Below are 72,089 nucleotides of genomic sequence, written 5' to 3' on the forward strand. Positions count from 1 at the left end.
AGAGATGAGGGGGGAGAGACAGTGTGTGTGGGAGAGAGAGAGAGAGAGAGAGATGAGCGGGGAGAGACAGTGTGTGTGGGAGAGAGAGAGAAAGAGACAGAGAGATGAGGTGGGAGAGACAGTGTGTGTGGGAGAGCGAGAGAGAAAGAGAGAGAGAGAGATGAGGGGGAAGAGACAGTGTGTGTGGGAGAGAGAGAGAGAGAGAGATGAGGGGGGACAGACAGTGTGTGTGGGAGAGAGAGAGAGAGAGAGAGAGAGAGATGAGGGGGGAGAGACAGTGTGTGTGGGAGAGAGAGAGAGAGAGAGAGAGAGAGAGATGACGGTGGAGAGACAGTGTGTGTGGGAGAGAGATATGAGGGGAGAGAGAGAGAGAGAGAGAGAGAGAGAGAGAGAGAGAGATGAGGGGGGAGAGACAGTGTGTGTGGGAGAGAGAGAGAGAGAGATGAGGGGGGAGAGAGAGAGAGATGAGGGGGGAGAGAGAGAGAGAGAGAGAGAGATGAGGGGGGAGAGACAGTGTGTGTGGGAGAGAGAGAGAGAGATGAGGGGGGAGAGACAGTGTGTGTGGGAGAGAGAGAGAGAGATGAGGGGGGAGAGAGAGAGAGAGATGAGGGGGGAGAGACAGTGTGTGTGGGAGGGAGAGAGAGAGATGAGGGGGGGGGGGGGAGAGAGAGAGAGAGAGAGAGAGAGATGAGGGGGGAGAGACAGTGTGTGTGGGAGAGAGAGATGAGGGGGGAGAGACAGTGTGTGTGGGAGAGAGAGAGAGAGATGAGGGGGGAGAGAGAGAGAGAGAGAGATGAGAGGGGGAGAGACAATGTGTGTGGGAGAGAGAGAGAGAGATGAGGGGGGAGAGAGAGAGAGAGATGAGGGGGGAGAGACAGTGTGTGTGGCAGAGAGAGAGAGAGATGAGGGGGGAGAGAGAGAGAGAGATGAGGGGGGAGAGAGTGTGTGTGGGAGGGAGAGAGAGAGATGAGGGGGGGGAGAGAGAGAGAGAGAGAGAGAGAGAGAGAGAGAGAGAGAGAGATGAGGGGGGAGAGACAGTGTGTGTGGGAGAGAGAGATGAGGGGGGAGACAGTGTGTGTGGGAGAGAGAGAGAGAGAGAGAGAGAGAGAGAGAGATGAGGGGGGAGAGACAGTGTGTGTGGGGGAGAGAGAGAGAGATGAGGGGGGAGAGAGAGAGAGAGAGAGAGAGAGAGATGAGGGGGGAGAGACAGTGTGTGTGGGAGAGAGAGAGAGAGAGAGAGAGAGAGAGATATGAGGGGGGAGAGACAGTGTGTGTGAGAGAGAGAGAGAGAGAGAGAGAGAGAGAGACAGTGTGTGTGGGAGAGAGAGAGAGAGATGAGGGGGGAGAGAGAGAGAGAGAGAGAGATCTGACCATATCTGCATCGGGAAACTTTAATATGGCAGTGAAGGCACTCAAAGAAAAAGCCCGCAGAGCAATGTATGCAATAAAAATGAAATTATTCAAAATCAACATCCCAATTAGAATTTGGACTAAAATATTTGACAGTGTAATCCTACCAATAGCACTTTATGGAAGTGAGGTTTGGGGGCCACTCAATAAACTGGATTTTAAAATGTGGGACAAACATCCAATTGAAGCCCTACATGTAGAATTCTGTCGGAAAATTCTACAAGTCCAGAGAAATACACCAACTAATGCATGTAGGGCAGAATTGGGCCGTTTTCCAGTAATAATGAAAATACAGAAAAGATCATTAAAATTTTGGCTACATCTAAATTCAAGTCCAAATTCGAGTATGCAATTTAAAGCACTTCAAGCCCAAGAGCTGAGCCCAGAAACGAGTCCTCTCAGTCAGCTGGTGTTGGACCTCACCAACCAAGCTGACACCAGCACTGCTTCAAAAGAAAGAATTCCAATAAGCAAAATCATGAACCAATCAAAGGAATCATATTTACAATACTGGAAAAACGAAACAAAATCCCAAAGCCGACTAAATTGCTATCTGACCCTAAACAGAGAATATGAATTGGCTGATTATCTCTACTCTGTCAGAGATACGAAGCAGAGACAGATCCTTACCAAGTACAGGCTGAGTGACCACCGATTGGCAATAGAAACCGGCAGACATAAAAAGAAATGGCTACCCAAAGAGGAGCGTGTATGTGGTCACTGCATGACAGGGGAGGTAGAGACAGAGATGCACTTTCTCCTTTACTGTGATAAATATTCCTCACAGAGAGATTCATTATTCACAGAAATGACTACATATATTCCAAATTTTTACAAATTGAACCCAGAGGAAAAACTAAGAATACTCATGGGCGAAGGAGCAATGGCTCCTCTTGCAGCCAAATATGTATTTTCCTGCCATAGCCTGAGGGACACTGAATAATAACATCTGCATAGTAAACAGTAACTTACTTATTATTACTATTATTGTTATTACTATAATTATTAATGTTTACTGTAGACTGTTACCATTTTATTGTATTTATTTTTGTATTATTATTTACTACCATTTTATATTATTATTTGCTATCATTTACAATTTTGTTACAATGTATATTGTATACATTGTTGCTTTGGCAATATTGACACAATGTTTTTCATGCCAATAAAGCAGCTTGAATTTGAATTTGAAATTTGAGAGAGAGGTAAAAAGGTAAAAAGGTACCACTCACATTTGGCTAAAACTTAACAAAGGTACAATCTATTGTGACAATGATGTATACATATGTGCAGCTTATGCTCCTCCTTCAGATTCATCATATTATGATGATCAGTTTTTTGACAATCTCCAGACAGAAATCATTACATTTCAGGCGCAGGGTAAAGTGCTTCTTTGTGGAGATTTCAATGCAAGAACAGGTTCTGAGCCTGACTACACTGATGCGGGAGGTAACCACCACATATTTGGACACCCCTCCTTGTACAGTAGCCCTATTATAAATAATAGAAACAGTCCTGACCAAATACTGAACAAAAATGGAAAAGAGTTAGTACATCTCTGTCGAGCCTTAGGTCTGTACATGCTTAATGGTAGAATCAGAGGGGACTCTTTAGGTCAGTTTACTTACTGCTCAGCTCTTGGGACAAGTGTAGTCGATTATGCCATCACTGACATTGACCCCTCCTCCATTAGTGCATTCACTGTCAGACCACAGACACCATTGTCAGATCACAGTCAGATCAACGTGTTTCTGAAGAAATTAACTGGCAATATTCATTCAAAAAAACAGCCCAATAAACTTTACAACATAAACCAATCGTTCAGATGGGCTCCAAACAGTGCAGAGGCATTCATTGAAACATTGAACTCAAATGAAATGATGAACTCTATACAGTTTTTCAATAACTCACAGTACCAAAACAATAAAGATGGTGTCAATTCAGCTACCCAAAACATCAACTGCATATTCCAAAAAGCAGCATCGAAAGCAAATTTGAGAAAACCAAAGCAATGCAACATCAGAAGCAAAAATCTAAATGTTTCTGACAAATGGTTTGATAATGAATGTAAAACAATTAGAAAACACCTAAGACAAATGTCAAACAAAAAACATAAGCAGCAAAACAACCCAGAGCTACGATATGAATACTTTGAAACTCTGAAACAGTATAAACAAACACTGAAATGCAAGAAATTGAATTATACCAACAAGACACTTGATGAAATTGAAAACGCAATTGACCAAAATCAGTTCTGGGACATGTGGAACAATTTAAGCACATCAAAGCCACAAGAATTAGCCATACAAGATGTAGGAATTTGGAAAACTTACTTTGATAATCTATACAAAAACATCCCACAAAAAGACTTAAACCAGAACCAATTAGAAATTAAAGAAAAATTGAACATCCTGGAATCAGTCATTAAAAACAACCAAAATCCATTAGATTACCCAATAACCCAACAAGAACTAAATGAAAAGCTAAAATCTATTAAATCAAAAAAGGCTTGTGGTGTAGACAACATCAGAAATGAAATGCTGAAAAACAGCACACCTGAGTTGCAAAATGCTGTGCTTAAATTGTTCAACATGGTTTTAACTTCTGGCTGCTTCCCTGATGTCTGGAACCAGGGGCTCATCTCCCCTATCCACAAAAGTGGAGACAAATCAGACCCCAATAATTACAGGGGAATTTGCGTCAACAGTAACTTGGGAAAGATTTTCTGTAGCATTTTGAATTCAAGAATTCAAACCTTTCTTCAAGAAAAAAATGTAATAAGTAAATGTCAAATTGGCTTTCTCCCTAACCATCGCACTACTGACCATATATACACCTTACACACACTAATTAATAAACACGTCCACCAAAAAAAAGAGGGCAAAATCTTTGCTTGCTTTATTGACTTTAAAAAAGCATTTGATTCGATTTGGCACGAAGGGCTATTCTACAAAATTCTACAAAGTGGGCTTGGTGGTAAGGTGTATGACTTAATAAAATGTATGTACACAGAAAACAAGTGTGCAATAAAAATCAAAAACCAAAGAACAGAATTTTTTTCACAATGTCGAGGTGTGAGACAAGGCTGCAATTTGAGTCCAAATCTTTTCAACATTTATATCAATGAATTAGCAGACATGTTGGACCAATCTCCAGCCCCAGGACTCACACTATTTGACACAGAGGTGAAATACCTGCTATATGCTGATGACTTGGTACTTCTATCACCAACCAAAGAAGGTCTTCAACAAAACATTAATATTCTGGAGCAATATTGCCATAATTGGGCCCTGGCAGTAAATTTCCAAAAAACTAAAATCATGATTTTCCAAAAAAAACCCAGATGTCAGAAACACAAATGTAAATTCACCCTGAACAACACCTTAATTGAACACACAAAAAATTACACCTACCTTGGTCTGACCATATCTGCATCGGGAAACTTTAATATGGCAGTGAAGGCACTCAAAGAAAAAGCCCGCAGAGCAATGTATGCAATAAAAATGAAATTATTCAAAATCAACATCCCAATTAGAATTTGGACTAAAATATTTGACAGTGTAATCCTACCAATAGCACTTTATGGAAGTGAGGTTTGGGGGCCACTCAATAAACTGGATTTTAAAATGTGGGACAAACATCCAATTGAAGCCCTACATGCAGAATTCTGTCGGAAAATTCTACAAGTCCAGAGAAACACACCAACTAATGCATGTAGGGCAGAATTGGGCCGTTTTCCAGTAATAATGAAAATACAGAAAAGATCATTAAAATTTTGGCTACATCTAAATTCAAGTCCAAATTCGAGTCTGCAATTTAAAGCACTTCAAGCCCAAGAGCTGAGCCCAGAAACGAGCCCTCTCAGTCAGCTGGTGTTGGACCTCACCAACCAAGCTGACGCCAGCACTGCTTCAAAAGAAAGAATTCCAATAAGCAAAATTATGAACCAATCAAAGGAATCATATTTACAATACTGGAAAAACGAAACAAAATCCCAAAGCCGACTAAATTGCTATCTGACCCTAAACAGAGAATATGAATTGGCTGATTATCTCTACTCTGTCAGAGATACGAAGCAGAGACAGATCCTTACCAAGTACAGGCTGAGTGACCACCGATTGGCAATAGAAACCGGCAGACATAAAAAGACATGGCTACCCAAAGAGGAGCGTGTATGTGGTCACTGCATGACAGGGGAGGTAGAGACAGAGATGCACTTTCTCCTTTACTGTGATAAATATTCCTCACAAAGAGATTCATTATTCACAGAAATGACTACATATATTCCAAATTTTTACAAATTGAACCCAGAGGAAAAACTAAGAATACTCATGGGCGAAGGAGCAATGGCTCCTCTTGCAGCCAAATATGTATTTTCCTGCCATAGCCTGAGGGACACTGAATAATAACATCTGCATAGTAAACAGTAACTTACTTATTATTACTATTATTGTTATTACTATAATTATTAATGTTTACTGTAGACTGTTACCATTGTATTGTTATTATTTTTGTATTTAATTTTGTATTATTATTTACTACCATTTTATATTATTATTTGCTATAATTTACAATTTTGTTACAATGTATATTGTATACATTGTTGCTTTGGCAATATTGACACAATGTTTTTCATGCCAATAAAGCAGCTTGAATTTGAGAGAGATGAGGGGGGAGAGACAGTGTGTGTGGGAGAGAGAGAGAGAGAGAGAGAGAGAGAGAGAGAGAGATGAGGGGGGAGAGACAGTGTGTGTGAGAGAGAGAGAGAGAGAGAGAGAGAGAGAGAGAGAGTGAGAGAGATGAGGGGGGAGAGACAGTGTGTGTGGGAGAGAGAGAGAGAGATGAAGGGGGAGAGAGAGAGAGAGAGAGAGAGAGAGAGAGAGAGTGCAAGCGGGAGAGAAAAAGAAAGAGAGAGAGAAAGAGATGAGGAGAGAGAGCGAGAGAGAGAGATTGATCAGCTGCTGAAAAATGAGCACACAGTGTGTGTGAGAGAGAGAGAGAGAGAGAGAGAGAGAGAGAGAGAGAGAGAGAGAGAGAGAGAGATGAGGGGGAGAGACAGTGTGTGTGGGAGAGAGAGAGAGATGAGGGGGGAGAGAGAGTGTGTGTGGGAGAGAGAGAGAGAGATGAGGGGGTGGAGATAGAGAGAGAGATGAGGGGGGAGAGACAGTGTGTGTGGGAGAGAGATGAGGAGGGAGAGAGAGTGTGTGTGGGAGAGAGAGCGAGAGATGAGGGGGTGGAGAGAGAGAGAGAGAGATGAGGGGGAGAGACAGTGTGTGTGGGAGAGAGATGAGGGGGGAGAGAGAGAGAGAGAGAGAGAGAGAGATGAGGGGGGAGAGACAGTGTGTGTGGGAGAGAGAGATGAGGGGGGAGAGACAGTGTGTGTGGGAGAGAGAGAGAGATGAGGGGGGAGAGAGAGAGAGAGAGAGAGATGAGGGGGGAGAGAGAGAGAGAGAGAGAGAGATGAGGGGGGAGAGACAGTGTGTGTGGGAGAGAGAGAGAGATGAGGGGGGAGAGAGAGAGAGAGAGTCACCAGGACCACAAACACAAATTCCATCTAGACACTGTTGCCCTAGAGCACACAAAAAACTATACATACCTTGGCCTAAACATCAGCGCCACAGGTAACTTCCACAAAGCTGTGAACGATCTGAGAGACAAGGCAAGAAGGGCATTCTATGCCATTAAAAGAAACATAAATTTCAACATACCAATTAGGATTTGGCTAAAAATACTTGAATCAGTCATAGAGCCCATTGCCCTTTATGGTTGTGAGGTCTGGGGTCCGCTCACCAACCAAGACTTCACAAAATGGGACAAACACCAAATTGAGACTCTGCACGCAGAATTCTGCAAAAATATCCTCCGTGTACAACGTAGAACACCAAATAATGCATGCAGAGCAGAATTAGGCCGATACCCACTAATTATCAAAATCCAGAAAAGAGCCGTTAAATTCTACAACCACCTAAAAGGAAGTGATTCACAAACCTTCCATAACAAAGCCATCACCTACAGAGAGATGAACCTGGAGAAGAGTCCCCTAAGCAAGCTGGTCCTGGGGCTCTGTTCACAAACACAAACGCACCCTACAGAGCCCCAGGACAACAGCACAATTAGACCCAACCAAATCATGAGAAAACAAAAAGATAATTACTTGACACATTGGAAAGAATTAACAAAAAAACAGAGCAAACTAGAATGCTATTTGGCCCTAAACAGAGAGTACACAGCGGCAGAATACCTGACCACTGTGACTGACCCAAAACTAAGGAAAGCTTTGACTATGTACAGACTCAGTGAGCATAGCCTTGCTATTGAGAAAGGCCGCCGTAGGCAGACATGGCTCTCAAGAGAAGACAGGCTATGTGCTCACTGCCCACAAAATGAGGTGGAAACTGAGCTGCACTTCCTAACCTCCTGCCCAATGTATGACCATATTAGAGAGACATATTTCCCTCAGATTACACAGATCCACAAAGAATTCGAAAACAAATCCAAATTTGAAAAACTCCCATATCTACTGGGTGAAATTCCACAGTGTGCCATCACAGCAGCAAGATTTGTGACCTGTTGCCACGAGAAAAGGGCAACCAGTGAAGAACACACACCATTGTAAATACAACCCATATTTATGCTTATTTATTTTATCTTGTGTCCTTTAACCATTTGTACATTGTTAAAACACTGTGTATATCTATATAATATGACATTTGTAATGTCTTTACTGTTTTGAAACCTCTGTATGTGTAATGTTTACTGTTAATTTTTGTTGTTTTTCACTTTATATATTAACTTTGTATGTTGTCTACCTCACTTGCTTTGGCAATGTTAACACATGTTTCCCATGCCAATAAAGCCCTTGAATTGAATTGAATTGAGAGAGAGAGAGAGAGAGATGAGGGGGGAGAGACAGTGTGTGTGGGAGAGAGAGAGAGAGATGAGGGGGGAGAGAGAGAGAGAGAGAGAGAGAGAGAGAGAGAGAGTGTGTGTGAGAGAGAGAGAGAGAGAGAGAGAGATGAGGGGGGAGAGACAGTGTGTGTGGGAGAGAGAGAGAGAGATGAGGGGGGAGAGAGAGAGAGAGAGAGAGAGAGAGAGAGAGAGTGCAAGCGAGAGAGAAAAAGAAAGAGAGAGAGAAAGAGATGAGGAGAGAGAGAGAGAGAGAGAGATTGATCAGCTGCTGAAAAATGAGCTCCTGTATATATTGAGATTTAAATGTTTTTTTAGAGTGAAGTACATCGAAAAAATCTAAAGAAAACTGCAAGACTCAATAGAAGACAAAACAAACAACAAACCAAAAAGACAGGCTTTTGAAAAAGTAACTATTTTTCATAAAATTGTACAGTTATCTTAGCTAGCTGAATTGCTAGCTGAATTGTTTACATGTTGCTAAGCAGTTGCTAGGGACTCTCCTGGAAGAAGCTAGCTAGCTTACAAAGAATAACAACAACAAAAAAGATCTAGTTAACAGAAGAAAGGAAGAAAGGAAGGCAAAATAAGGACAGAAGAAAAAAGGAAAAGCAAACAGGACAACAAAGTGAAACAGTCCTCTGAAGAAACAAGAGACCATAATACAAGAAACAGCACTTCTATTGCAACATTGTAGCCAACATCACCAGCGTTGCTATGGAAATTGTTTACCCACCAGACATCCAAACAGAGAAAGCTAAGAAAAGTTTCAAAGGTTTGTTGATGGGACAGAACCATGAATGCCTGTTTGCAGATCTTACCAGTTACAAAACAAGAGCAAATTTAATCTTTAATACCAATCGAGGGAACATATGGAAAAAGGTTATTTGCAACCATTTCCCTTTCTCAAAAAAGAGGGGCATCAGCCAAGGATGTCAGATCAGCATTTTTGAAGAAGCTGACCAGAGCAACACATATCAAACAGTAAACTTATATAATAATGGAACTGTATTGATACAAGGATAATGATTCAAGCCTCCAGGCTTTTGAGAATAGGTTTGCTACCCTAAAAGCAGACGCTGACATCATCTCAGAAAATGAGGAAAAAGTCAAGGAGGGAGATGGAGAAAAGCAGACCCCAATAGTCTCTGTGACCCAGCAGGAAGCCCTCAATGTCCCTTTACCTACCTCACCTGCAGCAGACAGAGTCAAGGACATGTCAATTTCAATAAGAACACCTGCTATGCAACGTTTCCACAACACCCTCTCTCTAGTCGAAGCAGAGGTCATAGAACTCAGAGAGAACAAGCTTCAAGAGGAGGACACTGTCCAGAAACTCAAAGAAGAGATGAAACAGTTCAGGGAGGAGAGCAGAACATCTATAGCTAAATTAGAAAGCAGAATGGACAAGCTGAGTCAGACAAATTATGACCTCAGAGACCATCTGAGCACAACAAGAAAGGAGCTCGAACAAAAAGAGAGGTACATTGACACCCTCAACCGGCAGAGAGTCATTGTGTCCTCTGCATCTAGAGAACATGTCCACCAGCTTGGTACAACACAAGCAGAACCTGAGACCAGCATGGCCTCCACTACACAGCCGGATGACACTGCACCAGCCTACCAGTCTGCTCCAACCCAGGTCAACCTACCAGCCTCTCAGTCTGCTCCAGCCCAGGTCAACCTACCAGCCTCCCAGTCTGCTCCAGCCCAGGTCAGAATACCAGCCTCCCAGTCTGCTCCAGCCCAGGTTAACCTACCAGCCTCCCAGTCTGCTCCAGCCCAGGTCAGAATACCAGCCTCCCAGTCTGCTCCACCCAGACAATCACCCACAACTGCAATCCTAATTGATTCAAATGGGAAGTTCTTAGTCCAGGAAAGATTATTCCCTAGACAGCAGGTGTATAAGTTCTGGTGTCCTACAACTGAGAGTGCAATGCAGCTACTCAGTCAGACCAGGATAGACACCCCTGACAACATCATCATCCACACTGGCACAAACGACCTTCATGCCAAAGGTGAAAATGTATCTGGGGCAGTGAGAAGAGTGGCAGAACGGGCACAGGCTATGTTCCCAACAACCAATATAGTTGTGTCCACCCTCCTACCAAGAAAAGACTTCCCAGGAAAGTTGATCGACAAAATAAATCAACAGATCACTGTGGACTGTGCCTCACTGCTCAACGTCAGAACGGCTCACCACCCCACTCTGACATGTCAACACTTATATGATAATATACATCTTGATCAGGACAGTATCAGAACCTTTGCCAAGGACCTAAAAGATGCAACACTTGGCAGGGACCCACACACCCATCACCCCAGCAACAAAGGTCCCCCGCCCCACCTTCTGAAACAACAGTACCTCCACCATCCCGAGGAGAAAAGAGCCAGACATGGCTTATTACAGCACAGCTCTACTAGACCAGGCCCAACACAGCACAGCTCTACTAGACCTGGCCCATCACAACACAGCTCTACTAGACCCGGCCCATCACAACACAGCTCTACTAGACCCAGCCCATCCCAACACAGCTCTACTAGACCTGGCCCATCACAACACAGCTCTACTAGACCTGGCCCATCACAACACAGCTCTACTAGACCCGGCCCATCACAACACAGCTCTACTAGACCCGGCCCATCACAACACAGCTCTACTAGACCTGTCCCATCACAACACAGCTCTACTAGACCCAGCCCATCACAACACAGCTCTGACCACTACTCCAGGGTCGGTCAGAACACTGCCCTTCAGGGAAGTAGACCACATGATGCAGTCCACACCATGTATCAGTCAGATCGTCAGCCTACATATGCTGAGGTAACCTCTGGCAGAAGACCCCTAGAACAATCAGAGATAGGAGAGGTGCGCCAACTACTGCAACTAATATGCAGACTACTGAGCTAGACAGTCCCTTTAATTCACACACGGGCACGCACACGCACACACACACACACAAACACACAGGGTTGCAGATTGCACATAAAATAAGTACAGTGCAATCTTATTCCATTCTTATTAATTTGTTTACAAATATTCCTAAATGTATTGACACCGGTATTATAATAATTATTATATGTAATGGTGTGTGTGTGTGTGTGTGTGTGTGTGTGTGTGTGTGTGCGCGTGTGTGTGTATGTTTGTATGTATGTGTGTATATGTGTATGTGCATGTATATATATATATATATATATATATATATATATATATATATATATATATATATATGTATGTGTATGTGTGTGTATGTATATTGTATGTATGTGTGTGTGTGTGTGTGTGTGTGTATGTATGTATGTATGTATGTATGTATGTGTGTATGTGTATGTGTATATATATTATGTATATATGTATATATATATATGTGTATATGTATATGTGTATATATATATAGTATTTTTTTTATATATTTTTTTTCGATGTACTTTACTCAAACCAGTGAATATCACTTATTATAAATGAGATCATTAACTATCAGCTCTTGGAATATCCAGGGCTTATACTCTTCACATTGTGGTTATAAAACAACAAATCCAGAATTGATTAAAAACATCAAGGGACAGGACATCATAATCCTACTGGAAACATGGTGTCGTGGAGACATAGATACTCAGTGTCCCTCAGGCTATAGAGAAAGTTTACTACCATCAATCAAACATAAAAATGTTAAACGGGGCCGAGACTCAGGTGGAATCATAATTTGGCATAAGCAGGACTTAGCACTGAATGAAATGAAAAAAGGTACCACTCACATTTGGCTAAAACTTAACAAAGGTACAATCTATTGTGACAATGATGTATACATATGTGCAGCTTATGCTCCTCCTTCAGATTCATCATATTATGATGATCAGTTTTTTGACAATCTCCAGACAGAAATCATTACATTTCAGGCGCAGGGTAAAGTGCTTCTTTGTGGAGATTTCAATGCAAGAACAGGTTCTGAGCCTGACTACACTGATGCGGGAGGTAACCACCACATATTTGGACACCCCTCCTTGTACAGTAGCCCTATTATAAATAATAGAAACAGTCCTGACCAAATACTGAACAAAAATGGAAAAGAGTTAGTACATCTCTGTCGAGCCTTAGGCCTGTACATGCTTAATGGTAGAATCAGAGGGGACTCTTTAGGTCAGTTTACTTACTGCTCAGCTCTTGGGACAAGTGTAGTCGATTATGCCATCACTGACATTGACCCCTCCTCCATTAGTGCATTCACTGTCAGACCACAGACACCATTGTCAGATCACAGTCAGATCAACGTGTTTCTGAAGAAATTAACCGGCAATATTCATTCAAAAAAACAGCCCAATAAACTTTACAACATACACCAATCGTTCAGATGGGCTCCAAACAGTGCAGAGACATTCATTGAAACATTGAACTCAAATGAAATTATGAACTCTATACAGTTTTTCAATAACTCACAGTACCAAAACAATAAAGATGGTGTCAATTTGGCTACTCAAAACAACTGCATATTCCAAAAAGCAGCATCGAAAGCAAATTTGAGAAAAACAAAGCAATGCAACATCAGAAGCAAAAATCAAAATGTTTCTGACAAATGGTTTGATAATGAATGTAAAACAATTAGAAAACACCTAAGACAAATGTCAAACAAAAAACATAAGCAGCAAAACAACCCAGAGCTACGATATGAATACTTTGAAACTCTGAAACAGTATAAACAAACACTGAAATGCAAGAAATTGAATTATACCAACAAGACACTTGATGAAATTGAAAACGCAATTGACCAAAATCAGTTCTGGGACATGTGGAATAATTTAAGCACAACAAAGCCACAAGAATTAGCCATACAAGATGTAGGAATTTGGAAAACTTACTTTGATAATCTATACAAAAACATCCCACAAAAAGACTTACAACAGAACCAATTAGAAATTAAAGAAAAATTGAACATCCTGGAATCAGTCATTAAAAACAACCAAAATCCATTAGATTACCCAATAACCCAACAAGAACTAAATGAAAAGCTAAAATCTATTAAATCAAAAAAGGCTTGTGGTGTAGACAACATCAGAAATGAAATGCTGAAAAACAGCACACCTGAGTTGCAAAATGCTGTGCTTAAATTGTTCAACATGGTTTTAACTTCTGGCTGCTTCTCTGATGTCTGGAACCAGGGGCTCATCTCCCCTATCCACAAAAGTGGAGACAAATCAGACCCCAATAATTACAGGGGAATTTGCGTCAACAGTAACTTGGGAAAGATTTTCTGTAGCATTTTGAATTCAAGAATTCAAACCTTTCTTCAAGAAAAAAATGTAATAAGTAAATGTCAAATTGGCTTTCTCCCTAACCATTGCACTGACCATATATACACCTTACACACACTAATTAATAAACACGTCCACCAAAAAAAAGAGGGCAAAATCTTTGCTTGCTTTATTGACTTTAAAAAAGCATTTGATTCGATTTGGCACGAAGGGCTATTCTACAAAGTGGGCTTGGTGGTAAGGTGTATGACTTAATAAAATGTATGTACAAAGAAAACAAGTGTGCAATAAAAATCAAAAACAGAATTTTTTTCACAATGTCGAGGTGTGAGACAAGGCTGCAATTTGAGTCCAAATCTTTTCAACATTTATATCAATGAATTAGCAGACATGTTGGACCAATCTCCAGCCCCAGGACTCACACTATTTGACACAGAGGTGAAATACCTGCTATATGCTGATGACTTGGTACTTCTATCACCAACCAAAGAAGGTCTTCAAAAAAACATTCATATTCTGGAGCAATATTGCCATAATTGGGCCCTGGCAGTAAATTTCCAAAAAACTAAAATCATGATTTTCCAAAAAAAAAAACAGATGTCAGAAACACAAATGTAAATTCACCCTGAACAACACCTTAATTGAACACACAAAAATGTACACCTACCTTGGTCTGACCATATCTGCATCGGGAAACTTTAATATGGCAGTGAAGGCACTCAAAGAAAAAGCCCGCAGAGCAATGTATGCAATAAAAATGAAATTATTCAAAATCAACATCCCAATTAGAATTTGGACTAAAATATTTGACAGTGTAATCCTACCAATAGCACTTTATGGAAGTGAGGTTTGGGGGCCACTCAATAAACTGGATTTTAAAATGTGGGACAAACATCCAATTGAAGCCCTACATGCAGAATTCTGTCGGAAAATTCTACAAGTCCAGAGAAATACACCAACTAATGCATGTAGGGCAGAATTGGGCCGTTTTCCAGTAATAATGAAAATACAGAAAAGATCATTAAAATTTTGGCTACATCTAAATTCAAGTCCAAATTTGAGTCTTCAATTTAAAGCACTTCAAGCCCAAGAGCTGAGCCCAGAAACGAGCCCTCTCAGTCAGCTGGTGTTGGACCTCACCAACCAAGCTGACACCAGCTGTCATGTACTGTCATGTTGTGTCTTGTTTCTGTCCTTTCCCTTCACCCTGTCTCCCTCTGCTGGTCGTTGTTAGGTTACCTTTTCTCCCCCTCTTTCCCCCAGCTGTGCCTTGTCTCCTCCTAACCACCTCGTCACCCCTTTTCCCACCTGTTCCCTTTTTCCCTCTGATTAGGTCCCTATATCTCTCTCTGTTTCTGCTCCTGTCCTTGTCGGATTCTTGTTTGTTGTGTTTCATGCCTGAACCAGACTGTCGTCATGTTTGCTGTAACCTTGTCTTGTCCTGTCGGAATCTGCCGGTCCGTCTGAGCCTACCTATGTTTGGTAATTAAAGCAGCTCTGTTTAAGTTAATTCGCTTTTGGGTCCTCATTCACGCACCGTAACAGAAGAATCCGACCAAGAATTGACCCAGCGACTTCGGATCCTCTCCACTCAGCCGTCGGGATCCAGGGAGCGATGCTAGGCAGACACGAGCAGGAATTGTCTGCTGCTCGACATGCCGTTGAGACCCTGGCCACCCAAGTCTCCAACCTCACAGAACAGGTTCACCATCTCCGCCTCGATCCACCGGCCACTTCCAGGGCTTTCGAATCTCCGGAGCCCAGAATCAATAACCCGCCGTGTTACTCTGGGGAGCCCACTGAATGCCGCTCGTTCCTCACCCAGTGTGATATTGTGTTTTCTCTCCAGCCCTACACTTTCTCCAGGAGCACTGCTCGTGTCGCCTACGTCATATCTCTCCTTATTGGACGGGCTCGTGAGTGGGGCACGGCAATCTGGGAGGCAAGGGCTGAGTGTACTAACCAGTATCAGGACTTTAAGGAGGAGATGATACGGGTTTTTGATCGATCTGTTTTTGGGGAGGAGGCTTCCAGGGCCCTGTCTTCCCTATGTCAAGGTAATCGATCCATAACAGACTACTCTATTGAGTTTCGCACTCTTGCTGCCTCCAGTGGCTGGAACGAGCCGGCTTTGCTCGCTCGTTTTCTGGAGGGTCTCCGCGCAGAGGTAAAGGATGAGATTCTCTCCCGGGAGGTTCCTTCCAGCGTGGATTCCTTGATTGAACTCGCTATCCGCATTGAGCGACGGGTTGATCTTCGTCACCGAGCTCGTGGAAAGGAGCTCGCGTTCTCCGTTGCCCCTCTCTCCGCATCACTACCATCTTCCTCTGTCGGCTCGGGTGCTGAGCCCATGCAGCTGGGAGGTATCCGCATCTCGACTAAGGAGAGGGAACGGAGAATCACCAACCGCCTCTGTCTCTATTGCGGTTCCGCTGGTCATTTTGTCACTTCATGTCCAGTAAAAGGCCAGAGCTCATCAGTAAGCGGAGGGCTACTGGTGAGCGCTACTACTCCTGTCTCTCCTTCAAGATCCTGCACTACCTTGTCGGTCCATCTACGCTGGACCGGTTCGTCAGCTTCCTGCAGTGCCTTAATAGACTCTGGGGCGGAGGGCTGTTTTATGGACGAGACCTGGGCTCGGGAACATGACATTCCTCTCAGAGAGTTAAAGGAGCCCACGGCCTTGTTCGCCCTGGATGGTAGTCCTCTCCCCAGGATTCAGCGTGAGACGCTACCTTTAACCCTCACTGTTTCTGGTAATCATAGTGAAACCATTTCTTTTTTAATTTTTCGTTCACCTTTTACACCTGTTGTTTTGGGCCATCCCTGGCTAGTTTGTCATAATCCTTCCATTAATTGGTCTAGTAATTCTATCCTCTCCTGGAACGTCTCTTGTCATGTGAAATGTTTAATGTCTGCTATCCCTCCTGTTTCCTCTGTCTCTTCTTCACAGGAGGAGCCTGGTGATTTGACAGGGGTGCCGGAGGAATATCACGATCTGCGCACGGTGTTCAGTCGGTCCAGGGCCACCTCTCTTCCTCCACACCGGTCGTATGATTGTAGTATTGATCTCCTTCCGGGAACCACCCCCCCCCGGGGTAGACTATACTCTCTGTCGGCTCCCGAACGTAAGGCTCTCGAAGATTATTTGTCTGTAGCTCTTGACGCCGGTACCATAGTCCCCTCCTCCTCTCCCGCCGGAGCGGGGTTTTTTTTTGTCAAGAAGAGGGACGGGTCTCTGCGCCCCTGCATAGATTATCGAGGGCTGAATGACATAACAGTGAAGAATCGTTATCCGCTTCCTCTTATGTCTTCAGCCTTCGAGATCCTGCAGGGAGCCAGGTTTTTCACTAAGTTGGACCTTCGTAACGCTTACCATCTCGTGCGCATCAGGGAGGGGGACGAGTGGAAGACGGCGTTTAACACTCCGTTAGGGCACTTTGAATACCGGGTTCTTCCTTTCGGCCTCGCTAACGCTCCAGCTGTCTTTCAGGCATTAGTCAATGATGTCCTGAGAGACATGCTGAACATCTTTGTTTTCGTTTACCTTGACGATATCCTGATTTTTTCACCGTCACTCCAGATTCATGTTCAGCACGTTCGACGTGTCCTCCAGCGCCTTTTAGAGAATTGTCTTTTTGTGAAGGCTGAGAAGTGCACTTTTCATGCCCCCTCCGTCACATTTCTCGGTTCTGTTATTTCCGCTGAAGGCATTAAGATGGATCCCGCTAAGGTCCAAGCTGTCATTGATTGGCCCGTCCCTAAGTCACGCGTCGAGCTGCAGCGCTTTCTCGGCTTCGCAAACTTCTATCGTCGTTTCATCCGTAATTTCGGTCAGGTGGCAGCTCCTCTCACAGCCCTTACTTCTGTCAAGACGTGCTTTAAGTGGTCCGTTTCCGCCCAGGGAGCTTTTGATCTCCTCAAGAATCGTTTTACATCCGCTCCTATCCTTGTTACACCTGACGTCTCTAGACAGTTCGTTGTCGAGGTTGACGCGTCAGAGGTGGGCGTGGGAGCCATTCTTTCTCAGCGCTCCCTCTCTGACGACAAGGTCCACCCATGCGCGTATTTTTCTCATCGCCTGTCGCCGTCGGAACGTAACTATGATGTGGGTAACCGCGAACTGCTCGCCATCCGGTTAGCCCTAGGCGAATGGCGACAGTGGTTGGAGGGGGCGACCGTTCCTTTTGTCGTTTGGACTGACCATAGGAACCTTGAGTACATCCGTTCTGCCAAACGACTTAATGCGCGTCAGGCGCGTTGGGCGCTGTTTTTCGCTCGTTTCGAGTTCGTGATTTCTTATCGTCCGGGCTCTAAGAACACCAAGCCTGATGCTTTGTCTCGTCTCTTCAGTTCTTCAGTAGCCTCCACTGACCCCGAGGGGATTCTCCCTGAGGGGCGTGTTGTCGGGTTGACTGTCTGGGGAATTGAGAGGCAGGTAAAGCAAGCGCTCACTCACACTCCGTCGCCGCGCGCTTGTCCTAGGAACCTTCTTTTCGTTCCCGTTCCTACTCGTCTGGCCGTTCTTCAGTGGGCTCACTCTGCCAAGTTAGCCGGCCACCCTGGCGTTCGGGGTACGCTTGCTTCCATTCGCCAGCGTTTTTGGTGGCCCACCCGGGAGCATGACACGCGTCGTTTCGTGGCTGCTTGTTCGGTCTGCGCGCAGACTAAGTCCGGTAACTCCCCTCCTGCCGGCCGTCTCAGGCCGCTTCCTATTCCCTCTCGACCGTGGTCTCACATCGCCTTAGATTTTGTCACCGGACTGCCTTCGTCAGCGGGGAAGACTGTTATTCTTACGGTTGTCGATAGGTTCTCTAAGGCGGCTCATTTCATTCCCCTTGCTAAGCTTCCTTCTGCTAAAGAGACGGCACAAATCATCATCGAGAATGTTTTCAGAATTCATGGCCTTCCGTCAGACGTCGTTTCGGACAGAGGTCCGCAATTCACGTCTCAATTTTGGAGGGAGTTTTGCCGTTTGATTGGGGCTTCCGTCAGTCTCTCTTCCGGCTTTCACCCCCAGTCTAACGGTCAAGCAGAACGGGCCAATCAGACTATTGGTCGCATCTTACGCAGTCTTTCTTTTCGCAACCCTGCGTCTTGGTCAGAACAGCTCCCCTGGGCAGAATACGCCCACAACTCGCTTCCTTCGTCTGTGACCGGGCTATCTCCTTTTCAGAGTAGCCTCGGGTACCAGCCTCCGCTGTTCTCATCTCAGTTCGCCGAGTCCAGCGTCCCCTCCGCTCAGGCTTTTGTCCAACGTTGCGAGCGCACCTGGAAGAGGGTCAGGTCTGCACTTTGCCGTTATAGGACGCAGACTGTGAGGGCTGCTAATAAGCGTAGAACTAAGAGTCCTAGATATTGTCGCGGTCAGAGAGTTTGGCTCTCCACTCAGAACCTTCCCCTTAAGACGGCTTCTCGCAAGTTGACCCCGCGGTTCATTGGTCCGTTCCGTATTTCTCGGGTCATTAATCCTGTCGCAGTTCGACTTCTTCTTCCGCGATACCTTCGTCGCGTCCACCCGGTCTTCCATGTCTCCTGCATCAAGCCCGTCCTTCGCGCCCCCGCTCGTCTTCCCCCCCCCCCCATCCTTGTCGAGGGCGCACCCATCTACAGGGTCCGTAGAATTTTGGACATGCGTCCTCGGGGCCGTGGTCACCAGTACCTCGTAGATTGGGAGGGGTACGGTCCTGAGGAGAGGAGTTGGGTTCCCTCTCGGGACGTGCTGGACCGTGCGCTGATCGAGGATTTCCTCCGTTGCCGCCAGGTTTCCTCCTCGAGTGCGCCAGGAGGCGCTCGGTGAGTGGGGGGGTACTGTCATGTACTGTCATGTTGTGTCTTGTCTCTGTCCTTTCCCTTCACCCTGTCTCCCTCTGCTGGTCGTTGTTAGGTTACCTTTTCTCCCCCTCTTTCCCCCAGCTGTGCCTTGTCTCCTCCTAACCACCTCGTCACCCCTTTTCCCACCTGTTCCCTTTTTCCCTCTGATTAGGTCCCTATATCTCTCTCTGTTTCTGCTCCTGTCCTTGTCGGATTCTTGTTTGTTGTGTTTCATGCCTGAACCAGACTGTCGTCATGTTTGCTGTAACCTTGTCTTGTCCTGTCGGAATCTGCCGGTCCGTCTGAGCCTACCTATGTTTGGTAATTAAAGAAGCTCTGTTTAAGTTAATTCGCTTTTGGGTCCTCATTCACGCACTGTAACACCAGCACTGCTTCAAAAGAAAGAATTCCAATAAGCAAAATCATGAACCAATCAAAGGAATCATATTTACAATACTGGAAAAACGAAACAAAATCCCAAAGCCGACTAAATTGCTATCTGACCCTAAACAGAGAATATGAATTGGCGGATTATCTCTACTCTGTCAGAGATACGAAGCAGAGACAGATCCTTACCAAGTACAGGCTGAGTGACCACCGATTGGCAATAGAAACCGGCAGACATAAAAAGACATGGCTACCCAAAGAGGAGCGTGTATGTGGTCACTGCATGACAGGGGAGGTAGAGACAGAGATGCACTTTCTCCTTTACTGTGATAAATATTCCTCACAAAGAGATTCATTATTCACAGAAATGACTACATATATTCCAAATTTTTACAAATTGAACCCAGAGGAAAAACTAAGAATACTCATGGGCGAAGGAGCAATGGCTCCTCTTGCAGCCAAATATGTATTTTCCTGCCATAGCCTGAGGGACACTGAATAATAACATCTGCATAGTAAACAGTAACTTACTTATTATTATTATTACCATTATTACTATAATTATTAATGTTTATCATCCCAAATATGGGTGGTAATGGTAGTGATAACAGTTTGGTGATGGTAGTAGTAGTCGTAGTAATGATGATTGTAGTTGTAGTACTGATATAAAGAAGAAGATGACCGTTATTTAGTTATAAGTTAGTTATAGTTTCATTTTCCATAATTTTATTTTATATTTATTACATTCCTACTATTGACTGTTACCATTTTATTGTATTTATTTTTGTATTTAATTTTGTATTATTATTTACTACCATTTTATATTATTATTTGCTATCATTTATAATTTTGTTACAATGTATATTGTATACATTGTTGCTTTGGCAATATTGACACATTGTTTTTCATGCCAATAAAGCAGCTTGAATTTGAATTTGAGAGAGAGAGAGAGAGAGAGAGAGAGAGAGAGAGAGAGAGAGATGAGGGGGGAGAGACAGTGTGTGTGAGAGAGAGAGAGAGAGAGTGCAAGCGAGAGAGAAAAAGAAAGAGAGAGAGAAAGAGAGATGAGAGAGAGAGAGAGAGAGAGAAAGAGAGAGAGAGAGAGAGAGATGAGGGGGGAGAGACAGTGTGTGTGGGAGAGAGAGAGAGAGAGAGATGAGGGGGGAGAGACAGTGTGTGAGAGAGAGAGAGAGAGAGAGAGAGAGAGAGACAGAGAGAGAGATGAGGGGGGAGAGACAGTGTGTGAGAGAGAGAGAGAGAGAGAGAGAGAGAGAGAGAGAGTGCAAGCGAGAGAAAAAGAAAGAGAGAGAGAACGAGATGAGGAGAGAGAGAGAGAGAGAGAGAGAGTGCAAGTGAGAGAGAAAAAGAAAGAGAGAGAGAAAGAGAGATGAGGAGAGAGAGAGAGAGAGAGAGCGAGAGAGAGAGAGAACGAGATGAGGAGAGAGAGAGAGAGAGAGAGAGAGTGCAAGTGAGAGAGAAAAAGAAAGAGAGAGAGAAAGAGAGATGAGGAGAGAGAGAGAGAGAGAGAGCGAGAGAGAGAGAGAGAGAGAGAGAGAGCTGTCTTACCAGTGCTAGAGTTCCTCGTCTTTTTCCTAAAATGCAACTAACTAAACCATCAAACAACTAAATGGCTACTCTAAGTTCTCTAATAGTCCATACTACCTACCTGTATTGTCAGAGGGGGGCAAACAAGTGTCTATTTGCAGACACCACCAAAGATATTGTTGTAGAGCACCTGACAGTGCTACACGACAGTGCCCATAATTGCTGGGTAAGCATACAAGGTTTTCACAACACACACAAAACACTTACACAACCGTGCCAAGCTGATGACCATACCGCCCATTGCAATAAGGCCTGGGATTGGAGGGATAACAGTAACATACTGACAACCAACTCAGAAACAACTCAGTACTTTTGATATAGAGAACAGTATACCACATATGTGATTACATATTGTAGTACAAGCCAAAGATACTTCGCCTGCGTGGCTACTATTGCATACCATCAAAACGTTGATCAGTTAGGCCGATGCTGTTACAATGTTATACAATGTTTCTGAACGTTTTTAAGGGAGGTAGACAGTGAGTGAGATGAACATGTGTTGACACTTTATCACAAAACTGTTCAGACACTTTTGGTGGGACAACATTTCTGACAAAAAGTTGATTGAGGGTTGAGCCAAAGTTGATATACTCTTAGTGAATTAAAGGGACACTGTGCAGACATTGCTGACGTAAACTTTCTGAGACAGAGACATCCCCAAGGCATTGTTAAGGTAAAGTGTTGGGCTTATTTTAGGACAATGTTCTCCTCAGCTTCATAGAGAGGATAAATGCCTTGTTAAAACAGGGTGTTCGGCTGTCAATCTAAAAAAAAATACTTTAAAGGTGTAATTCACTCAGGCGCTGTACAACGTGACCGATCAAGAGTGGCCTACAGTACAACAGTAAAACCAAAATAATCCTAACAAAATAAAATAATAAAAACCTTACTGTAACAACAGTTTTATTAAGTAATACTGAAGTTGTGCACAATTATCAGTTTCTATTTAGGTTTATGTCGCCCATTCATTGTCAGTTAGAGACACAATAGGACCCCAAAGCATAATCAGTGCTCTAACTCCCCCTTGCGTTGGTCTGGAGCAATGAAGTGGTGACGCAGGGTACCGTACTAAACCGCAAATTATCTCTAAGTCGCACAGCATAATCGCAAAAGTTTTAGTGGAGCAACCACTGTATATTACAACTCTATGTTAGATGGTTCCTCACCATGTAAGTAGTATAGCTAAACCGCTAGCTAAACATCAGTGCAAGTGATGGGGCATGTGAGCATGTTTTTTTTTAATGGCCAAACTACCTTTAAAAAGAAACATCAAACCAAATCTGGAAATGATTTCAGGTGATTTGGACATAGACTCAGCAACAACAAAAAACCGTCCCTTTTTCAGGACACTGTCTTTCAAAGATTATTAGTAAAAATCCAAATAACTTCACAGATCTTCACTGTAAAGGGTTTAAACACTGTTTCCAATGCTTATTCAATGAACCATAAACAATTAATGAACATGCACCTGTGGAATGGTCGTTAAGACACTAACAGCTTACAGAAGGTAGGCAATTAAGGTCACAGTTATGGAAACGTAGGACACTAAAGAGGCCTTTCTACTGACTCTGAAAAACACCAAAAGAAAGATGCCAAGGGTCCCTGCTCATCTGCGTGAACGTGCCTTAGGCATGCTGCAAGGAGGCATGAGGACTGCAGATGTGGCCAGGGCAATAAATTGCAATGTCCGTACTGTGAGACACCTAAGACAGCGCTACAGGGAGACAGGATGGACAGCTGATCGTCCTCGCAGTGGCAGACCACGTGTAACAACACCTGCACAGGATTGGTACATCTGAACATCACACCTACGGGACAGGTACAGGATGGCAACAACAACTGCCCGAGTTACACCAGGAATGCACAATCCCTCTATCAGTGCTCAGACTGTCCGCAATAGGCTGAGAGAGGCTTGACTGAGGGCTTGTAGGCCTGTTGTAAGGCAGGTCCTCACCAGACATCACCGGCAACAACGTCGCCTATGGGCACAAACCCACCATCACTCGACCAGACAGGACTGGCAAAAAGTGCTCTTCACTGACAAGTCGCGGTTTTGTCTCACCAGGGGTGATGGTCGAATTCGTGTTTATCGTCGAAGGAATGAGCGTTACACCGAGGCCTGTATTCTGGAGCGGGATCAATTTGGAGGTGGAGGGTCCGTCATGGTCTGGGGCGGTGAGTCACAGCATCATCAGACTAAGCTTGTTGTCATTGCAGGCAATCTCAACGCTATGCGTTACAGGGAAGACATCCTCCTCCCTGATGTGTTACCCTTCCTGCAGGCTCATCCTGACATGACCATCAGCGTGACAATGCCACCAGCCATACTGCTCGTTCTGTGCGTGATTTTCTGCAAGACAGGAATGTCAGTGTTCTGCCATGGCCAGCAAAGAGCCCGGATCTCAATCCCATTGAGCACATCTGGGACCTGTTGGACCGGAGGGTGAGGGCTATGGCCATTCACCTCAGAAATGTCAGGGAACTTGCAGGTGCCTTTGTGGAAGAGTGGGGTAACATCTCACAGCAAGAACTGGCAAATCTGGTGCAGTCCATGAGGAGGAGATGCACTGCTTAATGCAGCTGGTGGCCACACCAGATTCTGACTTTTACTTTTGATTTTGACCCCCACTTTGTTCAGGGACACATAGTTCCATTTCTGTTAGTAACATGTCTGTGGAACTTGTTCAGTTTATGTCTCAGTTGTTGAATCTTGTTATGTTCATACAAATATTTACACATGTTAAGTTTGCTGAGTTTATATTTCTTTAACATACTCACATGCCCCCATCACTTCTATCAGATTTTTAACTAGCATTGGCTAAAGTTAGCTGAAGTTTGTAATGACTGTTTAAATAAAGCTGAAAATACATTTCCCCTGGCCTATAGAGTACTTTCAGGGTGAGGAACCATCTAACATCAAGTTGTAAAATACTGAACTACTCCTTAAATAGATTGTTTAAAGGGAAAGAAAACAAATTTAGAGAAAGAAGAGAAACTATGTAGAGACACAACTTTGCCTAAAACAATTGCATGATCTGAAAGACAAAGCAATATAACATTTATTATCCCTGATCTCAGACCAGATTTTCCAAACCATCTCTTTCCCCTTATCATCAGAGGATAAAACCAGAGCTGATTTGAGGAGGAATGCAAGCTCACCCTCTAGTGGATGTCAAAGAGTATTACAAAAAACAAGCTCTGAGTTTTGTAGGTGTGTGTGTGTTTGTGCGTGTGTGTAACTATGTGTGTTCTCACCGCTCTCAGTGGACAGCTGGCTGTGGAACTCTGGGCTGTGGAAGTTGGTTTCCACAGGGACGCTGATGGTGCGTCGTAGAAGCCGAACCTGACACGACTCTGACCTCCTCTCCTGCAACAACAAAGGATGGATCTGCTGAGAGACAGAGAGAGAGAGAGATAAACATTATAAGAGATATATTTTTTGACCAGATTCAGGATCTTGTGCATTTGACCAAATTTCTTACTTCACAGTAGGGTGTTTTTTTTATGTTGCAGAAATACCTTCTTGAACATGTAAACTTTCATATGCCTTGATTACAAACTTGTACGTGATCCTTAAATATAAATAAAAATGTCAAAACATAGCTGTGAGCAGCAGTGAACAGGGTTCACAGGATGACAGAAAGGACACAAGATCTGTTGGATAAAAAAGCAAGCACACTATCATGTACAAACTATCTTCCGTTATGTGCAATCAGTGAAAGCATTAAAATGTTTATCTCTCAATACCACTTAGATGACTCAAGTGAAGTTTAGTCTAGTGCTGTAGGTAAGTTATCTTTGAATGCAGCAGGTAATTATCTTTAAATCAAATCACATTTTATTGGTCACATACACACGGTAGCAGATGTTAATGTGAGTGTGGCGAAATGCTTGTGCTTCTAGTTCCAACAGTGCATTAATATCTAACAAGTAATCTAACAATGCCCCAACAACTACCTAATACACACAAATCTAACAAGTTATCTAACAATCCCCCAACAACTACCTAATAGACACAAATCTAAAGGGGTGAATGAGAATATGTACATATAAGTATATGGATGAGCGATGGCCTTGCGGCATAGGCAAGGTGCTGTAGATGGTATAAAATACAGTATCTACACATGATATGAGTAATGTAAGATATGTAAACATTATTAAAGTGGCATTATTTAATTAGGGCTAGGCCCCTTTGTTCTCCATTTCCGCCTGAATGACGTGCCCAACGTAAACTGCCTGTAGCTCAGGCCCTGGAGCCAGGATATGCATATAATTGGTACCATTGGAAAGAAAATACTTTGAAGCTTATATAAATGTTAAAATAATGTCAGTTAATATAACACAATAGATGGTAGGAGAAAATCCATAGAAAAAACTACCAGAATTTTAGAGACCATCCTCTTAGAAATATAAGAGAAAGGTCATATTGTAAAATAGCTCCCTAGAAGCAATTCCTATGGCTTCCACAGGCTGCCATCAGTCTATATTCAAGGTTAAATGAGCCAGAACGATAACATCGTGTCAAGTGGTCACATGAGTTTTGCTCGCGCAACAGAATTTGGATAGGTATTGCTTTTCCCTCTCCTACTGTGAAAGACATTTGCGTTTGATATATTATCGATTATATATTTTAAAAACAACTTGAGGATTGATTATAAAAAACATTTGACATGTTTCTGTGGACATTATGGAAACTATTTGGAATTTTCGTCTGCATTGTCGTGACCGCTCTTTCCTGTGGATTTCTGAACATAACGCGACAAACAAACGGAGGTATTTTGGATATAAAAATAATCTTTATGGAACAAACGGAACATTTGTTGTGTAACTGGGAGTCTCGTGAGTGAAAACATCCGAAGATCATCAAAGCTAAATGATTAATTTGATTGCTTTTCTGATTTTCGTGACCTAGCTACTAAATGCTTAGTGCACATAATGTTTTGTTATGCTATTGATAAACTTACACTAATGCTTGGATTGCTTTCGCTGTAAAGCATAATTTCAAAATATGAGACAACAGGTGGATTAACAAAAGGCTAAACTATGTTTTGCAATATTGCACTTGTGATTTCATGAATATTATTTTTTAGTAATATTATTTGACTGTGGCGCTATGCTTTTCAGTGGTTGCTAATGACAATTATCCCGCTTAAGGGATGGGTAGCATCAAGAAGTTAAGATATGTAACATTGTTAAAGTGGCTTTATTTAAAGTGGCATTGTTTAATTAAAGTGACTGGTGATCCATTTGTTAAAGTGTCCAGTGATTGGGTCTCAATATAGGCAGCAGCCTCTCTGAGTTAGTGATGGCTATTTAACAGTCTGATGGCCTTGAGATAGAAGCTGTTTTTCAATCTCTCGGTCCCAGCTTTGATGCACCTGTACTGACCTCACCTTCTGGATGATAGCGATGTGAACAGGCAGTGGCTTGGGTGGTTATTGTCCTTGATAATCTTTTTGGCCTTCCTGTGACATTGTGTGCTGTAGGTGTCATGGAGGGCAGGTAGTTTGCCCAAGGTGATGTGTTGTGCAGACCGCACCACCCTATGGATTGCCTTGCGGTTGAGGGCGGTGCAGTTGCAGTATCAGGCTGTGATTAAGCCCGACAGGATGCTCTCGATTGTACATCTGTAAAAGTTTGTCAGGGTTTTGGTTGACTGGCCAAATTCTTTCAGCCTCCTGAGGTTGAAGAGACGCTGTTGCATCTTCTTCACCACACTGTCTGCGTGGGTGGACCACTTCAGTTTGTCTGTGATGTGTAAGCCCAGGAACTTAAAACTTTCCACCTTCTCCACTGCTGTGCCTTCGATGTGGATAGGAGGGTGCTCCCTCTGCTGTTTCCTGAAGTCCACAATCATCTCCTTTGTTTTGTTGACGTTGAGTGAGAGGTTGTTTTCCTGACACCACACTGACTCCTCCCTGTCTCGTCGTTGTTGGTGATCAAGCCCACTACTGTTGATGATTGAGTTGGTGGTGTGCATGAACACATTACTTAACGTATTCAGTTTAAATATCAATTCTGGGGATCATTTTGTTTACAAATTGTTTATTTTAAGATTTGTGAAATATTTTCAGCGTTAGTGTACTGGTGTACTGTGGTCGTCTTTGAATTCTGTGACTTTATTTAGTTGAAATCTGTTATTTATTTCAATCTTATTTGGTACACTCCTCATTAGCAATGCAAAATACTTCGATACACTCTCCCACCTGCCATCTGAGGTTGCAGTGACTTATTATTCACACAGCTTCTAATGACATGTACTTAAGGTTTACACATTTCATGGCCCCATGTCCATCAGTTCTTATAGCCCCCGGTGTGAAAAGGTGTCTAGTGGTGGAGCTTGGCTGAATTTGAAGACAGCAATCATTCTCAAATTAATTTGAGGCTAAATTAATTAAGTCTATATACTAAATCTTGAGTCAATTTGACTTTATTTTGTTTTACCTTTAGTTAACTAGGCCAGTCAGTTAAGAACATATTCTTATTTATAATGATGGCCTACTCCGGGCAAACCTGGGCCAATTGTGTGCCACCCTATGGGACTCCCAATCATAGCCGGAAGTGACACAGCCTGGATTCAAACCAGGGACAGTAGTGACACCTCTTGCACAGAGATGCAGCACCTTAGACCACTGCGCCACTCGGGAGCTTATAGTTCACGAGAAGAAGAATTTTAAAGTATTTTTAGCATTAGCATATGTGCATCTATAGATACAGTGCGGCCATATTTGAATGCAGCAACATTTTATTCTCAAAACCATTAAAGACTGATGTAATGAGTCTAAATACAAAATATGGAGTGAATGTGCAAGAGGTGTCACTACTGTCCCTGGTTTGAATCCAGGCTGTGTCACTTCCGGCTATGATTGGGAGTCCCATAGGGTGGCTCATGAGGAGAAGATGATTGCAGGTGATTTTGAGCATTAGTGTTGACATTTACCTACATTCCATATTTTGTGAAATTTGGTCCTATGACAAGATTTTTAAAGTATTAAAAAAAAAGTATTTTAGCATATTAGAATATGTGCTAAGAAATAAAGAAGGAGAGGGGGTGATAGGAGTGTAGAAAAGTTAGGAAAAAGTAAAAAGGGAGAAAGTATGAAAGAAAGAAACATACAAAGAAGGAAATAAAGGTAGATAGAAATACTATCACTGATGTCTTGATGAATGTGTATCATAATATTCTAGAATCCGCATGAACAAAATATGCTAATTTTCCCACCAGTGGTAGGTCGATGTTTCCACCAAATGCACTTGTTGCTTGTAAAAATTATATGCAGATGAATTAATGCACACAACATGTACTTTTTTCACTTAAGTTTTCATGTACTGAATAAAAATATAAAGTTCATTGGAAACATTTTTAACTCTACCGATAATTTTGTAACAGAAACTGTTGCGTTAAAGAGTAAATGTGCTTACTCTGGTCATGACACCTGTGCTCTAGCCAGTGGCTCGCAGATACAGTGCGTGTAGGTTGTGCAGGTTGTCTAGTCTACATGATAAGGTTATTATGGATAAGAGCGAGAATATTTCAGAGAAACAACATAAAAAAAGTATGTTTTTTTCTTTTTACCTGACAAATCTGAGTGGCATGTACCCCTGTGCCCCTTATGGGCATGACGCCTCTGGCCTACATGATGAGATTATTATGGACAAAAGTGTATTTTTATTTGTCAAACGATAGTCAAGCATCGATCATCATGTCACCAGAATAAGACCCTTGATATTTATTGGAAAGCAGCATCAAGCTCATCTGCACCTCCCGCGACCGCAGGGCTTTCCAGAGGGTGGTGCGGTCTGCTCAACGCATCACTGGGGGCAAACTACCTGTCCTCGAAGACACTTACAACACCCAATGTCATAGGAAGGCCAAACCTGTTCACCCTGCTACCATCCAGAAGGTGAGGTCAGTACAACTGTGACCGAGAGACTAAAAAACAGCTTCTATCTCAAGGCCATCAGACTGTTAAATAGCTATCGCTAGCCGGCTTCCCCGCGGTTAGGCAACCGTGCACTTTAGAGGCTGCTGCCCTCTATACATAGACTTGGAATCACTGGCAACTTTAATAATGGAACACTAGTCACTTTAATACTGTTTAAATAATGTTTACATACTGCTTTACTCATCTCATAAGTATATACTGTATTCTATTCTACTGTATTTTAGTCAATGCCACTAAGACATTGCTCAATTTAGTATTTATATATTTCTTAATTCCATACTTTTACTTTTAGATCGGTGTGTATTGTTGTGAATTGTTTGATACTACTGGACTGTTGGAGCTACAGGCATTTCACTACACCCACAATCACATCTGCTAAATGTGTGTATGTGACCAATAAAATGTGATTTTTATTTAATTTGATTTGTCAGGACAGTACCTTTCTTCTCTACCATGCATACTGAATACTGAGCTTCCATTGGTTAGACAGGCACAGAAAAAAAGGAGGGATGGCTTGAATGAGAGAAGGATAAGAGGGAGAGTAAAAAGAAGGGGCCAGATGTCCTTTCAGCAGTGTGATAATGGCTTATCGAGCATAGCGCACTCGGGTCAGCTCAATACCTGTCCCCGTCCCCTCCCCTCTCCCTCTTTCGCTCCTAAAGCATATCACAGCATGGAGTACCACTGAGTACTAATGATTGGACTTTATTAGATTACCCTCTACTGGTGAAATGTTGTCTGTGCATTGTGAGATTACAGTACATTCACTGGGAAGCGGATAGGGAGAGAGAGGTCACTCCTGTTCCCTCCTTTTTTCCCATTAGGGAATGAATGGGAGAGGACAGAGTTCCCTGAATGAATGGGAGCGAGGCAGAGTTCCCGGGACATGAGGTACAATGAAAGTTGAGAAATGAGTAGCTATTTTTTGTGAGGGTGAAAAGTAAGAACACTCTAGTTTTTTTTATCAGTTTCATGTCCAAAGTGTCTCTCTCTCTCTCTCTCTCTCTCTCTCCCTCCTGATTTTAAAATGGTCCATAATTGCCTTTAGCCATGAGGATATATCAGCACATTTCCAATTGCAAAAATAATAGCTGCTGAATCGATTGTAGAGAACGCCATCGGAGTGTGTCTGTGCTCTATTAACTTGTCTACATGCTAGCATTGCGTGTGTGCCCACATGTGTGTGCAAGACAGAACATACTATTCTTGCTTGAACTCAGAAGCTTCATGGCAGACTTTTGAAGCTGAAGTGTGTTTAGCAGTAGGTTCTATGTTTCAAGTTTCAAGTTTTTAATGTCACATGCACCAGTGCAGTGAAATGCCTTTCTTGCAAACTCAAAGCCCAACAATGCAACAATCAATAACAATGTATTACAAAAAAATAAAAAAATAAGAATAAGAAATACACAACAACGTAAGTAAGTGAGCATACCATATACAGCAAATACTTACAAAGTCAGTTTCAATACAATATTTATTGGAGTGATGGAGGTAGACATCTATATGGGTAAGGGGACTAGGCAACAGGATATAAGAACAGTAGTACACTATATAGGTATTAGGGTGCCATTTGGGACTCAGTGGTCTCGCTCTCTCCAGCAGCATGTAACAGTAGGTCTACAGTACAGTACTAAACCGTGGTGGATGTGCTGGTGGTGGTGAGTCCCAAATCTACACTGAAAAAAATTAAACGGTTCTTAATTAAACGGTTCTCCCTTAAGGTTCATTGGAGAACACTTGCCCAATGAAGAACCTTTGAGTTAAGTGTGGAGTTCTTGACATGGCATCTATGATTCTTGAAATGTTTGGAAGCCCACCCAATTTTACCTACCTCTTCCCCATACTGTTTATATTTATATACTTTTCTGCTCTTTTGCACACCAATATCTCTACCTGTACATGACCATCTGATCATTTATCACTCCAGTGTAATCTGGAAAATTGTAATTATTCGCCTACCTCCTCATGCCTTTTGCACACAATGTATATAGACTCTTTTTTCGTGTTATTGACTTGTTAATGTTTTACTCCATGTGTAACTCTGTTGTTGTCTGTCCACACTGCTATGGTTTATCTTGACCAGGTCGCAGTTGCAAATGAGAACTTGTTCTCAACTAGCCTACCTGGTTAAATAAAGGTGAAAAGAAATATATATATATATATATTTCCCAGCATGCTCTATTGCAGGTTGATTTAAAAAAAAAATATTGTTTCAATATCTATGTTTTTGCATGCACATTGACTGATTAATTGATCTTATGCTACTCAAATACAAATAACAAATGTTTCTAAACTATTCCAATCTTTTACTTTAACTTATTTCACCTGTTACTGAAATAGTTGCTCCAGTTTGTTAAAGGTAGTCTCATATCTTAGTCTCCCCAACCTGGCCGTCATTCTGAATGCAAGTTGTGGTTGAATAAATTTACATGGCAACTGTGCTCTCAATAGAAGGCCTTATGAACTATGTATTGTCTTAAAGACCATTGTAATGACAATATATTAAATTAGGATCTCACTTGGTGAAGGCCACTAATCTGAACATGAATGAATGCAACACGCATGTCTCTGTCACTTGCAAACACAGTCATGGGTGGTACTGGTAAGTCTCAAATTCACTCGAAAGGCAATATGTAAAATATGCAAATAAGGCTTGAAACATCACAGCAGGGCTATTCAATTCCGGTGCTGGAGATTCAAAACATTTCTGGGTTTTGGATTTTTGTGTGGTTCTTCAAAGAACCATCCCATGTATGGTTCTTCAGAGACCCTAAAATGGTTCCCCTAGTGCATCGTTTTCAAGAACCTCATTTGGATCCAATTTGCACCTTTATTTTGAAGAGTGCATCTTCACTGGATAATCCTCACACGCTAATTCCCTCATGTTCTTTTGGAGCAGCTTTATGTCATACATGTTAATTCCCACTGGCTAGATGATAATCCCATCACTACGATGCCACACTGCCACCAGGAGTTACAGCCACGCCGTCTGTCATGACGTGTGTGTGCTCGGGTGTGTGTGTGTTGATGTGTGTGTGTTGTTGTTGTTGTGTTCCATAGATGGCATGGTCTAATGGTATCCATTCTGTAGCACCTGTATCTCCTCCATGACTTTTTGAAACATTCCTCTTTAGCCATCACATTCATCTCACGAGTATGTGTATGTGTGTGTGTGTGTGTTTGTGTGTGTGTAGGATTTCCTCTCTAGAAGCCCATATCCTGACACATATCCTTGATAAACACCCCATGCCACCATGTTCCTTTACATGTGTCATCTGAATGGAAGTCCTTGAGCAATAGCAACACCATCACTTCGGCCCTCTAATCTCGTGCTGTATCTTCTAACAGTCAAACACGCGCACACACACACGCACACGCACACACACACACACACACACACACACACACACACACACATACACACACACACACACACACACACTGCAGCTACATATCTTAGTAGGGTTATTATTTATTCAGCCCAAGTCTGTGTGAAAGGGTCTCTAAGGTGTTATAAAGATTAGCAGTAAAACATCATGCTTTATGAGATATGAAGTACTGGTATATGCAGACGATCTTCAGACAAATCTAATAATTGTATTTCACTCCGCTGTACAGCTTTACCACCGGCGTGTTATTGTGTGTCTGTGTGTAAGTATCTCTGTGTGTCACACACACACACACACACACGCGCGTTACTACGACAGAGTAGAGCAGTCCACAACAGCGCCACAGTGTTCAGTCATTTGATTTGCTACGCACCAGTAGCACCATCACCAGCACAGTAACACCACAGAAGAAAGAGGGAGTGAGATGGAGGAGAGCGGGTGAGAGAACAGGAGAAGAAGATAGATGGTGAGAGTAGGGGGAAGAGGAGAAGGAGCGGGGAGAGGAAGAGTGAGAAAAACTGTGAAGAGAAGGAGAAAAAGAGAACTGATGTTGTGCCAGGTCAGTAGGTACCTCCTCTTTGTCCAGGAGCAGCATCTGACTGTCGGTGACCACACAGAACTTGGGGTTCCACACAGTCCTCTCATCATAAGGGTGACCACTTGACATCCAGTGAGCTGGGGGACCCCACATGTCTAGAGAGAGAAGGGCGAGAGGGGGGAGAGCGAGAGAGAGGAGGGAGAGGGAGAGCGAGCGAGAGAGAGAGAAAATCAGAGAGAGAAAGTTAAAGGAAAACTTGTCAACTTAACACAGTTTCATATATCAGCAGATTTGAAGACAGAACCAGAAGATGAAAACTTTAAAAATAACAGATCTGACAACCTGTGAGATGCAAATACAAACACAAACCTTTACTACATTTGATTTTCAAAGTCTCCATTACTGTTTTACATTCCCTGAGATCAACCAGAAATGTTTCCTTGTTCAAGTATTCCCTGATTTTCATAAAACAGCCACGCATCTGGTATCTCGTTTCTGCATGACCAAATTTTCTGCGAGGAATTGCAAAAAACAAATATCCAATTAAATCATGGTATTAACACACACTTGAACATGTGTGAAATTGGATAAATGTAAGCACCCACCTATTTATTATAATAAATGTGTGTGTGTGTGTGTGCGCACGTGCGTGCATTTGAGTGTGTGTATCTGGGTTGGCGGTGTGTTCTACTTAAAGAGCCCAGTGATTGTTCCCACTCATGGAAGCAACACAGTAGTAGGAGCAGCTGCTACTACTGCTCTATAGTACACCATGACCCATATACAGTACTGTACACTCATTAACCTTTCAGCTATACATGTCAGCAATCAATTTTTAAAAAATGGAAAGAAAATGGCACCACAACAAACCCGCCCAACAAAACTCACGGACCAGGAAAGGATGGCATTAATCAGAGAGGCAATAAAGAGACCAAAGATAACCCTGAAGGAGCTGCAAAGCTTCACAGCGGAGATTGGAGTATTTGTCCATAGGACCACTTTAAGCCTATACTCCACAGAGATGGGCTTTACGGAAGAGTAGCCAGAAAAAAAGCCATTGCTTAAAAAAAAGGCAAACACGTTTGGTGTTTGCCAAAAGGCATGTGTGAGACTCCCCAGACATATGGAAGAAAGTACTCTGGTCAGATGAGACAAAAATTGAGCTATTTGGCCATCAAGGAAAACTATATCTGGTGCAATAGCAACACCTCTCATCACCACGAGAACACCATCCCCACAGTGAAGCATGGTGGCGACAGCATCATGCTGTGGGGATGTTATTCATCGGCAGAGACTGGGAAACTGGTCAGAATTGATGGAATGATGGATGGTGCTGAATACAGGGAAATTCTTGAGGGAAATCTGTTTCAGCCTCCCAGAGATTTAAGACTGGGACAGAGGTTCACCTTCCAGCAGGACAATGACCCTAAGCATACTGCTAAAGCAACACTGGAGTGGTTTAAGGAAAAACATTTAAATGTATTGGAATGGCCTACTCAAAGCCCAGACCTCAATCCAATTGAGAATCCGTGGTATGACTTAAGATTGCCTTGAAGAATGGGCAAAAATCCCAGTGGATAGATGTGCAAAGCTTATAGAGACATACCCCAAGATACTTGCAGCTATAATTGCTGCAAAAGGTGGCTCTACAAAGTATTGACTTAAAAAAAATATATATATATATATTGCATCTTCAAAGTGGTAGACATGTTTTGTAAATCAAATGATACACCCCCCCCCCCCCAAAAAAAAAAAAAAAAAATCTATTTTAATTCCAGGTTGTAAGTCAAGAAAATAGGAAAAATGACAAGGGGGTGAATACTTTCGCAAGCCACTGTACACACACACATACACACTTTACGCTACTGCTTCTCTCTGTTTATAATCTATGCATAGTCACTAAGGATCTGCCCCATTTGATCAATTTTCACCTAAATTGACATACCCAAATCTAACTGCCTGTAGCTCAGGACCTGAAGCAAGGATATGCTTATTCTTGACACCATTTGAAAAGAAACACAAGTTTGTGGAAATGTGAAATGAATGTAGGAGAATATAACACATTAGAGCTGGTAATAGATAATACAAAGAAAAAAAACATGCATTTTTGAAATGCAAGAGAAAGGCAATAATGTATTTTTCCAGGCCAGGGGCAATTTAGATTTTGGCCCTGGCTAGATGGCAGCAGTGTATATGCTAAGTTTTAGACCGATCCAATGAATCATTGTATTTCTGTTCAAAATGTTGTGTAAAGACTGCCCAAATGTGCCTAATTGGTTTATTAATGGCATTTCAAGTTCATTACTGTGCACTCTCCTCAAACAATAGCATGTTATTCTTTCACTGTAATAGCTACTGTAAAAGCTTCTGCCAATATCAAATATGTCTGTGTCCTGGGAAATGTTCTTGTTACTTACAACGTCATGCTAATCACATTAGCGCACATCAGGTCGGTCACCAGTTCAGAGGGTGGGACACCGATCTGTAGAGATCCTTAAGAGGTTTTAAAAGGTAATTTACCACCATCACAAGTGCAGTCTCAGTACTATGATGTGGTCTGAAACCAGACTGGAGTGTACATTATTTGTCTTCAGGAAGGCAGTGAGTTGCTGCGCAACATCTTGTTCAACTGAGTTTGGGAGGAATTCGCAGATTCAAAGAGGAGTCCGTCATTTTCTTTCTCATGATCTTTTCATTGAAGAAGTTCATGAGTTCATCAATGCTGAATTGAAGGCCATCCTCACTTGGGTACTGTTCCTTTCAGTTAGCTTTGCCACAGTTTAAATATTCTAATATTACATGTTTATGTTTAGCAGCAAACAGCTGGAGGCAAGGCTTCCTCTACAGAGCAACATTTTCATGGAATGGTCTACCTATCCATGTGAGAGACAGACTCAGTTTCCACCTTTAAATATTTCCTGGAGACTCATCTCTTCAGTAGTTCCTATGATTGAGAGTAGTTTGGCATAGAGGTGCAAACGTGAACGGCAATGCACTGGAATGATGAACCGCCCTTGCTGTCTCTGCCTGGCCGGCTCCCCTCTCTCCACTGGGATTCTCTGTCTCTGACCCTATTACGGAGGCCGAGTCACTGGCTTACTCTTGCTCTTCCATGCCGCCCCTAGGAGGGGTGTGTCACGTCGTGGTAGGCTTTTTTTTTACTCTACTCAACTTGAGTGGGTTGAGTCACTGACGTGATTCCCCTGGGGCTCGTGGGCTATACTCAGCCATGTCTCAGGGTAGTAAGTAGGTGGTCTGTTGATATTAGTGGTGTGGGGGCTGTGCTTTACTAGTGGATGGGGTTATGTCCTGCCTGGTTGGCCCTGTCTTAGGGTATCGTTCGACAGGGCCACAGAACCCCCCCCCCCCCCCCTCCAGTATCCAGGCTGCAATAGTCTGTGTGCCGGGGTGCTACGGTCAGTCTGTCCTATCTGTTAAGTGTGCTGTCTAGTGTGCTATGTTAACTTTAGTATGCTCCCTCAAATTATCCTCTCCCTTCCTCCCTCTCTATCTCTCTCTCTACTCTCTCTCTCCCTCACACTCTCTCCCCTCCCCTCCCGGGGGACCTGAGCCCTAGGGACCATGCCTCAGGACTACCTGGCCTGATTACTCCTAGATGTCCCGTCCACAGTCCACCTGGTCGTCCTGCTGATCCAGTTTCGGCTGTTTTGACTGTGGCTATCGAACCCTGGCCTGTTCACCAGACGTGCGATCTTGTCGTGCTGCTGCTCCAGTTTCAACTATTCTGCCTGTGGCTAGGGAACCCTTAGCTGTCCCGGACCTGCTGTTTTTGACCCTCTCTCTCTCCCTCTCCCTCTGTACTGCACCTGCTGTACTGCACCTGCTGTCTCGACCTCTGAATGCTTAGCTATGCTCAGCTATGAAAAGCCAGCTGACATTTACTCCTGAGGTGCTGACCTGTTGTACCCTCTTCAACCACTGATTATTATTTGACCCTGCTGGTCATTTATGAGTGTTTGAACATCTTGAAGAACGATCTGGCCAATGGCCATGTACTCTTATAATATCCACCCGACATAGGCAGAAGAGGACTGGCCACCCCTCAGAGCCTGGTTCCTTTCTCTGTATCTTGTTAGGTTCCTGCCTTTTCTAGGGAGTTTTTCTTAGCCACTGTGCTTCTACACTCTCCGAGGGTGTCTCAGGAAGAGTTGTGAAATGCAGAAAACTCAATTCCAATTCACACATGTATAAATACATGCTTGTACATCTCCGGAATTGGAGAAATGTAACCACCCACCTAATTATTGTAACTTAAAAAGTATGCTGGTCAAAGGCAAATTTCAAACTTTGGAGAGCTGGTAAATATGCAAACTGTGCATCTAGTTTTAGATACGCGGTTTAATGAAACACATTAGAGCGAGAGTTTACAGATTTGGTTAGGATACATCACTCTGTTTCTCATGAGAGTGAGAATTGATTTCACTGTCCGTTTAGAGAGACAGAATCAATGATGTGAAGAGATTGGAAACAAAGAGAGACAAATGGAGAGAGTGAGTGAATGGAGAAGGACATGAAAACAGAACTTGAGGAACAAACAGTCATGCCTAACAGAGTTCTGTAACCTTCACCATCAACAAATACAGTATTTAAAACACACCACATGAGTGTTTCCAGATTCTCACCACTCTGCTGATAAGCATATTGATAATAACATGCCTGTACGGTCTTCAGTGACTCAAGAAAGGACATGTTATATAGCAGCTCATAAAACCCCAGCAGAACCTCACCATCCAAACGGCTGCTTATGATTCCAGCCCTGTCACCATGCTAACATACCTGTTTATTATGTTAGTGTTTTTCCTAGTAAACTCAATTACAGCCAGGAAGGAAATGAGGCTGTCTCACTCTGGCCTTGGGGAATGTTGGGGAACGCTGTGCATATGTCTTTAGCTACCTGGCTGTGTGTTCCTTCCAATGATGTACAGTATATACGTAATAAACCCTGGATTGCTGATGCTATGTGTTGGCCAGTGAGAGGCTTTGAAGCCACTGGTTGGCCATATTGGCACTCTCCAGAAAGAGCAGTCCTCCATAGGAATGAATTTAATGGGACAGAATTACATGGATTTGAATATTTTTGTTGTTGTTGTGAAAACAGTTACAATATAACTTCCATAAAATTATACTTTAAGAAAATGTTTTGATTTATTTGATTGTTTTAATTTGTAGTGGTCTGGGTGTAGCTGGTGCAGAGGAGTCAGGAACAGGACAGCAGAGATGAGTAACACAAGTAACTTTACTCAAATATTCCAGTAACATTCGTATTACCGAGCCCACAATAACGGACCGAACATACATAAAACAATCACGCACAAAATCCATGGGGAAAACAGAGGCTTAAATAATGAACATGTCATTGGGGAATTGAAACCAGGTGTGTAAAACAAAGACAAAACAAATGGAAAATGAAAAGTGGATAGGCGATGGCTAGAAGGCTGGTGACGTCGACCGCCGAACGCTGCCCAAAAAGGAGAGGGACCGACTTCGGCGGAAGTCGTGACAGTGGCTTGACGCGTGGCTCCAGAAGCACGTCGACACCGACCTCGGGGATGACCCGGAGGACGAGGCACAGGGCGATCCGGATGGAGACGGTGGAACTCCCGCAGCAACGAAGGGTCCAAAACGTCCTACACCGGCACCCAGCATCTCTTCTACGGACCGTACCCCTCCCACTCCACGAGGTACTGAAGGCCCCTCGCCCGACGCCTCGAGTCCAGTGAGGTAATCGGGGGGAAGCTGTAACCTGTAGCAAACCTCATTCAGTCTCCTCAGGACCCCACAAACCGTGGGTCTAGCTTCCGGCAGAGCAGGCAGAGGGGCAGGTTTCGGGTCGAGAGCCAGACCCGGTCACTGTGTTGGTGGTCGGCGCTCACCTTCTGACGCCTCACGGCCCATTGCAGGTGCACATGAGTGGCGTTCCAGGTCTACTCAGAGCACTTAAACCACTCGTCCACCGCAGGAGCCTCGATCTGGCTCTGATGCCAAGGTGCCAGAACCGGCTGATACCCCACTGGAAGTGCGTACTGGGTGCGTATTTATTTTTAAATTTTTTAAAATGTTTTATTGGAGGGTGGATGAGCTTAATATTGCGGAATAATGTTGCTTCCAATGTAATTGTCTGCATCATTTCCAATCCCCCATATTTTTTTGGTAAATATATATATCCATACACGCATGCATATATATACACATATGTACATACCTATATAGACATACATATACATACATACTTTTTTAAAGAATATACCTTTATTATTATTCCCCGCAAACCCTTCCGCCGATCTGATCCACCAATTGGAGTAAACTAATAAACACTTCTGCTTCTACCTTCAATCCATGCATCTTATACACACTCTACAGACACAGGCTGTAGGGGGAGAGGTTAGTGGAGGAGTGGGGGAACGAGTTTTGGGCCATCTCTGCCTAGGGGTTGAACGCCGCCCACTCCCCTGGCCGGTCCTAGCAATAAGATCGCAGAAACCTACCCACATCCTGGTTTACTCTCTCCACCTGCCCGTTACTTTCGGGGTGAGGCTGACTGAGACCCCCAGACGTTCCATGAAGACCCTTGACGTGAACTGTGTACTTCGATCAGACACTATATCCTCAGGCACCCCGTAGTGTGTAAACAGGGCCTCCGCAGTCTGTAGGGCCGTAGGGACACCGAGCAAAAGAAGGAGACAGCAAGACTTAGAGAACCGATCCACAACCGATCCACAACGACCCTGTCAGGGAGGAAGATCTGTGAGGAAGTCCACCGAAAGGTGCGACCACGGCCGTTGTGGAACGGGTAAGGGCTGTAACTTCCCTCTGGGCAGGTGCCTAGGGGCCTTGCGCTGGGCGCACACAGAGCAGAAGGAAACATAAACCCTCACGTCCTTGGCCAAGGAGGACCACCAGTAATTCCCACTAAGACAGCGCACTGTCGGACCGATGCCAGGATGACCAGAGGAGGGTGACGTGTGGGCTCAATAGATCAAGCGGTCGCAGACAGCAGATGGAACATACAGATGCCCAGCTGGACACTGGAGGGGAGTGGGCTCTGAACGTAATGCCCGCACGATGTCCGCGTCCAGTTCCCACACCACCGGTGCCGCCAGACAGGAGGCGAGTGTATCTATGGACCTCTCCTCTGTGTCATAGATCTGGGACAGTGCGTCTGCCTTAGCGTTCTGGGAACCTGGTCTGTAGGACAGGGTGAAAACAAAATGGGTAAAGAACATGGCCCACCATGCCTGGTGAGGGTTCAAGCCAATGTCTCCACGCCTTCAGAGCCTTGACAACAGCCAACAGCTCCCGGTCCCCCACATCATAGTTTCGCTCCGCTCCGGAGCTTTGGTGGCGTACCCGAGCACTGAGAGAGAGCACGGCTCCTATCCCAACCGCGTCCACCTCCACTATGAATGCCAAGGTGGGATCCGGATGAGCCAGCACGGGAGCCGAGGTAAACAGAGCCCTCAGGTGACCAAACGCCCTGTCTGCCTCAGCCTACCACTGCAGTCGCACCGGTCCCACCTTGAGCAGTGAGGTAATGGGAGCCGCTACCTGACCTCCATCCTTCTTCTTCACAGAAAATAAACTCAAGGAGGCAAGTGAAGTGGAGGGCCGAATGTACCCCTGCCCCAGGGATTCGGAGACATATGTTTCCATAGCCGCCGTCTCCTCCTGTGACAGGGGATACACGTGACTCCTGGGTAGTGCTGCGTCTACCAGGAGATTTTTTGCACATTCCCCCCATCGATGGGGTGGTAATTGAGTCGCCCTCTTCTTACTGAAGGCGAGAGCCAAATTGGCATATTCAGAGGGGATGCACACGGGAAGACCTGGTCTGGACTTTCCACTGTAGTAGCACCGACGGAAACCCCTACACACCTCTCTGAGCAGTCTCGTGACGAACCCTTGAGAGCCCTCTGTTGCCACGAAATAGTGGGGTTATGACAGGCGAACCAAGGTAGGCCCAACACCATGGGAAACACTGGAGAATCAATAAGGAAAAGACTAATGCTCTCCTTGTGACCCTCCTGCGTAACCATGCCCAGTGGAGAGGTGGCCTCAATAATTAGCCCCGACCCTAATGGTCGACTATCTAAGGCATGCACAGAGAAAGGCATATCCACAGGAACAATGGGGATCCCTAAACATTGGGCAAATGCTCTGTCAATAAAATTCCCAGCTGCGCCTGAATCTACGAGCGCCTTATGCTGGGAATGCGGGGAAAACTCAGGAAAATGTATAAACAAAAACATGTGAGCAACAGGGGCTCTGAGTGGACCTGGTGCCGACTCACCTGGGGTGACACGAGAGTGCACTGCCTGCTGCCTCGACTCCCACAGGAACCTCCCCAGCACCGACCAGCAGTGTGCCCTCTGTGGCCACAGATGGTACAGAGAACAGCCCCTCCTCCGGTCGCCCTAAGTGCAGCACCTCCCAGCTCCATGGGCATCGTAGCGGTGGTGCTGAGGGATGGAACTGACAGGCCCCGATCCGGACATCCGCCGGTATCCAGCAGGTTATCCAGCTGGATGGACAGGTCCACCAGCTGGTCAAACGTGAGAGTGGTGTCCCTGCAGGCCAACTCCCGACGGACATCCTCGCGCAGACTGCACCGGTAGTGATCGATCAGGGCCCTATCATTCCATCCCGTGGTGGCGGCCAGGGTCCGGAAGTCCAAGGCTAACTCCTGTGCGCTCCTCGTCCCCTGCCTCACGTGGTACAGACGTTCTCGAAGCCGGTGTTTGGAGGATATATTGGCGTTGTTAGGGTGTTAGGCCTGAGACAAAGTCAAGGGCCGGAAAACCGTGCCAATATATCTTCCAAAAACCAACGTCGAGGGCATTATCACTTTTATACAACGGGTTACCAACATATTCAAATATTAATTGACATATTTTCATTAAAACTGTCATTTTAATTAATTTATTCATACTATTTCATCCTTCCACAAGATATAGTTCCAACACAAATCTAGGGTTGCTACCCCAGCTGGCTGGTCGTTCGTTCTATTGATTTGGTTGCCCAGTTGTTCAGTCTTTTTGTTCTGTATCTATGGACGTGACCCCGTCATTCGTTCAAAATGTTCCATTGCCATACTGGCTGGCAGTATCCCTTGCTTGCTAGCCAGCCAACTATGGTTAACTTACAGTCACGTCAAATGTAAAATAGAATAACAACAGCAGCTGCATTTGCATTTGTTTAAACTGTTTTCTAGATACATTTAATAATTATCCTGTACAGGGATCAACATCAGCGGACATCAGCGGAAATTTCAGAGTGACAACTAATAGTACTCGATACAACTCAAACTTTCATTAAAACCTCTTCAGTCTACCCCCTACTTTTTCAAACATTCTGTTAAAAATCGCGCAACATTTCAGCGTCCTGCTACTCATGCCAGGAGTATAGTATATGCATATGATTAGTATGTGTGGATAGAAAACACTCTGAAGTTTCTAAAACTGGTTAAATAATGTCTGTGACTATAACAGAACGTGAACAGCAAGCGAAATCCCAAGAAAAACCTGGTCACAAAAACCACAGAAAAGTATTAATCCGCCAGTCTCTGAATTGTTTATTGCAAGCAAAAATATATAGCAGGGAGCTTGCAGTTCCTACAACTTCCACACGATGTCGCCAAAAACGTCATTTTCATTGACAAAAATCCTTTGTGTAATGACAAATAGATCCTTCATTTCGTCCAGCATACAGCAATCGATTTTGGAAGAGAGACAAAGGACATCGTTTTCTTGAGTAGCTGCTATTGAATACAGATCGCCCAGTGATCAATTTGATCGCTTATTAACGTTTACAAATACCTAAAGTTGGGTTACAAAAGTAGGTTGAAGTGTTTTGTCAAAGAATATAGGCAACTTATATAATTTTTAAAAATGACGTTGCGTGTTGGAAGGGAGCTTTTCTCCTGAACCAGACAGGCTATACAAATGGATATTTTGGGCATACATGGACGGATTTAATCGGGAAAAAGACCCAATTGTGATGTTTATGGAACATATAGGAGTGCCAACAAAGAATATCATCAAAGGTAATGAATGTTTTATATTTTATTTCTGCGTTTTGTGTAGTGCCGGCTAAGCTAATTATTTTGTTTACGTCCCCTTCAGGTATATTGGGGTGTTGCATGCTATCAGATAATAGCTTCTCATGCTTTCGCCGAAAAGCATTTTAAAAATCTGACTTGTTGGCTAGATTTACAACAAGTGTAGCTTTAATTCAATACCCTGCATGTGTGTTTTAACCTCTCTGATCTCCCAAACCCGGATCCGGTATCATGACTACAGCCTGAAGCTCATTACCATAACGCAACGTTAACTATTCATGAAAATCGCAAATGAAATGAAATAAATATGCCATCTATCAAGCTTAGCCTTTTGTAAACAACACTGTCATCTCAGATTTTCAAAATATGCTTCTCAACCATAGGAAAACAATCATTTGTGTAAAAGTAGCTAGCTAGCGTAGCATTTAGCGTTAGCATTAGCGTTAGCATCCAGCACGCAACATTTCAACAAAAACATAAAAGCCTTCAAATAAAATCATTTACCTTTGAAGAACTTCTGATGTTTTCAATGAGGATACTCTCAGTTAGATAGCAGATGCTTAGTTTTTCCAAAAATATTCTTTGTGTATTAGAAATAGCTCCGTTTTATACATCACATTTGGCTACCAAAAAAACCCGAAAATTCAGTCCTCAAAACGCGAACTTTTTTCCAAATTAACTCCATAATATCGACTGAAAACATGGCAAACGTTGTTTAGAATCAATCCTCAAGGTGTTTTTCACATATCTCTTCAATGATATATCGTTCATGGAAGCATGGTTTCTCCCCTCTATCAAATGGAAAAATACTAGCACCTGGCTTTGCGCACCAGTTTCGACGCAGGACACCAGGCGGACACTTGGAAAATGTAGTCTCTTATGGTCAATCTTCCAATGATATGCCTACAAATACGTCACAATGCTGCCGACATCTTGGGGAAACGGCAGAAGGTCTAAGCTTATTCCTGTCGCATTCACAGCCATATAAGGAGACATTAGAAAACAGAGCTTCAGAAATTCTGCTCATTTCCTGGTTGACGTATCATCTTGGTTTCGCCTGTAGAATGAGTTCTGGGGCACTTACAGACAAAATCTTTGCAGATTCTGAAACTTCAGAGTGTTTTCTTTCCAAAACTGTCATATGCATAGTCGAGCATCTTTTCGTGACAAAATATCGCGCTTAAAACGGGAACGTTTTTTATCCAAAAATGAAATAGCGCCCCTAGAGATGCAACAGGTTAATGAACGTTTGAGTTTTAACGAGTACATTTAGCATTTAGCGTAGCGCATTTGCATTTCCAGGTGTCTAGATGAGACATCTGCGTCTCAGGTAGGAGCAAGAAGTTAAAACACACATGCAGGGTACTCAATTAAAGCTACACTCGTTGTGAATCTAGCCAACATGTCAGATTTTTAAAATGCTTTTTGGCGAAAGCATGAGAAGCTATTATCTGATAGCATGCAACCCCCGAAATACACAAAGGGGACGTAAACAGAATAATTAGCGTAGCCGGCGCTACACAAAATGCAGAAATAAAATATAAAACATTCATTACCTTTGACGAGCTTCTTTGTTGGCACTCCTATATGTCCCATAAACATCACAATTGGGTCTTTTTTTCGATTAAATCCGTCCATGTATACCCAAAATGTCCATTTATGAAGGCCGTCTGATCCATGGAAAAGCACCGTTCCAAAACGCACCGTCATTTTTTTAAATTAAAAAAGTTACCTATAAACTTTGACAAAAACTTCAAACTACTTTTGTTATCCAACTTTAGGTATTAGTAAACGTTAATAATCGATCAAATTGATCACGGGGCGATCTGTATTCAACAGCAGCACGTTTTGAAATCATGGTCCACATTCTCTCTTTCATTACTTCCTGTGGTGTGGTCGACGACAGGAAGTGCCTATTCCTCATGTTACCAAGGATTAATTTAAAATCAATTGACAGTACTGGCGACACCGTGTGGAAGCTGTAGACATTGTAAACAGGGCCCTATCTATTTTCCCTTGCCATAGACAATACAGAGACTGGCGGAGGGATATTATTTTAGTTTTTTTTGTGAACAGTTTTCCTTGGGATTTTTCCTGCTAAACGCGTTCTGTTATAGTCACAGACATGATTTAACCAGTTTTATAAACTTCAGAGTGTTTTCTATCGTGTTTTCTAATCATATGCATATACTATATTCCTGGCATGAGTAGCAGGACGTTGAAATGTTGCGCGATTTTTAACAAAAAGCTGCAAAAATTTGCAGCCTTGGAATTGGATACAGCCATAACAATGAGCTAATGAGGCTCAATTTCGCAAGGCATAGAAAATGTGCTCTCTTGTCAGGACACTGTTGTTCAAAGGAGCTAGCCAACAACACAGCTAACACAATCACTTCGAACAGTGAAGCTGGAAAGACTGCAAACTAGCTGCACTTTGTTTTGTTTTACCTTTTTTCAATTGACATTTATTTGTATATATCCAGAAAAATGATGCCAACTTATTCATGATTTCGACTGACTGAGAAACGCTGCCTGCTTCTCTGTCTCGTCCCGACTCCTGATCCCTACATATTCATTAATACGGGACAGCTGAATTTGAATATTGAAACAATGTTGCAAATGTCGGAGAGTACAGATAGCAAGGTTTACACAAATCTCTGCTATTGAAAATTATTGAAAATTCTAGAAGAAATGTGAGATAATGTCTAGATGTTTTTTAGAGTGGAGATCAAATGTATAATTTTTCTTGCTGGCTTGATGAGACAGTGGATTGTGCAGTCAGATGGAACAGAGTAAATAGGCATTTTAATAGATTTTGCAGTTGGTAACTTGTGAATAGACACCGTCTGGAACGCGCTTTTAACCAATCAGCATTCAGGATTAGACCCACCCACCCGTATAAATTCTAGAAAGAGCTTCAGAACCAGAGAGGTCTCTATTCTGGAATAGGCCATAGTTCCAGAGTGAGTGTTGACAAAATAAGAGCGAGCTCCAGTCCAGAGAGAGGGATCAGTCCATAGGAGTTACAATAGCTTTGGTTCCCCCAATATGTCATGATTCTGTTCCATCTTTCCAGGTAGGAGTTACAGTATCTTTGGTCCTCCGAACATGTCTGACTTCAGTTCCTACAGTATAACCTAAAGCCTTGGTCCGGCAATATGTCTGGCTTCACTTCCTTCCGTATGAACCGGAGTAGAAAGAACCGGGACTCAGAACTCGTTCAAAAGCTGTCCATCACAACGCAGGTCAGCTGACTTAGAGGCAGATAACAATCCATTACAGCGCAGAGGAAGGCAAAAATAATAAGACGCACAAATCACAGCCTTGCTGGCTGAGGGACTGACTGACTGTGGAGTGACTGGGTATGAGGCAGTACAATTTAGCCATGCACTAAATCACAACCTGGGCGCATATCAGAAGTCATTGGGCAAACTGCTACCGACTTCCCGTCCCCATGCCTGCCATCAGGACAATGTGCTGATGTGAGGTAAAATGCTAGGCTCCTCAATGAATTTCCATTGCCTTCGTCAGGTTTAAAGATAAATGGCTTAGAGTGAGGATGGAGATCATTAGTGGGCTTTGATACTATATTGTGTGTAGAGCATATAACGTACTGTAACGATCTGTGTGGAAAAAGCAACTCTCTCTCACAGTCTCATGTCTGGATTAGATGTTAGTCCATGTTTCTCCAAACGTCAAATTTCAAAGTGTTTAAGGTTAAGTTTAGGCATTAATTCCGAAATCTTAAGATTATTGTTCATGTTTAAGGTAAGGGTTAAGGTTTGGGATAGGCTTAACAATTTAGGCTTAACAACTTTCTATCACTGGATCTGAACACGCATCCTTTGGTACCAGAGGCAGATGCAGATAGCCCAGATGTGGATGGTCCGCCATCCCCTTCCACAATTCCCTAGCAAAACCGAAACCTACTTGAAGATAACAAAGCTCACTGTTGCCCCTAGTGGTCTGTTACCACATCACCTCCCGATGTCCTCAGACAAGGATGGACGTCGAATACTAACTTGTTGCACAGGTGACCTGGCTGGGAAAAGGGCAGTGTTAAAATGCTGATCAGTCTATATTCAGAAATCTATTTCTCCCACAATGCAACAGTGTCAATTTCCTCAATGCAACACTGTATCAAGGGAGTACTGCTGACTCCTCAGATTGTGTTGACCGACGTTTATAAAATGATTGCCTCTAAAACATGCACGCACACACACACACACACACACACACACACACACACACACACACACACACACACACACACACACACACACACACACACACACACCAAAAAGCACTTTTTCAGGTGTCCCCCTTAAAGGTCACTGACTCTAAAATGCTGATTTTCTGTAGCTGGTGCCATACTGTCCTGTTTAATGATGTAAATCTTATCAGAGCTTTATAACACCATGAAGAAGGGTTCCTTGGTTGTGGGATTTATGAGGTGTGTTGTTTGCATAGGTCATAAAACAGGTATGTACCCTGTCATCTGATCACACATCTTAATTAGTAGACTGATAAACATTCTTCAATCTCCTGTCATTGTCCTGTCATTGTCTGTAGAGAGAGAGAGAGAGAGAGAGAGAGAGAGATGTGGGTCTGTATGTGGGTGCTGACAATATGTGTCTGCAACAGAAAGAGAGAAAGCCTGTGTGTGTGTGTGTGTGTGTGTGTGTGTGTGTGTGTGTGTGTGTGTGTGTGTGTGTGTGTGTGTGTGTGTGTTTGTGTGTGTGTGTGTGTTCTGCATGTTCGGTCAGGAGATAAGTGTGCTCCTCTATCTGAGAGTGCAGGAGGTCCTGTCATCGTCTCAGACAACAAGCATGTCCATTAGATTAGCATGTATTAAGGATCCCTGCTGCTCTCTTCTTAAAACGCCACAACACGCTCCTGGCCGGCTAAGGACACCAGGCGGACACTTGGAAAATGTAGTCTCTTATGGTCAATCTTCCAATGATATGCCTACAAATACGTCACAATGCTGCCGACATCTTGGGGAAACGGCAGAAGGTCTAAGCTTATTCCTGTCGCATTCACAGCCATATAAGGAGACATTAGAAAACAGAGCTTCAGAAATTCTGCTCATTTCCTGGTTGACGTATCATCTTGGTTTCGCCTGTAGAATGAGTTCTGGGGCACTTACAGACAAAATCTTTGCAGATTCTGAAACTTCAGAGTGTTTTCTTTCCAAAACTGTCATATGCATAGTCGAGCATCTTTTCGTGACAAAATATCGCGCTTAAAACGGGAACGTTTTTTATCCAAAAATGAAATAGCGCCCCTAGAGATGCAACAGGTTAATGAACGTTTGAGTTTTAACGAGTACATTTAGCATTTAGCGTAGCGCATTTGCATTTCCAGGTGTCTAGATGAGACATCTGCGTCTCAGGTAGGAGCAAGAAGTTAAAACACACATGCAGGGTACTCAATTAAAGCTACACTCGTTGTGAATCTAGCCAACATGTCAGATTTTTAAAATGCTTTTTGGCGAAAGCATGAGAAGCTATTATCTGATAGCATGCAACCCCCGAAATACACAAAGGGGACGTAAACAGAATAATTAGCGTAGCCGGCGCTACACAAAATGCAGAAATAAAATATAAAACATTCATTACCTTTGACGAGCTTCTTTGTTGGCACTCCTATATGTCCCATAAACATCACAATTGGGTCTTTTTTTCGATTAAATCCGTCCATGTATACCCAAAATGTCCATTTATGAAGGCCGTCTGATCCATGGAAAAGCACCGTTCCAAAACGCACCGTCATTTTTTTAAATTAAAAAAGTTACCTATAAACTTTGACAAAAACTTCAAACTACTTTTGTTATCCAACTTTAGGTATTAGTAAACGTTAATAATCGATCAAATTGATCACGGGGCGATCTGTATTCAACAGCAGCACGTTTTGAAATCATGGTCCACATTCTCTCTTTCATTACTTCCTGTGGTGTGGTCGACGACAGGAAGTGCCTATTCCTCATGTTACCAAGGATTAATTTAAAATCAATTGACAGTACTGGCGACACCGTGTGGAAGCTGTAGACATTGTAAACAGGGCCCTATCTATTTTCCCTTGCCATAGACAATACATAGACTGGCGGAGGGATATTATTTTAGTTTTTTTTGTGAACAGTTTTCCTTGGGATTTTTCCTGCTAAACGTGTTCTGTTATAGTCACAGACATGATTTAACCAGTTTTATAAACTTCAGAGTGTTTTCTATCGTGTTTTCTAATCATATGCATATACTATATTCCTGGCATGAGTAGCAGGACGTTGAAATGTTGCGCGATTTTTAACAAAAAGCTGCAAAAATTTGCAGCCTTGGAATTGGATACAGCCATAACAATGAGCTAATGAGGCTCAATTTCGCAAGGCATAGAAAATGTGCTCTCTTGTCAGGACACTGTTGTTCAAAGGAGCTAGCCAACAACACAGCTAACACAATCACTTCGAACAGTGAAGCTGGAAAGACTGCAAACTAGCTGCACTTTGTTTTGTTTTACCTTTTTTCAATTGACATTTATTTGTATATATCCAGAAAAATGATGCCAACTTATTCATGATTTCGACTGACTGAGAAACGCTGCCTGCTTCTCTGTCTCGTCCCGACTCCTGATCCCTACATATTCATTAATACGGGACAGCTGAATTTGAATATTGAAACAATGTTGCAAATGTCGGAGAGTACAGATAGCAAGGTTTACACAAATCTCTGCTATTGAAAATTATTGAAAATTCTAGAAGAAATGTGAGATAATGTCTAGATGTTTTTTAGAGTGGAGATCAAATGTATAATTTTTCTTGCTGGCTTGATGAGACAGTGGATTGTGCAGTCAGATGGAACAGAGTAAATAGGCATTTTAATAGATTTTGCAGTTGGTAACTTGTGAATAGACACCGTCTGGAACGCGCTTTTAACCAATCAGCATTCAGGATTAGACCCACCCACCCGTATAAATTCTAGAAAGAGCTTCAGAACCAGAGAGGTCTCTATTCTGGAATAGGCCATAGTTCCAGAGTGAGTGTTGACAAAATAAGAGCGAGCTCCAGTCCAGAGAGAGGGATCAGTCCATAGGAGTTACAATAGCTTTGGTTCCCCCAATATGTCATGATTCTGTTCCATCTTTCCAGGTAGGAGTTACAGTATCTTTGGTCCTCCGAACATGTCTGACTTCAGTTCCTACAGTATAACCTAAAGCCTTGGTCCGGCAATATGTCTGGCTTCACTTCCTTCCGTATGAACCGGAGTAGAAAGAACCGGGACTCAGAACTCGTTCAAAAGCTGTCCATCACAACGCAGGTCAGCTGACTTAGAGGCAGATAACAATCCATTACAGCGCAGAGGAAGGCAAAAATAATAAGACGCACAAATCACAGCCTTGCTGGCTGAGGGACTGACTGACTGTGGAGTGACTGGGTATGAGGCAGTACAATTTAGCCATGCACTAAATCACAACCTGGGCGCATATCAGAAGTCATTGGGCAAACTGCTACCGACTTCCCGTCCCCATGCCTGTCATCAGGACAATGTGCTGATGTGAGGTAAAATGCTAGGCTCCTCAATGAATTTCCATTGCCTTCGTCAGGTTTAAAGATAAATGGCTTAGAGTGAGGATGGAGATCATTAGTGGGCTTTGATACTATATTGTGTGTAGAGCATATAACGTACTGTAACGATCTGTGTGGAAAAAGCAACTCTCTCTCACAGTCTCATGTCTGGATTAGATGTTAGTCCATGTTTCTCCAAACGTCAAATTTCAAAGTGTTTAAGGTTAAGTTTAGGCATTAATTCCGAAATCTTAAGATTATTGTTCATGTTTAAGGTAAGGGTTAAGGTTTGGGATAGGCTTAACAATTTAGGCTTAACAACTTTCTATCACTGGATCTGAACACGCATCCTTTGGTACCAGAGGCAGATGCAGATAGCCCAGATGTGGATGGTCCGCCATCCCCTTCCACAATTCCCTAGCAAAACCGAAACCTACTTGAAGATAACAAAGCTCACTGTTGCCCCTAGTGGTCTGTTACCACATCACCTCCCGATGTCCTCAGACAAGGATGGACGTCGAATACTAACTTGTTGCACAGGTGACCTGGCTGGGAAAAGGGCAGTGTTAAAATGCTGATCAGTCTATATTCAGAAATCTATTTCTCCCACAATGCAACAGTGTCAATTTCCTCAATGCAACACTGTATCAAGGGAGTACTGCTGACTCCTCAGATTGTGTTGACCGACGTTTATAAAATGATTGCCTCTAAAACATGCACGCACACACACACACACACACACACACACACACACACACACACACACACACACACACCAAAAAGCACTTTTTCAGGTGTCCCCCTTAAAGGTCACTGACTCTAAAATGCTGATTTTCTGTAGCTGGTGCCATACTGTCCTGTTTAATGATGTAAATCTTATCAGAGCTTTATAACACCATGAAGAAGGGTTCCTTGGTTGTGGGATTTATGAGGTGTGTTGTTTGCATAGGTCATAAAACAGGTATGTACCCTGTCATCTGATCACACATCTTAATTAGTAGACTGATAAACATTCTTCAATCTCCTGTCATTGTCCTGTCATTGTCTGTAGAGAGAGAGAGAGAGAGAGAGAGAGAGAGAGATGTGGGTCTGTATGTGGGTGCTGACAATATGTGTCTGCAACAGAAAGAGAGAAAGCCTGTGTGTGTGTGTGTGTGTGTGTGTGTGTGTGTGTGTGTGTGTGTGTGTGTGTGTGTGTGTGTGTGTGTGTGTGTGTGTGTGTGTGTGTGTGTGTGTGTGTGTGTGTGTGTGTGTGTGTGTGTGTGTGTGTGTTTGTGTGTGTGTGTGTGTGTTCTGCATGTTCGGTCAGGAGATAAGTGTGCTCCTCTATCTGAGAGTGCAGGAGGTCCTGTCATCGTCTCAGACAACAAGCATGTCCATTAGATTAGCATGTATTAAGGATCCCTGCTGCTCTCTTCTTAAAACGCCACAACACGCTCCTGGCCGGCTAATAGGAGTCAACAGAGCTCTGATACAGACCTCCTCCCCTTTTTCTTCTCTTCCCTGTTTGTGAGTATGTGTGTGTGTGACTGTATTTGTGCTGTGAAGGATGCCTTTAGCCACAACAGGCCCTTACTGTGAATTCACTCAAAGAGCTTTAAAGGTACAATGCTACAAGATGTCAATACAATATATCATAGAGGTTTGAGTGGTTTTCAAAAAGCGGCCTAAGAATCAATCCATTGACCGAGAAGCAAAGGAGGTGTTGGGGAAAACACGGGTCTAATATGTGAGTATGAATATCAGAAGCTATAGATAACAAAATGTGAACAGATGTACGATGTTAATTTGAGGCCATTTGCTACAGCAGGAAAATAGGGTAGACCCCCCTGTAAAGGGGTCTACCCAGCATAAAAAAGGGTACCCTTATGAGGACAAACCAAAAAACCCTGTAGGGTTCTATTTAGAACCTTTTCTTCTGTCTTCTATAGGGCTGAACCTGCAGAGCTGATGAATGCACTGTAGAATGTTCTGATTGAATTTCCCGAGCTTTTATTCATTGCATGTTATTTTACAGGTTTTACCATGTCAAATATGAGCCACTATCGGGTGCCACCGTTCAGGGTTATCCACCTACATTTATTTGTGCATCGTTCCATTCAATTCCATTTACCTTTCGCTCCTCTGTCAAGCTCTTGTAAATTGTTCCTGAGGGTTGCTGGCATTAGTGGATCATATTAGGCTATTATTTGTTCAATAACTTAGGACATGTAGCCTATTTGAATCATTATGGAACCGTTTAAACCTGGAGCTTGGAGCACAATTCACGAAGACAGGACCGCTGTCGTACAGTTACATGATTAATAAGAATTAGGGTATATATATCTATAGGATTATTGTTCAACCCCTATTGTGCATTTTTTTTTTTTTTTTTTTAACATTTTCCAATATTTCATGGATAGAACTTGAAAATGAAAACTTTCAGGGTGTCACTGTATTTTTTTTCAGCAACAATATTTAGCGCATAAAGGCTCTACAAACCATTTATTTTTTATATGATTCATACATACTGTATATCGTAAGGCCATTCTTTGAGTGCCTAGATACACCCTAACACCGTGGCGTTATCTCCTGGTTTACAGGCCACATCCGGCCTGGAAGACACATTATGCTGGCTTGCAAAGTGATGTGTAATTCCTAATGAAATCTAGCCAGAGTTGGGATATTCAACAAGTGGAATTGTTATTCACTTGCAAACTGCATTCAGAATTACTGACAGGGTAGGGGAGATTGAATACTGAGGGTTCAATCATCTAAACTGGAACAACAATCTCAGTAACGGGTGCAATAAATCCAACAGATTGGATTAGTTTAGAAAACGGTGTGTTATTTATCTCTGGATATCATAACATTTATTAATCAGTCAACGTACATGCAAAAATAAAGACAAATCTCTCTGCATGCTAGGAGATATTATATATATGGTTATATCTAGAACCCTTCTTGCATTCCAAAAAATCGAAGAACCCGTTCTTCCAAAAAAATGTTTAGGATGTCAAAGGTTCTAGGTAGAATCATTTGCCTTATAGAGAACCCTTGTCTTCCAGAAAGGCTTATTCTGATCAAAATGGTTCTTGGTAGAACCCTGTCCCTCTGCAAATAACCCTTTTGGAATCCTTTTTTTAAGAGTGTATAGCTTGGGTCGCCAAATTTCATACACGCAAATTATGAGGGCACACAATTACAATTCTGAGTGACGGCACAGCTACTGTATTTATGTCCTATGTCACTGGGCAATACATGTCACGTTGATATGATTTTCAGTTTGTTTCCATACGGATGGTTTCACATTCATCTCCAGGGATCATAAGGAAAAATCATCCAAAACAATTTCTATTTGCATTTATTATCCCCTTCTCCAAACAGATTACTCATTTTACCTAGCTCTTATCAATAGGTCTTATTACGTCTTATTAAGTTGTAAAATACAGTGCATGGAGAATGGTGTTATTTCTATTTGAAAAAATGCAATAGATGCTTTTTTCACTTGGAAGTGGTAGGCTCGCTACACCTTATTCATGGTTTCCTGACGCGCAAAGGTGGTGGGATTATTAGGGAATCAAGTCAAGGTCGGAATAGGATGGCATATCTGTAGCCACACCTTCATTTATTTGAGGTCCAGGTCAAATTAATGGTTGGCGAATTGCATGCTATTCTCATGCCTAAATTCAAGGTCAGAATACGCGTAGAGAGAAAAGCGGGTAAAAAGGGAACAATGTTCCATTTACCAGCGTTTAACTCAGGCCGGAATCTGGGCCATTGGGCAGATGAGGTGCTCAGAGGTGGCCCTAAGCCGATACTATTCTTCTTTTTGGTTGTGATTAAATTGAGTTGAGGGTGGCGGGCTGGGCAGACAGGGTGGCAGAATAGAAGTCGTTTTTGGGATACCTCACTGGACTATGAACAATCACCTCGACAGCAATAAACAACACAATCATGTTTTTTGTCAGCCGAAGAATACGATTCCTATTATTCCTTCCTATTATGATTCTGTAATCGAAGGTGACAAGCCAAAAAAATTTGCTTTGCATTTCAGACACATTTTCTGCTGAATATAAGTCGTCCAAATGATGGTCTTAGCTCCATTGGTAAAGGTGGAACCATCATGGATTTATAGCTATGGCTGACATGAAATAGAGCCTATATTATTATTTTACAACCCCACTCTCCCCGTCGGTCCCCTTCCCCGTTCTCCCTGTACATAAATCATCTCTGCCCATAGCAGGTTAATGCAGACTCAGCCGTGGATATTGTTCCACTCTATATTCCGTCTCCGCCATGGGGTCATGGGTTCATACTCGGTAGGGTTAAGAACCGAAGGGAACAACAATGGATTATTTTTTATCAGCAGTGATCATATACAGCTGTCAACACAGAGTCAACACTGAACGATTAGGTGTTAGAGAGTTGAGTAGTGAAATCCTACTCTCACTTCTATCTGTAGTTCAATAGAACTATGAGGATTGGCCTCAAGTAATTTCCAGGTGAGTGAAGCATCTTCTTGAGTCAATAATATCCTCCTGGTGTCTATTGCTATAGTATGAATAGTTTTAGTTTTTATATAATCCACTAGCAGCCAAGCATCGTTACCATGGTGATGGTTTTTAATCCATGGATTAAGTTGAGTCTCTGATTGGAAGAAACACTTTGAATGCTTTTACCCAACATATCTCAGTAACCAATCAGCGATTGTTTCTCGACAGTAAATACTTTCAGAAAAGGTTGAGTAACTAAATTAAATACAGAGCTGAAACTGTGTCCCAGTTGGCATTAAACTTTCCCAATAATGAACTAAAGGAGCCTAACGTTACTCCTTATAGTCCAAGGACATTCCTTTACATGTCCTGTTGATAGGCGAATTGCCTCTGCAAGCCAAAACAGCCAAATACTCCATCTAAACGTGAATCGATTCTCAATTGTGATACCTTCTAGAAACATAAAGCCCTCTACTTTCATATCACATCACAATATCACAATTCAAAATATACTGTACACTGTTTTAACCGGATTTAACGCACAGGTGTTCAGAGACGCATATAGCTAATTAGCACAGGTAGTCGACTCTGCCTATGACAAACTTGAAAATGGCTAGCAATGACCAAAAGCCAAAATGACAGATCTTGAATAATTTTTTAAAAGAATAGTGTAAAGGTAAAAACATTTATTTAAAAAATAGCTGAAGAAAATGTGCGTTCTTCGTTAGCTAGCTAGGTTAGCTTAGAGTGTGGCTAACCGAATCTCAAAAGTCTCTTTCCTTTCTTCCACCTTGGTGGGAATAAGCAGCACGAAGCAGGTAGCTCAGGGCAGCAGGTAGCTCAGGGCAGCAGGTAGCTCAGGGCAGCAGGTAGCTCAGGGCAGCAGGTAGCTCAGGGCAGCAGGTAGCTCAGGGCAGCAGGTAGCTCAAGGCAGCAGGTAGCTCAGGAAAGCAGGTAGCTCAGGGCAGCAGGTAGCCTAGTGGTTAGAACATTGGCCCAGTAACTGAAAGGTTGCTAGATCAAATCCCAGAGCTGACAAGGTAAAAATCTGTCGTTCTGCCACTTAACAAGGCAGTTAAACCACTGTTCTTAGGCAGTCATTGAAAATAAGAATTTGTTCTTATTTAAATATTCCTAGCTTAAGCTAAAGCTTAAATAGAAAGCTAATTGGGCTGGTAGGGCGAGAGCTGTGTGGCACAAGCTGAACCAGAGACTGAGAAGCAGCTTTCGTGTGAGCTTAATCTCCTGGTTGAGAAACTGGTGTCCTACGCTCGGTCAACCTATGAACAGTTAAGCAGGAAATCAGAGGTCCAAGTCAATACTTGAGGAGAGTAGAGGATCTTGATCAGATCTGTGAGGAAGACAAAAGAAGTGAAGATAGGAGTGGCTTATAGCCTATGAGAAGTGGAGTGGTCCGCCATGACTGACGTTGTGCAATTGGATCTTCCTAGACTCCCCCCTAAAGTGAGAGACCAAACGGTTAATTGAAATAGAACCTATTGAAATAATAGAAATATATACTGAACAAAAATATAAATGCAACATGTCAAGTGTTGGTTTCATGAGCTGACAGAAAATGTCCTAGAAATATTCCATATTTTTAGCCTATTTTGCAAAAAAATGTAGTGAGCATTTCTCCTTTGCCAAGATAATCCATCCACCTGACATGTTTGGCATATCAAGAAGCTGATTAAACAGCATGAGCATTACACAGGTGTACCTTGTGCTGGGGACAATAAAATACCTCTCTAAAATATAAAGTTTTGCACCCAACACAATGCCACAGATGTCTCAAGTTGATGGAGCATGCAATTGGCATACTGACTGCAGGAATGTCCACCAGAGCTGTTGCCAGAGAATTGGATGCTAATTTCTCTACCATAAGCTGCCTCCAACATCGTTTTAGAGAATTTGGCAGTACGTCCAAACAGACTCACAATCACGGTCTGCCTAAAAACTCATTCTGACTGGCTGGGCTTGGCCCATACCCTATACCCTTCCAGGCCCATGCATTGGGGCGGTAGGTAGCCTAGCAGTTAGGGCGTTGGACTAGTAACCGAAAGGTTTCAAGATCGAATCCCCGAGCAGACAAGGTAAAAATCTGTTGCTCTGCCCCTGAATAAGGCAGTTAACCCACTGTTCCTAGGCTATCATTGAAAATAAGAATTTATTCTTAACTGACTTGCCTTGTTAAATAAATAAATAAATGGCTGTGCCAAGTCCAGTCATGAAATTCATAGGGCCTAATGAATGTATTTCAATTGACTGATTACTTCTAGAAGCATTGTCAGCACAAATAACTATTCGTCGGCAGCTTCATGATATGGGTTTCCATGGCTGAGCAGCCACACAAGCCTAAGATCACCATGCGCAATGCCAAGCGTCGGCTGGAGTGGTTTTAAGCTCTCCACCATTGGTCTATGTAGCAGTGGATATGCTATCTCTGGAGTGATAAATTAAGCTTCACCATCTGGTAGTCAGACGGACAAATCTGGGTTTGGATGCCAGAGGAAATCTACCTGCACCAATGCCCAGTTAGCCCTAGTGCCAACTGTAAAGTTTGGTGGATGAGGAATAATGGTCTGGGGCTGTTTTTCATAGATCGGGCCAAGCCCCTTAGTTCCAGTGAAAATAAATCTTAATGCTACAGAATACAACAACATTCTAGACAATTCTGTGCTACCAACATTGTGGGAACAGTTTGGGGAAAGCCCTTTCTTGTCAGCACAAGGGAAGGCCCTTTCTTGCCCACGTGCACAAAGCGAGGTCCAAGCAGAAATGGTTTGTCGAGATGGGTGTAGAAAAACTTTACTGGCCTGCACAGAGTCCTGACCTCAACCCCATCGAAGACCTTTGGGATGAATGGTCCAAAATCAATGCCCTACCTCACTGATGCTCTTGTGGCTGAATGGAAGCAAGTCCCTGCAGCAATGTTCCATCATCTAGTGGAAAGACTTCCCAGAAAATTGTATGCTGTTATAGCAGCAAAGGGGTGACCAATTCCATATTAATGCCCATGATTTTGGAATGAACTGTTCGACGAACAGGGGTCCACATACTTTTGGTCATGTAATGTGAAATGACCCTTTCCTGAGCTTTCTATTATTTTCAAATTGCCTACTGTTCCTGTTTATAGCAATGTACAAACATAGATCATCCCTAAGGTCTAGATTCAGGGCTACAGCTGTTCATCAGAATCATACAACCACACACAGAAGAAACATGGGACATTGAGTAGAGCTGGGCTATTAAGAGCATGTTGATGGAAACACAGCGGTTGTTGTGAGTTTGAATCCTGCATGGGCCACATATTGAATATATGTCACTCTTAAAATGTCTTTGGATGAAAGCATCCACTATAGGTCTATATTTTACAGTATGTCCAACACAATGTCACAATTTAGCAAACCAATCTTTCAAGAGAGGTATTCCCCTTTATGCTGCATCTTACATTTCATATAATATATTTTCCCAGGGTTTTTCCCTCATGTCAAATGAACCTTTGATGAAACTTGCCCGCCCGCACACACACACACACACACACACACACACACACACACACACACACACACACACACACACACACACGTGAACTCCTTCCATAATCAGCCCGAACACACAGAACCCAAAGCAACCCAGGCAGTGAAACGGAGAAACGGGAATGAGAGGGAAAGTGGTACAACGCTTAATAGGTCAGAAGAATGCTGTAGTCTACCCCATCTGTTCTACTACTCCTCTCTTCTCTCCTCTCCATCTGTGCAGTGAAAGTGTGCTGTATGCTCCAGTGGTCCTCCTCCCAGCTCTAACATCTGTATCTGGCTCCGCGCTGTACTCTGCGCTCCACTGTGTCTGAGTGCTCTTATGCTATACCACAACACTGATTCCCCTATTAGACCTAGTTACTGCTCCATGCTATGCTACTTCAGCTCATTCACTTCAGATCAGATAAATACAAGAACTATAGAGAAAGTGAGAGACTGTAATAGTGACAGTGAGACAGGGAGAGGCAGAGAGAAAGACGAGGAGAAGAGGAGAGAGAGGATATTGGACAGCAGGAAGAGAAGGAAACCAACAACAGGAGAACAGTGCAAAGCAAGAGAAGAATAGAGAGACACAAGAGGGATAGATATAAAACAGATAATCTATACCTGACAGGGAGTCAGAAGACATGCTTTCCTGTCTCTGCATCTCTTGCTTTCCTTTGGCTCCTTTATGAGTGACTGTGTGAGAGAGAGGGAGCGTGAGCCAGCGAGCACGCCTCAAAGAGTGCGTATACGTTTGTGTGTGTGTGTGTGTGTGTGTGTGTGTGTGTTTTGATGACGGATTCCGCGGCGTAGCCAAGTGAGAAAGAGAAAGCGAGCGAGGGATAGATAGAGGGAGAGCAAGGCTTTAATACCCCACGCTGTCTTGCTAAAGAGACACTGGTCTCAATGGGGACTCCCTGTCTAAATAAAGGTAAAATCAAAAATAAATATATATAACAAATATACCACAAACACACACAGGCACGCAAGTAAGCACACACACAAACAAGAAGGAACCATGTGTGTGGATCTGAGCGTGAGCGTGGATCTGAGGGAGGCAGCAGGAAAGAGGAGGGAGAGGAGGAGAGAGGAAGAAAGCAATCACCTTTAGTGCATGCTTAGACACTCAGGCACTGGGCCATTACTCTTCCCTCCCCTCCGCATAACCTTGTAATGCCTGCTGAATGTTAAGCCACGCCTCGCAGCACCTAACACCGCTTCCCTCTCAGACTGTGTGGGTGTGTGTGTGTTTATCTGTGTGTATGTGTATGTGTGTGTGTGTGTGTGTGTGTGTGTGTGTGTGTGTGTGTGTGGGTGTGTGTGTGTGTGTGTGAGTGTGTGTGGTGCAGCCTCTGACATTAGCAACTTTTTCACCAGTGTGTGTGTTTGGTATGCATGCTCACGTAGCACCGTTCCACTCGTCCAGTGTAAGCCCTTGTGTATGTTTGCCACGCTACTGTGCATGTTCACTATTCAACACCTACTGAAATTTTAATTGCTGGGTGATGTAAGCAAATCAGGCTAAGAGTCCACTGGCTGAATGGCCTCTCATCCCTCTCGGTGTAGACTTCATTGGCTAGCAGTAATGGATGAATATTTTCCCGAAAATCAAAAAGTGTTTATCCCGAGAATCCTGGGAAAAAAATAAGAAGTGCCCATTTAAAGCATTTAAAACCATGATATGTTCACTATGCCAGGGTTTTCTCAAAATAAGATTGTCACTGCGCCACATTGTCAGCTTGGCTGCGCCACCATGTAAAGATTTCAGAGCAAGTTAAACTGATACTTAGTAACGATAGAGTAACTTTGACCGCCAATGATGTTGTTGTAAATTGTGAAATAGGCTGTTCATAAATATAATACAAATTGTAAAAAAATATATATATCTACTCTCATACTGTTTGTTGATCACACATTCTCTACTGAAGATCTCAAATGGGCAGCAATACGAGACGGACGAAATGTTGCAGCAGTATTTTGACATGCATAGGCTAAATGTGCTTTGATAATGCAACCTATGGATTACATAATAAAGTGTGGAAGACAGGCGTCAGGATTTGGGGTTTCAGTGGAATTGGGATGATGGGAAAATAGCCTAGTGTTACGCTCGTCGTAAGGAATAGTGGACCATAGTGCAGCGTGGTAAGTGTTCATGATATTTATTGATCAAAACACTCAAACAAAATAACAAAGTGAAAAACAAACAGTTCTGTATGGCAAATAAACTACACAGAAAACAACTACCCACCAAACACAGGTGGGAAAAAGGCTACCTAAGTATGATTCCCAATCAGATACAACAATAGACAGCTGCCTCTGATTGGAAACCACACTCGGCCAAAGACAAAGAAATAGAAAACATAGAAATAAAGAAACTACAATGCCCACCCTAGTCACACCCTGGCCTAACCAAAATAGAGAATAAAAGCCTCTCTATGGCCAGGGCATGACAGTACCTCCCCCCCAAAGGTGCGGACTCCGGCCGCAAAACCTGACTCTAAAGGAGAGGGTCCGGGTGGGAATCTCTTTGCTCCGGGACGTAGACCCCCCCTCTGCCCGCAGATCCCTTCACTTTGGTGGCGGCCCTGGTGCATGGACCTTCACTGGAGGAACCGGGCCGCTGATCATCGCCGGAGGAACCAGACCACCGATCGTAGCCGGAGGCTCCGGACTGGGGACCGCCGCTGCAGGCTCCGGACCGTAGACCTATGAGTGTAACAGAACTGATATGGCAGGCAAAACCTGAGGAAAATCCAGCCGGAATACATTTTTTGGAGATCACCACCCATTGAAAATGCTTGTCTATGGGAAACTCAAAGGAAATCCTCCCAGATTGCAGTTCCTATGGCTTCCACTAGATGTCAACAGTCTTTAGCTAGAATTTGTAGTTTTTCAAGGTGGCTCTCATTTTGACTGTAGTCTTGTGGCGTGCGTGGTTGAGGGCACGCACTTAGATATTTATCTCCGGTATTGAACACACTATTCTCCGTCTAAAATTGTATTGTTTATTTACATATCATGGTACCTCAGGATTGATTAGAAATGTTGTTTGACTTGTTTTGGTGAAGTTTATTTGTAACTTTTGTGATTCCTTTGTATGCATTTTGAACGAGTGGAACAGGTGGATTACTGAATCAAGTGCGCCAATTAACTTCTCTAGGGGGCAGCATTCGGAATTTTGGATAACAAGCATGCCCAAATCAAACTGCCTGCTACTCAAGCCCAGAAGATATGATATGCATATAATTGTTGGATTTGGATAGAAAACACTAGAACACTAAAAAAAATAGTGTCTGTGAGTATAACAAAACTGATTTGGCAGGTGAAAACCTGAGAAAGATCCATTCAGGAAGTAGGATTTTTTTGTTGTTGCTGTAGTTTTCTATTCAATGCCATTACAGTCTCCATTGACTTAGGACTCAAATTGCCGTTCCTATGCCTTCCACTAGATGTCAACAGTCTTTAGAAATTGTTTCAGGCTTGTTTTCTGAAAAATGAGGGAATAAGAGCAGTCTGAATGAGTGGACCCTGCAGTGTCACATAGCTTTTTCATGTTTACCTTTTATATTGACAACGTTATTGTCCAGTTGAAATATTATCGATTATTTAGGCTAAACACAATCTGAGGATTGAATATAAACATCGTTTGACATGTTTCTATGAATTTTACGGATACAATGTGGATTTTTTTGTCTGCCTGTTGTGACTGCGTTTGAGCCTGTGGATTACTGAAGAAAATGCGCGAACAAAAGGAGGTTTTTGGATATAAAGAGAGACTTTATTGAACAAAACAAACATTTATTGTGTTAATGAATGCCTTTTGAGTGCAACCATGTGAAGATCATCAAAGGTAAGTGATTAATTGTATCTCTATTTCTGACTTGTGTAACTCTTCTACTTGGCTGGTTACTGTTTGTAATGATTTGTCTGCTGGGCGATGTTCTCAAATAATCGTACGGTATGCTTTCGCCGTAAAGCATTTTTAAAATCTGACACCGTGGTTGGATTCACAAGAAGTTAATCTTTAAACCTATGTAAAATACTTGTATGTGTTCTGAATTTTTATAATGAGTATTTCTGTATTTGAAATTTGCGCTCTCCAATTTCACTGGACGTTGGCCAGGTGGGACGCTAGCATCCCACATACCCTAATGATGTTAAACTGACGTCTTTGTGATATAACAAAGGACTTAATCAAACAAAACAACTATTTTTTTTGTGTAGCTGGGACCCTTGGGATTGCAAACAGAGGAAGATCTTCAAAGGTAAGTGATTTATTTTATCGCTATTTCTGACTTTTGTTTAATGCTTTTGTATGCTGGGCACTGTCCTCAAATAATCGTATGGTATGCTTTCGCCGTAAGAAGAAGTTAAGCTTTTAAATTATGTATGACACTTGTATTTTCATGAATATTTAATATTACGATTTTTGTATTTAGAATTTCGCGCTCTGCAATTTCACCGGATGTTGTCGAGATGGGGCGCTAGCATCCCACCTTTCCCAAAGAGGTTTTTAAGGCCTCCCGGTTCTTCAAGATATTCAAACGCTCATAGATGACCAGCAGGTTCAAATAGTAATCTGTGGTTGTAGAGGGTGCAACAGACCAGTTGCACCAGGTCACCTCAGGAGTAAATGCCAGTTGGCTTTTCATAGCCAATCACTCAGAAGTTGAGGCAGCAGGTACGGTAGAGAGAGAGTTGAAAACAGCAGGTCCGGAACAAGAAAGCATGTCCGGTGAACAGGACAGGGTTCCCTAGCTGTAGGCAAAAGTTGAAACTGGAGCAGCAGCACAACCATGTGGACTGGGGACAGTCTGGAGTCATCAGGCCAGGTAGTCCTGAACCATGATCCTAGGATTTACGCCCTCCGGGAGGGGAGGGAGAGAGGGAGATAATTAGAGGGAGCATACTTAAATTCACACAGGACAGCAGATAAGACAGGAGAATTATACCAGATATAACAGGCTGACCCTAGCCTCCCGGCACATAGACTATTGCAGCATAGATACTGGAGACTGAGACGGGTGGGTTGGGGGACACTGTGGCCCCATCCTACGATACACCCGGACAGGGCCAACCAGGCAGGATATAACCCCACTCACTTTGCCAAAGCATAGCCTCCACACCACTAGAGGGATATCAACAGACTACCAAAGTACTACCCTGAGACAAGGCTGTATATAGCCCACGAAGATCTCCACCGCATGAGCCTGAGGGGGCGCAAAACCGGACAGGAAGATCACGGTTGTGACTCAACCCACTCAAGTGACGCACCCCTCCTAGGGACGGCTTGGAGGACCACTAGCAAGCCAGTGACTCAGCCCCCATCAGAGGCAGAGAATCCCAGTGGGGAGAGAGAGGGGAGCCGGCCAGGCAGAGATAGTAAGGGCGCTTCATCGCTCCAGTGCCTTGCCATTAATCTTCTCACCCCTCGGCCAAACTAAACTCAATCGTAGGACCTACTGAAGAGAAGAGTCTTCAATAATGACTTAATGGTTGAGACCGAGTCTGCTTCTCTCACTTGGATAGGCAGACCATTCCATAAAAATGTTGCTCTATAGGCGATTGCCCTGCCTCCAGCTGTTTGCTTAGCAATTCTAGGGACAATAAGAGGAGGCCTGCGTCTTGTGACCGTAGTGTAAGTTTAGGTATGTACGGCAGGACCAAATTGGAGAAATAGGTAGTAGCAAGCCCAAAGCCTAATGCTTTGCAAGTTAGCAGTATAACCTGAAATCATCCCTAGCCTTAACAGGAAACAAATTTAGAGATGCTAGCACTGGAGTAATATGATCAAACAGTCAGGATTCCAGCAGCTGTGTTCAGCACTAAATTAAGTTTATTTTGTGCTTTATCTGGGTAGCCGGAGAGTAGAGCATTGCAGTAGTCTAATGTAGAAGTGACATTACCAAAGCTTGGCTTTTCTGCATCATTTTTAACAAGAAGTTTGAGATTTTTGCAATTTTACGAAGATGCAAAAAAGCTGTCCTTGAAATATTCTTGAAGAGAGATCAGGGTCCAGAGTAATGCTGAGGTCCTTCACAGTTCTATTTGAGATGACTGGACAACCATCAAGATTGTCAGATCCAACAGCAGATCTCTTTGTTTCTTGGGACCTAGAACTAGCATCTCTGTTTTGTCTGAGTTTAAAAGTAAAACATTTGCTGCCATCCAGCACAGGCTGAGACACAGGCTTCCAGGGTAGGCAATTTTGGGGCTCCACCGTGTTTCATCGAAATGTACAGCTGTGTGTCGTCCAGATTGCAGTGAAAGTTGACATTGTGTTTTCGAATGAACTCACCAAGAGGTAGTGAAAACAATAGTGGTCCTATAACGGAACCCTGAGGAACGCCAAAACTTACAATTGATTTGTCAAAAGCAGCAGTAAGGTCTAGGAGCATGTGGACAGATGCAGAGCCTTGGTCTGATGGCATTAAAATGTAATTTACCACCTTCACAAGTGCAGTCTCAGTACTATGATGGGATCTAAAACCAGACTGGAGTGTTTCATATAAATGATTTGTTATCAGGAATGCAGTGAGTTGCTGCTCAACAGCTTTTTTTTTGTTGTTGAGAGGAATGGGAGATTCGATAAACAGTACCATTCAAAAGTTTGGACACAGCTACTCATTCCAGGGTTTTTCTTTCTTTTTACTATTTTCTACATTGGAGAATAATAGTGAAGACGTCAAAACTATTAAAGAAGACATATGGATTTTTTTCATAGAAGAAGTTCATGAATTTATCACTGCTGAAGTGAAATCTATCCTCTCTTGTTGAATGCTGCTTTTAGTTTGTTGCAACAGTATCAAAAAATACATTTTGGATTGTTCTTATACTCCTCAATTAGGTTAGACAAATAGGATGATCGAGCAGCAGTAATGGTTCTTCAATTATTGCACTGTACTGTCTTTCCAAGCTAGTCAGAAGATTTCCAGTTTGGTGGAGGGCCATCTCCGTTCCAATTTTCTGTAAGATTACTTCAGGGCTTAGGTATTTTCTATATCCCAGGGAGCAAATTTCTTGTGACAAGTGTTTTTGGTTTTTAGGGGTGCAACTGCATCGAGGGTATTACACAAGGTTAAATTTAGATAATCAATTAGGTGGCTAACCAATTGTTATTATTTATTTATTTATTGAATTTTTAAAGGGGTGGATCAGCTAAATATTGCGGAAAGAATATTGGTGCCATCAATGTAATCAATGTCTGCATCATTTCCATTCCCCCATATATTTTTGGGGTAAATATATATATCCATACACACATGCATATACATACACATACCTATATAGACATACATACTTTTTAAAAATAACATATCTTTATTATTATTCCCCGCAAACCCTACCACCGATCCCCCAATTGGAGTAAACTAATAAACACTACGGCTTGTACCTTCAATTTATACATCTTATACACATTTTACATACACAGTCTATTTTACAATAGTTTTTTTTTGTTTTTAGTCCTTCCTCTATTTCTGATGTCCATCCAGTTTGATTTCTATTTGTAACTATGCTATTTCACAAAAGTTCTGAACATATATACATTTTACAGACCCCGTATGTTCTACATGTTTTATCTTGCTATTAGTCCCACCCTTCAGCTCCATTCAACCTCTCCCATCTATCTCTCAACATCATCCATTTTGGATTTCGATTTGCCATATATTTTTCAACTGTGCTGTGATGCTTCACAAACAACTTGAACATTACTATTCTCATAGCTTCTACAGATTGTAAATTAAAAATAAACATTTTTGCTAAAATAATTATTATATTATTGATTGATTGACTATGGCTTTTCAAATCACCCAGTATTGCTGTCTGCAGCGTTAGTTCAAGGCAAATGTTGCAATTCTTCAGCCATTCCTGGACCTGTGACCAAAAACGAGCTACATATGGACAATACCAAAATAAATTATCTAATGACATTCTATTAGTTGCAAGAATTTTGTATAGTAACTTCAATAGAAACATTTGAAGTTTTGCATCAGGCGTTGTTTTGCGTATCAATTCATAAACCATGTGCCATGGAATGGGTACATCGAAAATCTCTTCCCAACTATTTTGCAATTTATATGGCACAGCTGTCAGTTTTTTGGTCCTTAAATTAAATTGGTATATGTTTTTATTTATCACACTTTTCTTTAACCATTTCTGTTCTTTAATACAGGGCCGACATACAAGTTCCATACTTTTTTCCCCTTCTACTTGCCTCTTCCATTTTTGTGTTAATGCTGCAATTAATTGGTTGTAATTTTGGGTAGAGCAGACATTTCCATATGTCTGTGTTAGCTGCATGTGTAACATAACTCCACCAGTCCTATTTATGATATTGTTTACAAATATTATACCTTATTTCTTCGAAAAATACAGTTTTTTAAATCAATAAGTATATTTGAATTTAACCACAATAGTGGTTGTATTATTTGTTCCGTCCTTTCAGGTGGATTAAACTAACCAATTTTTGTACTCCGATGTCCTTGGGTAGGTGGAGGGAGTCTGGAAGGGCATCTAGGAATCTTTGGTTTGTCCAAGAATTTATAGCACGGCTTTTGATGATGCTTGATTGGGGTCTAATGGGATACTTTGTTGCGATAGCAAACATAATAAAATGGTGGTCCGAAAGTCCACGATTATGAGGAAAAACATTTAGATACACAATATATATTCCACAGGACAAAACTAGATCCGGGGTATGACTGTGGCAATGAGTAGATCCGAAAACATGTTGGACAAAACCCACTTAGTCGATGATGGCTCCAAACAACTTTTGGAGTGGGGCTGTGGACTTTTCCATGTGAATATTAAAGTCACCAAAAATGTGAATATTATCTGCCATGACTACAAGGTCCGATAGGAATTCAGGAAACTCAGTGAGGAACGCTGTATATGGCCCAGGAGGCCTGTAAACAGTAGCTATAAAAAGTGATTGAGTAGGCTGCATAGATTTCATGACCAGAAGCTCAAAAGACGAAAACGCAGTCTTTTCAATCAGCTGTCAGCTGAATGAGTGACACCAATTGAGCATGCCAACAGCATTTCTTTCCAGAAGTCTTGAGAAAATTGTCCTGCTGCGGGGGCGGTGCGGGGGAATTTATACTACTATGTGTACTTACTGGTGGCACAGACGCTGTTTCATCTTTTCCTACTCTTAAATTGCCCTAACGATTGCACCTGAAGCTGTGCTTGTAACACAGCTATCCTCAACATAAGGCAGTAGTTCTCGTGTATATTATGAGTACAGAGACTGCAATTAGATGGCATAGTGTTAATGTTACTACTTAGCTTTTTCAGCTGGTTGAGGTCCTGTAGAACCATGTCCAGATTAAGTGTCCTGTGTGAAAAAGTTTAATGAAAAAAGGTGAGCGAGGAAAAAATTAAGACGTTGGTAAATGTAATATAAGTAAATAACGAAAGTTTGGCAGATAGTCAAGTAGCAACAAACAGCATAACAGCACAGAGACAAGCCCGGAATTTGAAGGCAGAGCAATAACAAACAGCCTTTTTGTCATTGTGCTCATTGTGCACACATTTGTTTACATTTCTGCTTTGCCAAGATAATCCATCCACCTGACAGGTGTGGCATATCAAGAAGCTGATTGGACAATAAAAGGCCACTCTAAAATGTGCATTTTTGTCACACAACAGAATGCCATTCTGTAAATGTCTCAAGTTTTGAGGGAGCATTCAATTTGTGTACATCTCATATGTATATGTATATACTGTACTCTATATCATCTACTGCATCTTTATGTAATACATGTATCACTAGCCACTTTAAACTATATCATCTACTGCATCTTTATGTAATACATGTATCACTAGCCACTTTAAACTATGCCACTTTTATGTTTACATACCCTACATTACTCATCTCATAGGTATATACTGTACTCGATACCATCTACTGCATCTTGCCTATGCCGTTCTGTACCATCCCTCATTAATTTATTTATGTACATATTCTTTATCCCTTTACACTTGTGTGTATAAGGTAGTAGTTTTGGAATTGTTAGGTTAGATTACTCGTTGTTTATTACTGCATTGTCGGAACTAGAAGCACAAGCATTTCGCTACACTCGCATTAACATCTGCTAACCATGTGTATGTGACAAATACATTTGATTTGATTTGATTTGAATGCAGGTATGTCCACTAGAGCTGTATTTGGCTCCATCCATCTTCCCATCAATTTTAACCATCTTCCCTGTCCCTGCTGAAGAAAAGCAGGCCCAAACCATGATGCTGCCACCAACATGTTTGACAGTGGGGATGGTGTGTTCAGCTGTGTTGCTTTTACGCCAAACATAACGTTTTGCATTGTTGCCAAAAAGTTCAATTTTGGTTTCATCTGACCAGAGCACCTTCTTCCACATGTTTGGTGTGTCTCCCAGGTGGCTTGTGGCAAACTTTAAACAACACTTTTTATGGATATCTTTAAGAAATGGCTTTCTTCTTGCCACTCTTCCATAAAGGCCAGATTTGTGCAATATACGACTGATTGTTGTCCTATGGACAGAGTCTCCCACCTCAGCTGTAGATCTCTGCAGTTCATCCAGAGTGATCATGGGCCTCTTGGCTGCATCTCTGATCAGTCTTCTCCTTGTATGAGCTGAAAGTTTAGAGGGACGGCCAGGTCTTGGTAGATTTGCAGTGGTCTGATACTCCTTCCATTTCAATATTATCGCTTGCACAGTGCTCCTTGGGATGTTTAAAGCTTGGGAAATCTTTTTGTATCCAAATCCGGCTTTAAACTTCTTCACAACAGTATCTCGGACCTGCCTGGTGTGTTCCTTGTTCTTCATGATGCTCTCTGCGCTTTTAACGGACCTCTGAGACTATCACAGTGCAGGTGCATTTATACGGAGACTTGATTACACACAGGTGGATTGTATTTATCATCATTAGTCATTTAGGTCAACATTGGATCATTCAGAGATCCTCACTGAACTTCTGGAGAGAGTTTGCTGCACTGAAAGTAAAGGGGCTGAATAATTTTGCACGCCCAAGTTTTCAGTTTTTGATTTGTTAAAAAAGTTTGAAATATCCAATAAATGTCGTTCCACTTCATGATTGTGTCCCACTTGTTGTTGATTCTTCACAAAAAAATACAGTTTTATATCTTTATGTTTGAAGCCTGAAATGTGGCAAAAGGTCGCAAAGTTCAAGGGGGCCGAATACTTTCGCAAGGCACTGTATTCTCAATTGGATTGAGGTCTGGGCTTTGACTTGGCCATTCCAAGACTTTTAAATGTTTCCCCTGAGTGTTGCTTTAGCAGTATGCTAGGGTCATTGTCCTGCTGGAAGGTGAACCTCCGTCCCAGTCTCAAATCTCTGGAAGACAAACTGGTTTCCCTGTATTTAGCACCATCCATCATTCCTTCAATTCTGACCAGTTTTCCAGTCCCTGCCAATGAAAAACATCCCCACAGCATGATGCTGCCACCACCATGCTTCACTGTGGGGATGGCATTCTCAGGGTGATGAGAGGTGTTGGGTTTGCACCAAAGATAGCGATTTCCTTGATGGCCAAAAATAACAATTTTAGTCTCATCTAAAATGACCAGAGTACCTTCTGTCATGTACTGTCATGTTGTGTCTTGTTTCTGTCCTTTCCCTTCACCCTGTCTCCCTCTGCTGGTCGTTGTTAGGTTACCTTTTCTCCCCCTCTTTTCCCCAGCTGTGCCTTGTCTCCTCCTAACTACCTCGTCACCCCTTTTCCCACCTGTTCCCTTTTTCCCTCTGATTAGGTCTCTATATCTCTCTCTGTTCCTGCTCCTGTCCTTGTCGGATTCTTGTTTGTGTTGTTCATGCCTGAACCAGACTATCGTCATGTTTGCTGCAACCTTGTCCTGTCCTGTCGGAACCTGCCGGTCCATCTGAGCCTACGTTTTGTTTTGTTATTAAAGAAGCTCTGTTTACGTTAATTCGCTTTTGGGTCCTCATTCACGCACCGTAACAGAAGAATCCGACCAAGAATGGACCCAGCGACTTCGGATCCTCTCCACTCAGCCGTTGAGATCCAGGGAGCGATGCTAGGCAGACACAAGCAGGAATTGTCTGCTGCTCGGCATGCCGTTGAGACCCTGGCCACCCAAGTCTCCAACCTCACAGAACAGGTTCACCATCTCCGCCTCGATCCACCGGCCACTTCCAGGGCTTTCGAATCTCCGGAGCCCAGAATCAATAACCCGCCGTGTTACTCTGGGGAGCCCACTGAATGCCGCTCGTTCCTCACCCAGTGTGATATTGTGTTTTCTCTCCAGCCCAACACTTACTCCAGGAGCACTGCTCGTGTCGCCTACGTCATATCTCTCCTTACTGGACGGGCTCGTGAGTGGGGCACGGCAATCTGGGAGGCAAGGGCTGAGTGTACTAACCAGTATCAGGACTTTAAGGAGGAGATGATACGGGTTTTTGATCGATCTGTTTTTGGGGAGGAGGCTTCCTGGGCCCTGTCTTCCCTATGTCAGGGTAATCGATCCATAACAGACTACTCTATTGAGTTTCGCACTCTTGCTGCCTCCAGTGGCTGGAACGAGCCGGCTTTGCTCGCTCGTTTTCTGGAGGGTCTCCGCGCAGAGGTAAAGGATGAGATTCTCTCCCGGGAGGTTCCTTCCAGCGTGGATTCCTTGATTGAACTCGCTATTCGCATTGAGCGACGGGTTGATCTTCGTCACCGAGCTCGTGGAAAGGAGCTCGCGTTCTCCGTTGCCCCCCTCTCCGCATCACTACCATCTTCCTCTGCCGGCTCGGGTGCTGAGCCTATGCAGCTGGGAGGTATCCGCATCTCGACTAAGGAGAGGGAACAGAGAATCACCAACCGCCTCTGTCTCTATTGCGGTTCTGCTGGTCATTTTGTCACTTCATGTCCAGTAAAAGCCAGAGCTCATCAGTAAGCGGAGGGCTACTGGTGAGCGCTACTACTCCTGTCTCTCCTTCAAGATCCTGCACTACCTTGTCGGTCCATCTACGCTGGACCGGTTCGTCAGCTTCCTGCAGTGCCTTAATAGACTCTGGGGCGGAGGGCTGTTTTATGGACGAGACCTGGGCTCGGGAACATGACATTCCTCTCAGACAGTTAAGGGAGTCCACGGCCTTGTTCGCCCTGGATGGTAGTCCTCTCCCCAGGATTCAGCGTGAGACGCTACCTTTAACCCTCACTGTTTCTGGTAATCATAGCGAAACCATTTCTTTTTTAATTTTTCGTTC

General features: G+C 43.0%; 1 protein-coding gene across 1 annotated transcript; it reads right to left on the reverse strand.

Moving 5' to 3' along the window:
* Nucleotides 1-21,508: 21,508 nt before the first annotated feature.
* On the reverse strand, nucleotides 21,509-33,495 carry si:dkeyp-72a4.1 (ras/Rap GTPase-activating protein SynGAP). The gene is made up of 3 exons (XM_090226263.1): nucleotides 33,153-33,495; nucleotides 24,625-24,760; nucleotides 21,509-21,531 (listed from the first exon to the last, which is right to left on the reverse strand). The coding sequence occupies exons 1-3, from the start codon at nucleotides 33,393-33,395 to the stop codon at nucleotides 21,509-21,511; spliced, it is 402 nt and encodes a 133-aa protein (XP_090082389.1). The 5' UTR covers nucleotides 33,396-33,495.
* Nucleotides 33,496-72,089: the final 38,594 nt, after the last annotated feature.

Source organism: Oncorhynchus mykiss, chromosome 29 (genome assembly GCF_057628025.1).
Source record: "Oncorhynchus mykiss isolate SJ-2025 chromosome 29, ASM5762802v1, whole genome shotgun sequence".
NCBI lineage: Eukaryota > Metazoa > Chordata > Actinopteri > Salmoniformes > Salmonidae > Oncorhynchus > Oncorhynchus mykiss.

Bases quoted from the DNA above. Each gene is read 5' to 3' on its own strand.
- si:dkeyp-72a4.1 (XM_090226263.1), bottom strand. From the start codon at position 33,395: ATGTGGGGTCCCCCAGCTCACTGGATGTCAAGTGGTCACCCTTATGAT. The intron at 24,761-33,152 runs GTTCTCTCACCC...TCTGTCTCTCAG, and splicing joins ACCATCTATCTTCTTCTCCT to CAGATCCATCCTTTGTTGTT. The intron at 21,532-24,624 runs GTGAGAACACAC...ATGCTTACCCAG, and splicing joins CCAGCTGTCCACTGAGAGCG to CAATTATGGGCACTGTCGTG.